Below are 71,424 nucleotides of genomic sequence, written 5' to 3'. Positions count from 1 at the left end.
GTAGAGTAAGAATGTGACAAACCAAAGAGTTCCAATCAAGACCAAAAGACTAAAAATTAAGACACACCTAAAGGTTGACACACAAAAGGAAAATTCTTAGATTAGCTATAGAGTGGATTAATAAAACTAAAATTTAAAATAAAAGGAGATTAAGCAAGGAATCAATTTAAGTTGCAAACCGGATTCAAAATTAGTGGCAAAATTTTAATGTTCTTTAACTCTCCTTGGCTTTTTCTACTTTTTTTTTCTTCTTTGTTTTAATCTTTCTTTTTCAAATTTCTTTTATAATTCAAGGAGAATTATATTTTCCTTTTCCAAGAATTTTTCCAGCCACACTAATTAAAAGATTGAATCCGAATTGCTAAAAAAAAATTCAGCTAGAATTAGTTCAAAATTTATAAGGAATTTGGTGCATGTTCTTTGCAAACACTTGCTTGTTTTCATTTCAAATTCACTTGCAAATTTCTTTTCAATATTGGTTCTGTTTTTCCTCTGTTTTACAAGCAATTTTTCCAGATTCATAAACTCCAATTCATGCACCAATTTTGAACTACTTCAACTAGCCAAAATTTTAGAAAATATGATCACAATTTTTAAAAGATTTTCTTGGAATTGAAATCAATACACAAACATCAAGACATAATGGAATCCTAACTCTAAGAATCCATCAATGAACTAGTGATGGATATGAACTCAAAATTGCAAATCAAAAAGCACATATGAAGGCTCACAAAGTATAGCTCTCGGCCAAAGCAATTTTAGTAGAAAATGAATCAAACAAAAAGTTTAAACTAAGCACATCTTGAATCAATTGACAAATAAATGACTACACATGACTTCTATACATTTATAAGATTCAAAAATCAAAATCACATGCAATACTCAAAGATGACCGAATCAAAATTAAAGAACAAGACTCAAACAATTCAAAACCGAACAAGATAGAAACCTAGACTCCATGTGATTGCCGGATTTAACAAAATGCAATCACATCAATTGGATCCATCAAATATCAACCAAAATATTAGATCCAAACAGCGAGACACATAAGAAACATATAAGAACACAAAACACAAAAATTAAACGGTGAAAGAATGCACAAAACCTCAAGGAGTGAACCAATGCTCTTGATACCAAAAATGATGGCAAACTTAGGTGAGGAGGATGAATGTTCTTCACCTTAAGCTTGCTCCGACCACTTGATCTTCTCCGTGAAGGTTGCTGGACGAAAATTCCAGCTAGGAAGAATCTTGATGACGTGAAGAAAAAGGAAGAATGAAGAACAAGGGAGCACCAAAGCAAGGTGAGTAATGGATCACTCACAAAGGTGCTAAACCTAGAGAAAGTTCAAAGGAACCTAGGCTAGGTGAGAGTGACTTTGAGGAGAGACTTGGCTGAATAATTTTCAGAAATCTCATTAATGATTCAAAGTGCTGAAATGTGAAGAGAAAAGTCCAATTTATAGGCTAAGGAAGCAAGCATAATGGTGCCAACTCAAGGAGCAAAATTGGCGCCAAAAATTTGAATTTCAAATCCATGGGATTTGAAATTCAAATTTCTTGGCAGCCCCATGTGCACGTCTAAGAGCTGATTCCATGTGCATTAAGGTTGCATTTAGAGTTAATTTGATGTTGATTTGGGTGGTCCATGTGCAGCACCATGTGGGTTAGCCCATGTGCACCACCATGTGGGTTAGCCCATGTGCACCAAATGCAACTCAAATTACTCCTAAATGTGACCTTAATTTTAACCAACTTTGCCTAATTAAAAATTCCCTTCATAATCCTAAATACAATGGCCAACCAAATACAATCAAAAGGAAAATTTACAAGAATCAAAATGAGCCCAATATTGAGTACCAAAAGCCCAAAGGCCCATGAAGCCCAAAACTAGGCCCAATAAGCCTATGGCCCAAAATGCTACTCTATGCGGTTCAAAATACAAAATCAAAATATATGAAACCTATACTAATATAATATATACAAAATATAAGAAAATGGATACATCAAGTTATGGCCCATGTGAAGCTCAACTTGGGCCTTCCAAGCTCATCGGGCCCATTAGGCCTTGACTAGCCCAAATCTTCATGTTTATCCCATTCTTTTGGTTCCTTCAAGGTATCACCTCTTGCTCTCCTAGGCATGATTCCATCAATGATACTTAGTTTGATAATTTTTACTTTAGATTAGATATTATTTTATATTGAAATTTATTTTAAATTATAATTTTTTTTAAAAATCAGGTGGGTTGGTGGGCAACCCGTTTAACCCACCAACTCGTGGTGGGCCGGGCTGGGCTAGAAAAATTTGCATAATATATTTGGTGGGCTGGGCCGGGCTGGTCCACTTAAAAAGTGGGTTGAGGTGGGCTGGACCAAACGGGTCGGGCTAGCCCGTTTTGACAGCTCTAATTTTTTTAGGACTTTATCAAAATCTGGTGATATTCAATTAATATTTTTTTTACTTAAAAAAGTCTATTGATATTTAAAAAAATAGAAATTTCAATGAATTATTTTGAATGTTGTATTTTGTGAGACTTTTTATTATAATTTATATGTAATTAACTCATCAAACAATCTCACCAATATTTTTGAGATTTCACATGACTTTTTTCCTCTTTTATTTCTACTTTTTTTTCTCCCTCTCAAGTCATTTTTTTTTTATCTTTCTCACTTTTCTCTCATATTCTTTATTTTTTCTCTTCTTCTTTATCATCATTCTTGCTTTTCTCTCTTCTTTTCTTCTCTATCTCATTTTCTGCTTTTCTTTTTATTCATCTCTCTCATTTATCTCTTCTTTTTTTTTCTTCTTCTTCTTCTTTTCGTATTTTTTCTCTCTCTCGCCTTTCCTGCTTCTCTTTTTCTTTCTTTCTTCTCTATCTCTTTTTCTCTCTTTTTTTATTTATCTCTTCTTCTCCTCCTATATTTTTTTAATCTATCAATTGATGTACTATTTATCCATATTTGTTTTTTTAATTATTAAATATTTAAAATAATTTTTGTATCATTAAATATTATCTATTGTTAAATTTTTAAAACTTACTTGCTTATTTTTAATAAAATTTAATATTGAAATATAAGATTTTGAATCATATGTTAAAAAGACTTTGTAGATCATGGTAATGACTCTCAAAATAAAAAATAAAATTTTTATTTTACGTCATGCATTCTTTAGAAATGTGACTGAGAGGATATTTAGTATTTTTAAATTATGTTTCACAATTTTTATGTCAATGCCTCTATTTCTATTTAAGATACAAGCTGAACTTATATTAGCATGTAATACTACATAACTTTCCAAAGAATGTCGTTAATATAATTTTTTAATTAAATTAGTGGATGAATCTTCATTTTCTATACCCATTTCTCGTACCTTATACTCATCCCCATCTTCATACCCGACGAATACGAAATTTGTTTCTCTATCCCCATATCTGTCGGGTATTGGATATACCTGTACTGTCAAAAATTTAATTAAATATTATTTTTTTTAAAATATATAAAAATTAAGAATTTCAACTTAAAATAGTAATTATAAAATATATTAATTAAGATTTATTTAACAAATTAAAAATAGAGTAAGAAATTATTAAATTTTAAGTAAATTCTATAAAAAAAATTAAATATTTATAAATTTTAAGTGGGTACGAGGGTATGTATATACCCATCCCTAACCCTGTACCCCGTATCCGTGTCTTGCCAAATTGGATATTTTCTGTCAAAGTTGGAACGAGTTCAAATATTACCCACAAGTATAAGTTTACTTGTCATCCCTAATTACTAGTTAATGAAGATCTCAATTTTAAACATATTGTTCAAACTCAAGTGCATAAAAGAGAATATGTTAATGCATGGAGGTCTAGTATAACTTTAAATATGTGAAGAAATGTTAGTTAGAAGGATATTAAAGTCAATTATTTGTATAGATGCAATTACCTGTCAAAAGATGAAAAAATTGTGTTGGTTTTATTTTTAGGTTTAGGGTTTTACTTTTTTTTTATTATTTATGTTATATTTTTTTTATTAAATCTTGCAGTAATTCAAATTCATGTTTTCCTATGAAATCCATCAATTTCATTAAAATCTTATAATATAAGTCCATCAAAATCCATTAAAATATGAATTACAAAGTCATAATTAAAAATTTAACTTTTAAAAGTCATTTAAAAAAATTTAAAAGTCGTGAAATTCCTTCAAAATCTTTTAAAATTCATTAAAATTCATACTTTTTTATATTAAAATTGTCTTTCGAAATCTCAATCCAATACACCTCTCTTAGCTTGTGTCTTAAATTGAAAAGAAATCACAACTTAAAAATGTTGAAGTATGATTTAAAAATATTAAATTTTCAATTATATTTCGTAAGGAAGTATGGTGTAAATTGAAAATTTAATTTTCATTTTAAGGGTCATTACCATGACCTGAAAAATCCTTTTAATATGTGTTTTAAAACTTTATATTTCAATATTAAATTTTATTAAAAATAAATACTTAAAATTTTAATAATTTAAAATTTTAACGATAGATAATATTTAATAACACATAAATTATTTTAAATATTTAATAATTAAAAAATAAATATTGATAAATTATACATCAAATGATAGATAAAAAAATGATAGAAGAATAAGAGATAAATGAGAGAGATGAATAAAAAGATAAAAAGAAAAGAGATACGAGATAGAGAAGAAAGAAAGGTGAGAGAGATGGAGAGAGATAAAAGAATATGAGATGAAGAAGAAGAAGAAAAAAGAGAAACAAGAGTGACAAAAGAGAACGAAAGAGAAAAAAATAATATGATAGAAGAGAAAAAAAGCCAAAAATAAAAGAGAGATTAGAAATAAAAGGAAAAAAATCTTACAAGATCTCAAAAGTTTTAGTGAAATTGTTTGATGAGTCAATTACATATAAATTATACTAAAAAGTTTCACAAAATTCTCAAAATAATCCATATAAATATCTCTATTTTTGAATATCAACTTATTTTTTTAAACACAATCAAATTTTGACGAACTTTTAAAAAAAAATTGATTGTCAAAGGCTTCTCCTATCTTTAATTCCCAAAATCACTAAAACAAAAGACTTCTCATCTCCTTAAAACAAAAATTAGAATCCCTAAAATTTTCTCATCACATACGCTTGTGATATGCATTCTCTGTGTGTTCCTCTCTGCATCTTTCTCATCACACATAGCTGTTGTTGCTATTATTGGGCGTCTCTCAGGTATGATTCTCACCTTATATTTTTTTCTCTGTGCGTGATCACTGTTATTGTTATCTCTCTCATTACGTGAGGCTGTAGATTATGTGATGTTGTGCATTGAGTGTGTGGGTTATGAGGTTCACAAGTGTACGTGTACGATTATGGTTCTATGGTTGTATGGGTTATACGAGTTATGGGTTCAATGCGGTTAAAGTGAAATTTAATATATATATATATATATATATATATATGATTTCACATATATATGATTATAGGTACATATTACATTTATAATCATTTAATAATAGTATATGGTGAAGATTATCACTTAAATAATGGTTTGTTATTTTCAATATTATAAGTCAATATAAAAATAATCGTTACGCGCTTATTTAGGGGGGTGTAATGGTTTAGGATTTTGTAGGATTTTAAAAGACTTTTTTTTAGTAAAAAAGTCCATTGGTATTCAATCAGGATTTTATGTCACTTAAAAACAATCCAGTGGTATTCAATCTGGATGTTCAAGATTTTTTTAAGAGTCCATTAAAATTCATTGGTATTCATTTGAGATTTTTTACAACTTAAAAACAATTCATTGGTATTCAAAAATGTAAGGATTTTAAAAGATTGTTGTGTGAGAGAGATTTTGAAGGACTTTCTAGTGTTATCTATAAATACCAAATTCATAAAACAAGCCCATCCAAACCCATCGGATTTTGAAGGATTGTTTGAAGTAACTTTTCAAGAATTTTCAAGTGAGTTTTTCATCTTTTTTTTTCTATGCTCCTGTCTTCTCCATTTTTTCTCTGCTAATAATATTGCACTATTGTTCATTGCTCATATATAATATTGTAGTACTGTTCTCATTCCATTCCCCTATTTTTTGAAACTCCGATATGTAAATAATAGTGTTATTAACTTGTTCTATTTTTCTGTTTGTTCTTTTTAATTAACTTGCTTTATTTTATTCTATGTAGTTGAATTTGTTCTTTTATATAACACAAAAAAATGCTTGAAATTTCAACTTTTAAGTAGCAATTTTTTTATAACACACGTCAAGAAAAGAAAAAGGTGAAAGATGAAAATGGATCTTAGTTAGGGAAAGAACTCTCTCAGCATAAAAACTGCAATCTCTCTCCTTTCCTTAAGTTTGTTACTCTTATCCCTCCTCCTTTTATGACTCAACAATTATTTTATTTTTTTAACTATGAATTTTTCTTTTTATTTTTATATTGTGAAATTAGGACTTTTTTATATTTAAAAAAATAAAATTAACATAAGACATTGCAGTATCTAATTTTTTAGGGTTTAGGATTTATGCCTTCATTAGCTTATTTTTTAAAAGAGGAAATATTGTTAAAATATTTGTTAGAATAATTTACATTTATAAATATCGTTAAAAGTTATCATTTAATATATAACTAAAATAATATATATATATATATATATATATTCTCTATATCTAAATGCTTATTCTTTAAATAATAATAAAAATCATAATAATTATTATTATTATATTAATATTATATATATTGCATATATAATTAGGTAAATATTTTTTTTGTGGATTGTGGATTTCCTAATCGAAGCCAATTTTTAGCTCCATTTCGAGGTGTAAGATATCATGTACAAGATTTTGCATATCAGGGTAATGACCCTGAAAATGAGAAAGAATTGTTCAATCTTCGTCATGCATCTTTAAGGAATGTGATCGAGAGAATATTTGGTATTTTTAAATCAAGGTTCACAAATTTTAAGTCAGCACCTCCATTTTTATTTAAGACACAAGTAGAACTCGTGTTAGTATGTGCAGCACTACATAACTTTCTACGTAAAGAATGTTGTTCTGATGAATTTCCAATTGAAGCGGTGGATGAACCTTCATCTTCAACGTTACCAGTTAATGAAGATCATACTTTTGAACCTATTATTCAAACCTAGGAGCAAGAGCGAAAAGACGCTAATGCTTAGAAGATAGTATAGTTATGGATAAAATTTTAATGATAGATAATATTTAATAACACAAAAATTATTTTAAATATTTAATGATTAAAAAATAAATATTGATAAATTATACATAAAATGATAGATAAAAAAAATGATAGAAGAATAAGAGATAAATGAAAGAGATGAATAAAAAGAGAAAAAGAAAAAAGATAAGAGATAGAGAAGAAAGAAAGGTGAGAGAACGAAAGAGAAAAAAATAATATGATAGAAGAGAAAAAAAGCCAAAAAAAAAAAGAGAGATTAGAAATAAAAGGAAAAAACTCTTACAAGATCTCAAAAGTTTTAGTGAAATTGTTTGATGAGTCAATTAGATATAAATTATACTAAAAAGTTTCACAAAATTCTCAAAATAATCCATATAAATATCTCTATTTTTGAATATCAACTTATTTTTTAAAACACAATCAAATTTTGACGAACTTTTAAAAAAAAATTGATTGTCAAAGGCTTCTCCTATCTTTAATTTCCAAAATCACTAAAACAAAAGACTTCTCATCTCCTCAAAACAAAAATTAGAATCCCTAAAATTTTCTCATCACATACACTTGTGATATTCATTCTCTGTGTGTTCCTCTCTGCATCTTTCTCATCACACATAGCTGTTGTTGCTATTATTGGGCGTCTCTTAGGTATGATTCTCACCTTATATTTTTTTCTCTATGCGTGATCACTGTTATTGTTATCTCTCTCATTACGTGAGGTTATAGATTATGTGATGTTGTGCATTGAGTGTGTGGGTTATGGGGTTCACAAGTGTACGTGTACGATTATGGTTCTATGGTTGTATGGGTTATACGAGTTATGGGTTCAATGCGGTTAAAGTGAAATTTAATATATATATATATATATATATATATATATATATATATATATATATATGATTTCACATATATATGATTATAGGTACATATTACATATATATTACATTTATAATCATTTAATAATAGTATATGGTGAAGATTATCACTTAAATAATGGTTTGTTATTGTCAATATTATAAGTCAATATAAAAATAATCGTTACGCGGTTTAAAAATAATATAGACAACATTTACAAAATTATAGCTTAAATGTATTCTTAATTGTTGCCTATATTATCTCATAGACAACCTTTAAAAAATGTTCCCTAATGTCGCTAGCAACAGTCATAAAAGGGTTGCCTATAAAAATTGACTACATTTGTAAAACCATTTTTTAAAAATTTATAGTGTTGCTTTAAATAAAAAAAAAATTGTTGCCAATGAATATCATGAAAACCATTCCTAAAAGTTTAGGCAACAGTTTTTTGACATCATGGGTACAGGTCAAAAAACTATTGCATATTGGAATAGGCAACAGTTGATAAATTCACGCTTGAGAAACCGTTGCCTAAAGTTTCAAGAACGGTTTTTTGGCTTTCAACAACGATTTTTTTATTGTTGTTGTAGACAACAAATGTTGTAGTGATTAAATATGATTTTAATTATATTTCTTAAGGAAGCATGGTATAAATTGAAAACTTCATTTTCATTTTGAGGGTCATTACCATGACCTGAAAATTCCTTTTAATATATGTTTTAAAATTTTATATTTCAATATTAAATTTTATTAAAAATAAATAGTTAAATTTTAATAATTGAAAAAATTTAACAATAGATAATATTTAATAACACAAATATTATTTTAAATATTTAATGATTAAAAAAATAAATATTGATAAATTATACATCAAATAATAGATAAAAAAATGATAGAAGAATAAGAGATAAATAAAAAGATATAAAGAAGAAAGAGAGAGAGAAATAGAAGCAAGAAAGGTGAGAGAGATGGAGAGAAAAGGACAAAATGAGATAAAGAAAAAAAGAAGAAAGAGAAACACGAATGACAAATCAGAATGAAAGAGAAAAAAAGAATGTGAGAGAATAAAAAAGGCGAGAGAAAAGATTTAAGAGAAAAAAAAAGTAGAAATAGAAGAATATTTTTTTCTTTTCCAAAATCTAAATATTTTTGATGAAATTGTTTGATAAGTGAATTACATGTAAATTACACTAATTTTTTTTAATTTATTATTTAAAATAATCTATTTAAATCCTTATATTTTTAGATACCAACTTAGTTTTTTAAATACAACTAATTTTTGATGGACTTTTAGAATTTTTTAAATTGTCTTAATTGAATATCACATAAAAAAAAAGTCTTGATTGAATATAAAAAAAAAATTATAATAAACAAAAATCTTTAAAAATCCATTAAAATCCTAATCTAATACACTTATTACTTTCAATTTCACTCAAATATATAAATAAATAATATTAAAATTTTATTTAAATTTAAATAAGTAAATATTTTTAAATATATAAATCATATTTTAAAGTTGTGACACCCTTACTACCCCAACATATATATAAATAAATCTTGTAAATAAACTAAAGAATAAAATATTCAACGTTGGTAAAAAGGTTCACATAAAACCTTCATAAATAACCAAAATAATTAAAAATGAAATTTAGAAAGTAAAACTTGAGAGTTTACAAATTGATTTCAAAAGAGAAGGTATAACTCTAAATACATATAAAAATTTATCCTAGAATTCTCTGTTCCGATGTCATAATATCAAAGCACACCCACAACTCAACGGTTGACATTCTAGTGTCACTCAAAGCCGGATCTTCCTCACCTAAAACATCTACATATTGTACGGTGAGAAAAGAAAACATTTATATATAAAGCACACAAGGAAATCCACAACATCATCTCATCATAACTTGAAATGTTATTTACAAGCATTTCTATAGATATATCATCATTCTATCAATCATTCATCATCTTCACATCACGATTCATAATCAAAAAAATCCATTACAATCCACACAAATCTTACAATTAACATTATGTCAAGGCCACGCCACACCTGACACAAGTGATACGGGTTAATTGCCTCACTCATCCCACACCATGTCAGGGGCACGCTCGTCCTTATAACATCACTTACCCAAGGTTCGTCTCATCCCTGGTCATTAGTGTGAGGAACCACAATCACATTACAATCCACACAAGTCTTGCAATTAACCCTATGTTAGGGCTGCCATATTTGACATAAGTGATGCGTGTTAATTGCCTCACTCATCCCACACTATGCCAGGGGCACGCCATCCCTGAAGCATCACCTACCCAGGGTCGTCTCATTCCTGGTCATATGTGTGAGGAACCACAATCACAATCATAATCACATCCATACAACATCTCATCTCATAGCTCAATTCCATATCACATACACAATTCCATATCACATACACACCCCTCAAGCAATTCACATCTGGATCATCAATTCTTATCAAGTAATATAACAATAACATTCATAAATTAATATAATAATCAATGGAATTACCAATTTAATATAATCTTAACATAAACGGTAAAACCCCCAATAATTCCAAAACCTAACTCACACGCACTTTTCTTCGTTCTCTCTCCCAGATCATCATTCTTACGAATTAAATATATATTTTTAATCCTCAACACATACAAAAAATCTAATGGGATCATCATTCCTCAAACAGAAATAATCCAACTTTTTCAAAACCTAGCTTACAAACACTTTTCTATAATTTCGTTCTTTCTCCCAAATCATAATTCTTACAAATTAAATATATATTTCTAATCCTCAATACATGTAAAATCTAATGGGATCAACAATTCTTCAAATAGAAATAATTATAAAATTACTCATAATCTTAAGGAACTCTTCCTCTACCCAATTCCCTTATGTAACTCTACATACAAATAATCTCCTTTTCCCCCGTACCTGGATAAACAGTAGTTGAAACTAAAACAAAGATCTCCTTGGTCTCCTCCTCTGAATGCCCCTTGATCTTCAGAGAGTGTAGAAGGAAAAGAAGAGAGCAAAGAAGAAAAGAAGAGAAAAGTGAAAAGTTTGCTTTTTGGGAGTGCTAGAGTGCTCTATTTATAGGCATCAGGTGTCTCCGGAACAGCTCGTTCCAAATCCGAAACGGCCCGTTCTGGACCCTTAAATCATGAGTAAAATTCACATCCAGAATGGCTCGTTCTCAAACCAGAACGGCTCGTTCTGGGTTTGCATTAAAAACTCTTAACGGTCATATTTTAGAACGGCCCGTTCCAACTCTGGAACGGCCCGTTCTCAATATGTAACACCCTAGTTTTTATTTCACTTTTTATTTATTTTAATTGAGGGTATTTTGATAATTTTATAAAGGTATAGGGGTGATTTAGTAGCTTGGAACGGGCTATTCCGGAATTGGAACGGGCCGTTCCAAACTACCAAATTGTATGGGAGTTAATAGCCCAGAACGGGCCGTTCTCAAGTTGGAACGGGCCGTTCCGGACTATTAAAAGTTGCCTTAAACTTTAAGTGGGAACGGGCTTGGAACGGGCTATGGCAGTTGAGTAATAAATGCACGCCAGAACGGGCTGTTCTGGTTTGGGAACGGACCGTTCTGGGTGTGATTTTTACCCATGATTTTGGGGTCCAGAACGGGACGTTCTGAAATTGGAACGGGCCGTTCTGAAATTGGAACGGGCCGTTCTGGCGAAGTCTGAGGCCTATAAATTGAGCTTTCTGTCACTCTGAAAAAGCACACCTCTCATTTTCTGATTTCTTTTCTTCTGCTCTCTCTTCTTTTCTCTCTACTTTCTGCTTTAGACCGAGGGGAACCTAGCGAGGGAGACCAACCAAATCTTGTGTAGGTTCAGCTTCTACATATCCAGGTACGGGGGAAAATGGAATTATTTATATGTAGTGTTACATGAGGGAATTGGGTAAAAGAAGAATCCCTTAGGATTATGAGCAATTTTATAATTATTTCTGTTTGGAGAATTATTGGTCTTATTTGATTCTGTATGAATTTAGGATTATGAATATATGATTTATTTGTAAAAATGATGCTCTGGGAGAGAGAACGAAATTATAGAAAAGTGCTTGTAGACTAGGTTTTGGAAAAATTAGAATATTTCTGTTTGAGAAAATGATGATCCCATTAGATTCTGTATGTGTTGAGGATTAGAAATACATATTTAATTTGTAAGAATGATGATCTGAGAGGGAGAACGAAACTGTAGAAAAGTGCCTGTGAGTTAGGTTTTGGAAAAATTGGGGGTTTTACTGTTTATGTTAAAATTATATTAAATTGATAATTCTATTGATTATTATATTAATTTATGAATGTTATTACTATATTACTTGATAAAATTGATGACTTAGATATGAATTGCTTGAGATGTATAAAACCCATTATTTTGTACTTATCTGATGCGTGTATGGAATTGAACTATGAGATGTTGTGTGGAATGTGAATGAGATGTGATTGTGGTTCTTCACACCTATGACCAGGGGTGAGCACGGCCCGAGATTGTGATGTGGGTATCGTGACCTTGGTTAACATGTCAGGGGTGAGCACGGCCCTAGGTTAGGGGTAACGTGACCTTGGCACAATGTTATATCAGGGGTGAGCACGACCTTAGATTGTTATGTGGGTATCGTGACCTTGAATAACATGTCGGGGGTGAGCACGACCTTGGGCTAGATATGCTACAGGGGAATCGTGACCTTGGCACAATGTTATATCAGGGGTGAGCACGACCTTAAATTGTTAAATGGGTAGCGTGACCTTGGCATAATGTGAAGTGAAAATTGGTGTGATTGAGAATTATGACGCGATGACGATGCATGGTTGATTGAATTACGTTATGCTAAAATATTTATGAATATTAAGTTAATATGTTGTGGTTTCTCATGTGCTATATATATAAATGTTTTCTTTTCTCACCGTACGATTTGTGGATGTTTTAGGTGAGGAAGATCCGACTTGAGTGGCATCTAGGATGCCAATAATTGAATTGTGGGTGTACTCTGATATTGTGACATCGGGGCAGAGAATTCTAAGATATAGATTTTTATATGTATTTTGAGTTATACCTTGTCTTTTGAAAACAATTTGTAAACATTTAAATTTTACCTTCCAAGTTTTATTTCTAGTTATTTTGGATATTGAAGAAAGAACAGTTATGAAGTTTTTTTTGTGAACCCTTTTACCAACGTTGATAATTTTATTCTTTAGTTTATTTACATGATTAATATTTATATATGAGTTGGGGTAGTAAGGGTGTCACACAATAAGGTTTAAAGGCCATTTCTGAAATCCGGAACGGTCCGTTCCCAACTAAGAATCATAGGCAAATTTAATAGTTTGGAGCGGCCCGTTCCATTTTGGGAAAGGCCCGTTCCGAGCCACTAAATCACCTTCGTTTTAGTAACTTGGAACGGCTCGTTCTAGACTACTAAAACACCCTTGTAAATTATTAAATTACCCTCATTGGGCTTTTGAGCCCCGTACATTCTATGAAAATTGGGCTGTTACAAAAGTCATGATAAATAATTTATATTATAATATAAAATTATTTTTATTTATTGATAATTTATTTTAAAAATATTAAAATTAAATTTATAAATAATTATGACAAATACAAGTTATATTATATATAAAGCTGAAAAAATCTATAAAAAAATCTTCAAAAACCCTAAAAACATTCATCCTTGAAAAAAAAATTAATTTCGTATCTTTAACTGGTTATATTTGAAATTGAAAGAGAAGATGGCATTGTCATTTGTCTTATAGTGTGTTTGAATGGAGAATTTAAATGGAGTAATTCATTTATTTGAAGAATTTCAAATTCTTTGAGATGAAATACCTTGTTTGGATAGAAAATTTATAAAAATTTGAAATCCAAGTATTTATGAAATTTCTTGAAATAGTAGAATTTCAAATTCTCCCGAAAAAATAAGGATTTAAAATTCCTCATATTTTTTTTCTTCTTATTTTACTTATATATTTTATCTTATCTCTTATCTCTTCGTATTTTTAATTATTAAATATTCAAAAAATGTTTTTAAATTTATTAAATATTATCTAATATTAATTTTTAAAATTACTAAATATTTAAAAATAAATTAATATTTATTTTTATAAAATTTAATTTAAAAATCTTAACATATAAATATATTTTTAAAATCAATTTTATTACGATGAAATCAAATTATCATATTTAACCTAATAATTTAAAATTTAAAAAAAATTTAAATTAATTTATTTAAATAAAATATCTTAAAAATAATAAAAATTAAAATTAAAGTAATTCATACCAAAAATTTAAAATTTCTTAAATTTATAAAATTTATCGCCGAAACACCAAACACAGCATTAACCCTTGTCCTCGCGTCAAAAGTGGAAGGTTACTTAAACCTCAAAAGCCGAGAAGGAGATAGTGGTGTAGAATTTGTAGGGTTTTAGAGTGCAAGAGCGAGAAGAGAGTAACAGAGAGGAAGGATGAGTTTGGTAGCAGGTTCGTACGAGAAATTCATTTGGGGTTTCACCCTTCGCTCCGAATCCCTAATCCCTCTCTTCTCCTACTCCTCCCACCTCGCCCCCATCAAGACCGTCGCCGTCTCTGCCTCCGTCGTGGCCTCCGGCGCCGACGACGACACCATCCAGCTCTACGACCTCTCCTCCGCCTCCTCCCTCGGCTCCCTCCTCCACCACTCCGCCACCGTCACCGCCCTCGCCTTCTACGCCGCGCCCCGCCTCCCCTTCCCCCGCAACCTCATATCCGCCGACGCCGCCGGCAACCTCGCCATCTTCGACGCCGACGGCTTCGTCCACCTCAAGACGCTCTCCGTCCACCGCGCCGCCATAAACGACCTCGCCCTCCACCCCTCCGGCGAGCGCGCCCTCACCGTCTCCCACGACCAGTGCCTCGCCGTCGTCAACCTCGTCCGCGGCCGCCGGAACTTCTGCTGCCGCCTCGGCGTGGAGGCCAGCTTGGTCAAGTTCGATGCCTCCGGCGACCGCTTCTTCATGGCGGCCAAGGACAAGGTTTCCGTCCACCAAACCGAGGACGCGCGCCTCTTGTTCGATTTGGAATGCTCCAAAAATGTTCTCTGCGCTGCACCTGCTAAGGTATCTTCTTCTTCTTCAATATTTTAGGTTCTGTTTTTGCATGATTCGATAAACTCATCGAAAATCATTTATAGTAGGAAGATAAAAATGAAATTAGATTAATTAGTTTATGTGTAAGTTAATTTTGTAGAAATTTTCTAGTATTAAGTGCTCTTAAAACTTGTTTTTAACTTTTTCATAAGCTAAGGGAGTAAGGGTGTGTTTTGATAAGGTTCCCTAGAAGTACTTCTATTTAGATAAAAATAATATTAACTTATTCATAAATTAAGATTAATTTATACATGAATTAGTTTGTTGAAGTTAATTAATTTTAGCTTCTCCAAAAACTTTAAATCGTGCAAAAACTTGTTTTACTTTTTCTTCTTCTTTAAGTGTTACTGGAGAAGTTTATCCTAACTTGTTTCTTTTCCCCTTCTTATTAGTGTAGTAGTAGTGTTTTTGGAGACCTTTAGTCTTTTAAGAAGAAAAAATTTAGTCTTGTAATATCAAGTAATTGATGACTATTGATTTGTCATTTGTGATTTATGTTATTTATAGTGATTAAAATTAAATTTAGAGGTATGATTACTAATTAGGGGTGTCTGGTAATCAATTTATCTGTCATATTATTGTTTAATGACGGGTTAATGACCTGGAAGTTTATAACATAGAAAACAGTGTGATCAAGGAAGTGTTGGATTATTGCATTTGCTTATCAAAGATGGGATGACCAGTTTGTGTTATCGCATCTGCTTGAACACTGTTTACAGATTATACATGCGAAGGTCATCGTTTGATTGCTATCTTCTATTTTGAAAGAATTTGTTGGGAAGTATATCGTATTGGTAATGGGATTGTTATTTGTGTGTTATTATCATTTATCAAGCAATCAACTCTTTGTTTTTTGACATTTATGATTTATTCTATGTTGCAGAATGGACTTCTCTATACAGGTGGTGAGGATCGAAATGTCACAGCATGGGATATTAAGAGTGGAAAAGTGGCATATTGCTTGGAAGAAGCACATACAACCCGTGTGAAAGGTATTGCTGTGCTCACAGATGGTGATGGTTCTACAGGGGATGATGACCCTTACCTAGTGGCATCTGCATCATCTGATGGTGTTATACGTGTCTGGGATGTTCGAGTGGCTGCCAGGGAGAAGCCACTGGCCGAATATAACACACGTTCAAGACTGACGTGCCTTGCTGGAACAAGTCTGAAATGTAAGTTGTAAATACTAAATAGAGAAACATCTGCTCTTATTTCTTCTATATTTACAATTTCCCTTCAAAGTTCATTCAATGAAGTGTGTTTTTTTTTGGCTTCATGGGTATGGTGTGTTTCCCCTATACTCACCATGAACAATTGTTTGAGGAGTTATTATTTTATCAATATTAATCTTACTTCCTCTCATATATCTGTCATTTCGGGTGTTTCAGTTTGTATTAATATTTGTCACTTTAGAAAACCAAGAAAGCATTGATTATTGTTTTCAAGTAACACCCTTATTTATTGATTTCTCACTTAAAAGTACTTTGATGATTCACAATTAAATTTTCGAAGAAAATCATTTTATCACGGTAATTCATGTAATATGTAATTGTCCTAAGTGTGTGCATTACCTTAAGAAACAAATAATACTCAAGTGGAAAAGAATTTTTTTGTCATTCTAAACAGTTTTATTGTGTAGCAACAAATTAAAATTACATGCTCATATGTATAAAGAATATGAATTATGAACATATGTCTGATCTTTGAGGTTGCCTTGACTCTAAGCTATGAACTTTGCTGTTGCAATTTATAACCTTAAACTAGTGCTTTTGAATTGAATGTCTCCACTCAAAGGCTGGGCGTCTTCAGCTTTGGGGGAGGGGGGAACTGTTAGTACCTTACTAGAGAGTAGGCAAAAGATGAAGCATTTTTAGACCATTATTCCATTCTTACATAAATTAGAGGAATAAACTGGAGGGGAACACTCAAGAGGGATCGAAACCTTTGAAGTCTTTGAAAATTTTAATATCTAAAATAGCTGCTAAATATAACATAACTTAGCAAACAGGCCAATATGTCCCATTTTTCAAAAATGTAGCATTGGTTTTACTTAGTTACTTTGAAGTTATATTTTTAGTTTTCTTTCTGCAGTCAAACCACAACAACCCCAGGCTGGAAAGAGCAAATCAAAGGTGGCCAAACGACAACGACTCCAGGATGGAAAGAGTAAATCAAAGTTAGAGGATCAAACAACGGAAGGTTAATAGTTTTCTAGATGGCATACCTGAGAAAATTATTTTGCTTATTGACAAGCAAAAGTGGTTGAGTTTTGACACCCTTTGGAGGACTTGACTAACATCCCATTGCATTGAGAAATCTATTGCTGCTTGGGCCAAGTTGATTCTATCCATCAGTTGCAGGATTATGATAACCTCCCCATCCTGCACACCCTTCGTTACACTCCTTTGCTATCCATTGGTCTGAATCATTTTCGTATTATTACCCTTGCTTTATCTAGGGCTGGCATATGGCCTATTTTTGAACAAGTATTCTGAAAGTTGAAACAGGAAAAGTTTATGTACGTTCAAATTTTTATTCTTCTGTAAAATATTTTATTCTCGACTGGTCCAGTATCATATACCATGAATTTTAATGTAGAAACCACATTATCACGGTCCTAAAGTGCATTTCATATATTACGTTATTCATGTGTGTATAAAGCGTAAGCGCCGTTTATTTAGTGCAATTAGGACATAAAGGAACTTCATCAGCTTCTTCTTAATCCTTCAAGAAAGGAATTGGTACTTCAAATTTTTTTTTTCTATACCTGCTTAGTTTTGCTGTACTTTTCTCTCGTTAAGTATGTGGCTAGGTATACCAGCACACAACTTGGAAGTCCATCAATTCTCTCATAATGAGCTTTCCAAGCTTGGACATGCCAAAATCCTTCCAAACTTGAGCTCACCTCGTTGTTACTTTAATCCAGCTTCATTTGGTGCCTTAGCAAGGATAAAGAAAAATATGATGTGTATTTGAGAATGATTAATTAATTCTTTAACAGCTTTAGGTTTTGGAGTAAAATTGAGGTGTTTGAAAAAAATTGATTAAATTATAAAAAATGGTAAAATGTGTTTTAAGAAAAGTGAATACAAAAAAAAGTAGTATTCTCTTTATTTATTATTATTATAATTTATTTTATTGATTATTTAGAAGTTACTAATATATATATATATATATATATAGAGAGAGAGAGAGAGAGAGAGAGAGAGAAGAGTTATAATAACATTAATGTAATTTTTATTAAGTATTATACCACTCAATAATTTTATATTAAATGTGAATTTTGTAAATTTAACTATTATATTGAAAGTTCTTTATTTTTAGATTATATATACAAAATTTTATATTAATCTAAGATGATTTGATACTTTATTCTTATAAAAATAAAATTGATGTAATATATACATTTCAAAATATATAAAAATATGAATACTTTGACTACTTTTAAGTTGTTTAATTTTAACAAAATTTGATATAAACATATAAAGTGATATAAACTTTTAATCTAATGATTAAATTTACAAAATTCATATTTAATATAAAATTATTAAGCAGTGTAATACTTAGTAAAAATTGTATCGATGTTATTATAACTTTCCTCATATATATATATATATATATGGAGAAAAGAAGGACATGTACCTTTATATATTTATTCTTGAAAAAGATAGTAAAAAAATGTTTAAGATTTTAAAATAGACAATTATAATGGATGTATTTTTTTATTGCAAATAGTGAATAGTATAAATTTAGAGATAATATAGTCTATTAAAAATAAAAATTAGATATAATTACTAAATTGTATCTCTTTTATAATATATTAGTAAGGTCAAAATATTTTGTACGTCTATATTTATATAAAGATGTTTAAAAATTACTAATATTTATTGAATGAATTGATAATATATTTAGTCCTTAAATCTAAAGATCTTGGATTTAGTTAGTTTTCAATATTATTTTTCATTATTTAAAAATTTAAAAATAAAATAATTCAAAAATTGTGTACACGAAAATGGACTATCTTCTTTATAATAGTTATATATATAAATTATAAAATATATATTGTAGAAGTAATTGGTTGTCTTTTTCACGGGTCCAAGTGAGATAAATATCATAACATATTTTCAGTTAAAATATTCGAACACAAGATATCAGCATATTTTTTTTAATAATAGGTTTTTGAAGTACCTTTTAAACTTGATTTTATATAGATATAATTAAAGAATATTAATTTTATAATATTTTTAGTTAATTGATTAGTATTTAAGTATGTATATTTCACATATTAAATATTTTATTATATATAATTAAAATTTATAATAAATTATATATGTAAATAAATATTACATCTGAATATATATATATATATATATAATTAAAATTTATATAAATAGATATTTTTAAATATATAAAATATAGATTAAATTACATTTTTACTCCTATAATATTAAATTGAAATTTTGGTCCTCCAATTTTTAAATTTACGAGTTTAGTCCCTCAATTCTATAAAATTCATAATTTGTGTTTGCTCACTATATATTCATTGGTTAATAGTTAAAATTGTAACATTTATCGTGTAATATAAATGAAAGAATAATTAGTACTTATTTATATATAAACTAAATTACACTTTTAGTTCTACTTTTATCTCATTTTACCACTTGTATGTAATGGAATGAGAACTAAATGTGAAATTTAACATGAATATTATTAAATATTAATTGTTATGTCATTTATTTGATTTTAAATTATGACTAATGTTACAATTTTAATAATCAACGTATGCATGTTTAACAAAGGGATCAAAATTGTATATTTTATAAAATTCAGGGGCTAGAATTGCGAATTTAAAAATTGGGGAACCAAAATTATGGATTTAATATTATAAGGAAACCATAAGTGCAATTTAGTATAAAATATATTTTACATTTAAGATAAATAATTTATATTGCAATAAAAAATTATTTTTTCTATTGATAATTTATTTTTAAAATATTAAAATTTAATTCATAATATAAATATAAAATTGAATTAGATAAAAAGGTGAGAGAATCCCTAAAAGTCTTTTCATAAAATAATAATTCCTAAAAATATTCTCGATAGTTATTTGTGTTTAATATATAGGAGTCAATTTATATTTACCACCAAATATGTAGATCAACTGATTTGAAGTCATTTTAATTTAATCAATAATTTAGGGTTAGAGTCATCATACACAAAAAAAAAAATTATATTTGAAATTTATTTAAAGTAATTTCATAGATTTTTTTATTTAAATAGTATTACTTAAAACCATTGATTGTATAATTGTAAGAAAATGTTTTTACTTTTTTGAATACTATTAAAATATATTTTTTATCAACACAAGAAATTTTAGTGATGCAAAAGTTGTTCCGATACCATATGATCTAAATTGGAGCTATTAAATCAGCCATGATGAAATTGAAGTAATTTTAAAGTGGCGGCAACCATGATTGAAGACATTTTTTAGTGAAGCACCGTAAATTTTAGAGGTTTTGTGAGTAAATTACACACACCATTAAAAGGTTTGTATTCAGTGATTTAATCATGGCCGATTGAGCAACTTGCAATACCTAGTGCTCCTAGTATGAGAAATGCCAGTAATTAATATATTTATACAATAGAGAAAGGAGATAAAGAAAGAAAGAAAGAAAGAAAAGTGTGTTATAAGATGGTTGTCATATAAGGCCATGATCTAAGAGCCAAATCACTAGAGTTATGGTCAAAAGGTTAAAAGATAATTGGGCTAATTTTAAGAAAAAGTCCATAGTACTCTTTAATTGGGATGTGCACTAAAGCTCATGTAGATTAGGATTGACCCACTTAGACTTGTATTTTTGTTTGTGGGTCTTGTATTTTGGTCAAGTAGATTAGGCTCATTTTAGGCCTTGTATTTTGGCCACTTAGTGTCTAGAAAATTACATTTACATGAGAGATTGCATTTAGTGTAATTTGAAATACATTTAAGGTGTATTTAGTGTCATATAACCGGTCATGTGGGTGGTGCACATGACGTGACTCAAATTTACCTCAAATGTAAATCAAATCACATTAAGATGCAAGCTCCACATGTGACACCCTCTACCCCATTATTAATATACAATAAATGTAACAATAAAATTTTTCTTTTCTTCTTTTTGGGTAAATAAAATCTTTCATAGTTGACACATATTTCAAATATCACAAGGTAGAAGATTCACATTCGTAACTCATAAATCATAACTCCAGTGTAGAAATTATAAAAGAAAAGAAGTTAAGATTTTCAATACAATTTAGTGAAAAACAAGAAATCATATATATACAAATAATAATAAAGGAAATATAAATTAACTCTAGTAAAGGTGGCAGTGCTTCCTGGTTAGGGATTAATTTATACTCCCAAATCATGTAATAAAAATATAACAAAGATGTACATTTTGGTCTTTTTATCAAGAACGTTTAAATTACAATTCTTAACATACATTTTCCTTGAATTATAAACTTTATCTACGTTGTCTCTTCGTTAGAAATTACAAAAGAAGAGAAACTAAAGTTGTTAAAATAATAACATATTAAACTAAGCTAACTATGCCCCGATGTCACATCCTATCAGAGCATGCCCAACTGAAGCCTTAAGCCTCATCAACCACATCCTCATGATGTTGATCACCTGCAACATAATTTATACATATACAAAAACAACAAGGGAGTGAGAAACATCTCACTCAGTTTCAGGTGCAGAAATAAAAGTTAGATAGCACCCACACACACACACACAACAAATACACATACATCATTAATATCACATATACATTCATTTATCATGCAGTGATATCATGGACTCGACTCATAAATGCATGCATGTGGCGCCATAAGGAAGTTTCACAATTCATCACTGGTGACCCTAAGGCACACCTGGTTACAATTGTCGGTGATCCTAAGGTACACCTGGTTAGCATATCATCAACTGTCGGTGACCCTAAGGTACACCTTGTTAGCATATCATCAACTGTCGGTGACCCTAAGGTACACCTTGTTAGCATATCATCAACTGTCGGTGACCCTAAGGTACACCTTGTTAGCATATCATCAACTATCGGTGACCCTAAGGTACACCTGGTTAGCATATCATCAACTGTCGGTGACCCTAAGGTACACCTGGAGTAATATATGCATATGATGCATGTCATACATTCATTATTTCATGAACTCAACATTTAACTTATTACAGAATTTCATTTAGTACATCATGTCCTCATTTGTCATAGTCTCATAATCATAGTTTGTCTCAATAGTCCATTCTTAGGTCTCATGTCATTTGTCCATATTTCACATGGTCATGTCATCAATACTCCTCATAAGGTCCGCATAGGTATTCACAGAGATTCAGAGAGCATTCTTATTCATCTTAAAACTCATTTATTATTAACATTAATTTCATACTCATTTATTACTTTCAACAAAGAACAAAGTAGAATAAATAGAAAATCGGACAGAACAACAACATCTTCAACAAAAACAAAGTAGAGTAAATAGAAAATCAAACAGAACAATGACAAGGGATTGAGATTACATAATCATTTATTATTTCCAACAAGGAATAAAGTAGATCAAACAGAAAATAAGACAGCACAACGGCAAGGGATTGGGGGCCAATCTGACAAACAAACTATCCAACAATTATCCCCACACCCCCGAGCGAGGTTTCTCACTCCCCCCTTACCTGGATAAGCGGAGTTGAAACTTGGGCAAAGCCTCCTCCTCTGGATTCCCTCCTCTTTTCTCTCTCTCTTTCTTTCTCTTTCTCTTTCTCTCTCTCTCTCTCTCTCTTCCTCTTTCTCTCTCTAAGATTTCACTTCTCACTTCAGTATAAAATTTTCACCCCCCTGCCTCCTATTTATAGGCAATCTGACATACCCGGAACGGCCCGTACTGATTTCGGAACGGCCCGTTCCGGATCCTTCAAACATGGGCAAATTTTTCAGTAGGAACGGCCCGTTCCAAAATCGGAACGGCTCGTTCCCAAAAAAGCAGAATGGCCCGTTCTGAAACCAGAACGGCCCGTTCTCAATCTCAGCAGAACGACCCGTTCTCCCTCCGGAACGGCCCGTTCTCCATACCAGAACGGCTCGTTCCAAGGCCGTTCTGCAACAACAAAAACAACACATTTTTAATGCTTGGAACGGCCCGTTCCATTTTTGGAACAGCCCGTTCCAAGTTACCAAATTACCCCTATAACTTTAATAAATTTACGAAAATACCTTTAATAATATAATAATAATAAAATAATAAAATAAAAGTTGGGTGTTACACCACATGTGGCATATGGGAGGATTCAAGAATCTAGGGAGAACGTCCATATTTGAATTTTCAAATTCAAATTTGGTGCCTATAGTTTAAACTTAATCATACTATGGTTAGTTTAAACTCTAGTTAACCTAGCTTCCTTGGTACTCTTCTTTGGCCTATATATAGACTAGGTTCATGTAGCTTACCTCACTTTGAGCATTATATGAGAATTATATTTTTTGATTTCTCTCTTTGCCGAAGTCACCATAGTAAGGGAATTCTCCAATTCACCTTGAGATTTCTTCTTTGTAGCCTTAGGTCTTTGGACTCTTCTATCTGAGGAGATTGTTCCAACCTTTGGCAACGCTTCTTCTCTTCTTCTTTTCGGTTCCTCCTTGAAGAAGTCTCAAGTATTTCAAGAAAAGGTTGAAAGAGCAAGATCGGAGTTCATTTGAAACTATATTGGAATCCATCATATAAAGGAATAAAAAATTATATAAAAGTGTTTTATGAATAATATTTCCAAGTTTTTCCCTTATTTAAAAGAGAACATGGATTTTTTTTACAATGAAATTAATAAAGTTTAAATTTAAGGCGTTGAGTATTTTATCTATCTAGTGGATTAAATAAAAAATTAAATATTTTTTTAAAGTTTCATTTTATCTTTAAAGTGTTTTTATTAGTCAAATTAATCCTTCCCTCATTTTTTTTTTGACAAATGGTGTTAATTTTGACTTATGTGATATTTTCATAGATTATCACGCGTCAAAAAATCGATCAAATTAACAAGATGAATTGAAAGAAGGATTAACTTGATCTAGCTAAGGGATTAAATTGAAATTTACCCTTATAAGATCAAAATAAAAAAAATAAAAAAAAAAATAAGGGACCAAAAACTTTTTTTTTTTTGTATAAATTTATGATCTTTTCTTTTCTTTTATATTTTTAGGATCTTCTTTTAACTTCTTATCTCTTTTAGTCTAATTTTTCTTTATTTCTTTTAAACCAATCCCTTTTATTTTTATTCTATATCTTACCTATTTTCAATCATTCTATTTTTTTCCTCCTATTTTCATTTGTTCTATTCTTATTTCTTTTCTTCTTACTAAATATTCTGTTAGAGAAATGCTAGTTATAATTTATTTTTTACAAGGTAATATAGACATACATATGGATAATGAGAAAAATATATATATAATAAGATGAATGATGGGATGGAGAGAGATAAAATGAAAAATAGTATCACAAAAATGTGTTGTATAAATAATACTCCTACTAATTATATACCTATTTCAAAGAAAACAAAGGAATTAAACAAACTTATTGTTAATTGTTACAGTAAGCAAAATTAGTACAAGGCAATTATCTTCTCTTCATCTATGATACCATAAATACCACAAAAAAAAAAAAAAAAAAACCCAACGACACCATAAACCAAAGCCAAAAATGTGACAAGAGCTATGACCTTTTTGTTACATGTATCCTCCATTATTTTTACATGTCAATTACAGCGTCAAGTGAATTTATTAGCTTATCAAGTGTCAGGTCTTAAATTCATAAAAAAAAAAAAAAAAAAAAAAAAGTGTCAGGTCTTAAAGGTGGTTGAATTTATTCATGTGCAATTCACATCACAGTGATACTCATAGGAGGGTCAAAGAGTTCAAGATCATCCTCCATATCCCCTGCTTCCAACTCCAGTGCTTTTAATATTGAATATATATCCTCCCATCTTGGATGAGAATGATCTGCAACACGAAACTCGTGTACCTGTCCATTTAATTCAAGCCAGCTACAACCTGGTGTTTTCTTTAGTCCTCTATCTCTAAGAAAACTCCTCAGTTTAGCAACTTTGTCCCACTTTCCTGCTGCAGCATATATATTGGAGAGCAACACGTAGTTTCCAGCATTTTTAGGTTCCATATTTATAAGCTTGTGAGCAGCAACTTCTGCTAAACGGCTCTCTGAGTGCATCTTACAGGCACTCAACAAGGGACCATAAACCCTGGCATCTAACTCCAATGGAATAGTTTCTATTATTTCATTGGCTTCATCAATTTGTCCAGCGCGTCCTAGTAGATCAACCATACAAGCATGGTGTTCCTGGCTAGGTTGGTAACCATATATTTCCACCATTTCCTTGAAAATCTCCTTGCCTTCATCAACAAGGCCAGAGTTAACACAAGCTGTGAGCAGCCCCAGAAATGTTACTTGGTCAGGTATAATGTTTGATAGTTTCATTTGGTTGTACAATTGAAAACATCTAAACCACTCTCCATGTTTAGAATGTGCACTGATCATAGAGTTCCACGCAATTATATCTCTATGCATATTTTTCTCTTCATCAAAAAGCTTTCTGGCCATGTCTATGCAACCGCACTTGGCATAGCTACTAAGAAATGATGTCTTAAGGGATTTGAGTGAGTCAAGGCTGGTCTTCAATGAGTAACCATGTAAGTAACTTACATAATGCAATGCTCCTATCTTTGCAAAGGCTGGCAAGATGTTAATGACTATGATGAAGTCAATTTTAGTACCACTCAACTTTATTTTCAAGAATAGAGACAGAGCCTCAAGAGGCTGGTCATGCATTGCATACCCTTTGATCATTGCACTCCATGTAACCACAGTCTTGTCCGTTATCAACCCAAAAATCTTCTGAGCCAAATTCAAGTCATTGCATGTAGAGTACATGTCAATAAGAGAATTGTGAATGGATACCTGATAATCTGAACCATTTCTTATCACATGAGCATGCATTTGCTTTCCCCATTCCTTATGCTTTAATCGTGTGATCGATGAAATAGCAGGGATTGCCGTGAACAAGTCAGGTCTAAAACCCGACCTAACCATACAATATACAAGTTCTAAGGATTTCTTGGGGAACCCATTCCCCGCATATGCTGAAACCATTATGTTCCAGACTACAAGGTCCTTCTCAGGCATTTTATCAAACAGCATTCTTGCATCTTTTAGACTACCCAACTTTATATACATTGACAGCAGTGCAGTATTCATAGTTAGTTCTTCACACAAGTTGCTCACAATGACAAGAGAGTGGAGGGCTTGCCCCATCTTCAATGAGTTCAATTCAACACTCGACCTTAACAAGTTAATCACAGTAATTGAATCAGGTTGGACATTCTCTTTTCTCATCCTACAAAAGAGATGAAAGCTTTCCTCCATTCTACCACTTTCACATGCCTCAGAAATCAAGTTATTCCAATAATTCAATTCCACCACAGACTTTCCTTCAAACGGTTCCTGCACATTCAAAAAACCATCCATGTCATACAACTCTACCAAAGCTTTTCCCACCAAATCAAAACCATCCATACCCAGTTTCAGTATCTGCCCATGAACCATCTTCCCTTGTTCACGAGACACGGAAAAGCACGATCTCAAAACAAAATAGAAACTTTCGTCATCTGGGCACATGGATTTCTGAACCATCTCTTTGTACAAAAAGAGGGTCTTGTCATGTTCACCAAACTGATACAAGCTTCTTAAGATTGCACTGTAGAGAACTGAATCTGGGTTTTGAGTGAAGTGGAAGAGTTTGTGGGATGAGTTTAGGAGTCCAAACTTGGCGTAGGAATCGATGAGTTTGGAGGAAAGAGATGAGTTTTGGTGAAGGCCATGGAGGAAGAACCTGGCATGGAGTTGTTGAAGGTGCTGTGGTTTGGTGCAGAGATCTAATATGGAAGAGGAAGTGCTAAAAAACCTTGTTTGGAATTGGAAGAGTAGAATGTTGGGGATTTTGGGAATGTTGAAGAGATGAAGCAAATGGTGGTGACTGTGCAGCAACATATCTGACTGAACCTAACATCTTACGTTGGGCTCTTAACAGTAAACCTAGAGAATCTATTTCGAGAATCCGAGACAAGGAATATCGTACTGAAACAATAATTGCAGTAAAGAAAAAAAAAAAGCAAAGCTAGAGAACATTTGACTTTTTATTATTATTATTTTTGTAGTAAATTTTCTCTCTTTTATATATACTTACATTTCACCCTCAAAATGGACGTTTATTCTTGAAATTACATTTATACACTCTAAGCACTTGTTAACTTAAATATTAAAATTCCTTTAACAAGTACATTCACCAATACAAAAATTAACAATTGAGAACTAAAGATTGAAAAACTCTTTGAAGAGGATGAATATTTTTTTTTTCCAACAAATACATTTGACATTCACTATGAAGCATTAGAGAAGTTATTCCTACAATCTCTATTGACAAGAAGATGGCAGGAACAAGAAAATCACTAAGACATAATCAGGAGTCACTAGATAACACTTGCATGTTGGCAAAATTGCAAAAGAGAGTTACAACAATAGCATGAGTAAAGTGAACGACATCAAAAGCGACATGAAAAGGAACTAGTGCTTCTTTGTCAACAAAACTCTAAAATGCAACAATTGATTGAACAATCACAGAACAATACCAAGATAGTAACTGTGGATAACAATCCCACTTGGCAGCTAGGCTCCTCTGATTCCTCAGGTTACTCCATTTTCCTTTTGGCATGCCTTCAACCAAAGTGTCAATCTCTAGAGGGATTTAGATCACCCAAGCATCTCATCAGGTTGGGATGTTGACACCCCACTTTGTTGCTATATCCAAGGAGTTTGGCAAGCATCCCTTTCTTAATGATATTATGGATGTATCCCTTCCAAGGGGTGGAAAAGCTTGGGATTGGACAAATATGATGGAACAACAAACTCTAACGATCATGTCAATTTGTATGTTTCACAGGTTAGCATGCGAACCAGCATCAATGTAGTGATGTGCCACTTATTCTCTACTTCTTTGAAGGGGACAACCTTAAGGTGGTTTACTCGCTTTCTAGCCAACCACATGCAATGACGCCAATCGCCTTTATTAGTGTCAAGCAAGGTAAGGATGAGTTTCTTCGAGTCTTCATGGATAGGTTTGGGGAAGTAGCTTTTGAGATTCCCAAGTGGCCGGGGAGGTTGCCTTACATCAAATGTACTATCAATCCTATATTTTTAAGGACATGTGAAGGAAGATAATTGATTATAGTAGCTGCAATGCTGAATGCCTCTCCCCAAAAATTTAAAGGAAGAGAAATAGAAGCCAACAAAGTGAGACCAGTTGCTGTCAAATGTCTATGCTTTCTTTCAGGGATACCATTTTGTTCATGTGTATGGGGACAAGTCAATCTGTGATGAATCCCTTGTTCAGTAAGATAAGGAGTAAAGGTGAGATACTTTTTTACATTATCAGATTGTAAAGCTTTTAAAGTTGTGCCCAAGTTGTTTTTCAGCAAGAGATTTAAATTGAAGGAAAATAGTAAATGCTTGAGAGTTATTTTGAAGCAAATACATCCAAGTGTATATAGAGAATGCATCAATGAATATTATGTAATATCTTGACCCATTAGAAGAAGTTAAGGGGGCTGGACCCTAAATATCTATGAATACAAGATCAAGAGGACTATTGGACTAGTGTATAGTGTATACAAACTGAGAAGGATCCATTCCCTGTGTAATCAGTCTTGATAGAAAGGTTGCTCTCATCATTGGTGATATGATGGCTTGCTCCACTATCTAGATACCGGAGAAGATCCAAAACAATTGTTGGTGTTGACATGAATGCTTGATCAGATTGAGAGAAACCTTGATACTAACTGTGATTTGCTTGAGGAGGACCTTGAAAATCTTGATTGAAACTTTGCCAGCAATCAATTGCTAAGTGTCCAAGCTTACGACAAATTTTACATTTGGTCTATTGTTCTGATTCCAAGAATTATTTGAGTTTTGTCCCCAATTCGATCTGCCATTGCCTCTTCCATTGTTATATCTTCCTCCTCGATTGGAATTGTAACCACCACAAAAGTTGGATCTACCACCACGATTGTTATAGGCTCCTCTAAAATTCGACTTATCTCCTTTTCCTCTACCATAAGAATAACTAGGTCCAGAAGTGGTATTAGCCAGAACCAAATTCGAATCGGCTTTCTTGTGTTTTTCAAAACGCTTTTCTTGAGTCATTAGAAGTGCCTCAATATCATCAACAATGTATGGATCTAAACGCGATGTAACAGCAGTAACAAAAGAATCATAATCTTCAAGCAAACCATCTAAAATCTCTTCTATATGGTCATCATCAGAAATTGCAGAACCAATTGTAGTTAGTGAATCTTCTATTTTCTTGATCAAAAGCAAATATTCGGAAATTGACTTATTTTTCTTAATCATTCACAACTGTACCTTCAATTTTTTCACCTTCACACAAGTCTAAGATGCATAATAGACTTCTAATCTTTTCCAAATCTGCCAAGATTGCTCTAAACCAACCATCTTTGTGAGGATTGGTACTGACATTGATGCAAGGAGCCATGTGACGAGTCATTAATCCTATTGTTCATAATTGAGAAAAGCTTCACTGATCGTACCAGCTTTTTCATGTTCTTTGGAACATGTTCTTCATGAAGATATTTGTTGAGCTTCAGACCTCGAATTATGGCAAGAATTTGTTGTTGTTAAACCAGAAAATTCTCATCATCAAGTTTGATCGAGATCCGAGTTTGAAACATTTGAGGATTGAAGGAGGTTTCAAAAAGCCATGGTTAGAAGGCTCTCATATTAGAATTTATGATCATGAAGAGGAAGAGAATATAATGATTTTATCAATACCGTGAATGATTACAAGAGGGGTATTTATACACTGTGATAACAAGAGATAAAAATGATAAATTATATCAACAATAACAGACCGTAACAAAACAATAAGTAACTGTTTGACAAGTTCTCTTTACACTTATTTAGTTCTAACATTTGTTCTGATTCGCAGAGTCAGAGGAGGGTTGAATGCAATCGGGGGATCTGTTGTCCTCCATGAACAAGCTCTACAAGTCTTCATGTGCACTGAGCAATACCATTTCTGTCATGAGTGTCATCACTCTAGATGACTACTTTAAAGTTAATGGCTCCCTGTTATTATTTGTTTTTCAGTTAGCATGGCAGATTTCCAGTTTTGCGATTGACAGTCACATAGATGATTTTGGTCTTGCTCCTTCTGCAAATTTTGGAATGGGATGCAGCTGGAAGAGTCCTACAGAATTGTCACACTATCGTAGTATTTTGTATATCTTTTGTAATTTTATTGCTAATTTGCATTACGAGTATGATGAGGTTGTAAAAAAGCTTTTGCACCGGAACTATATAATCAAGCAATAAGAATTATTGAGATTCTTCTTTTATTAGCAAAGAAAATAATGTTTATATTAAAAAGTCAAAAAGCCATCACATTTGTCTACTCAGCAGGTACTGTGAAACAGATGTTACAAGAGAAAAAGTCTGCCTCAATATGACCACCAAATGTTGCTGCTGAGAAGGATTGGCTGAGGAGAGAATTGGAAATAGCACAAAGTAAGCATGATGATGCAGAAATGGAGAAGCTCAAGACAAGACTGCTAGAATTAGAGGTTTAGGAAAAACAGGTTTGAGAACTTCAAGAATGCTTCTGAATTGAAGCTGGTGAATACAGGTTTGAAAGAAGGGGAGACAGGTTATGATCCATTTTCCAGGAGATGGACTAGATCAAGGAATAATTATGCTTCAAAACCTGGTGAAAAGGCTGCAGCTGCAAACAATAGTGTAAATGGCATTATGCCATTACCAGTTGAGGTAAGTTCAGGGTTCTTTGAGCCAAAAATGGTTTGTGTTGTCTGTAATATTATGTATCTTTAAATTTTCAAGTGGTCATGTTTCCATGTATTTTTTATTCCTATTTCCTAATGCTCAAACATTAAACAATAGACATTTGATAAATGTTAGTGAAGAATGTGTGTAATTTAACAATTTAACAATGATATTTAGCCAGACTGTTGGAAGTTATATAGAGCATGATAAATGCACTGAAAATCTGATTATTATAATTAAAAATATGTTCAATATTTATTGTAATCGAATATTAATTGCTAATTTTAAAGATAAATAGTATCAAATATATTTTTATATATATTTATTTGTTAAATTTAAGATGTAATACTAATTATATTTATTTATATTTATTTATTATATATAAATAATACAATATTTTAGATAATATTGTATATATGTTATACATTTATTATTCAATTTTTTTTATAATTTTTATGGCATAAATATTTTATGAATTTTTATTAAAAAGAATTAAACTTAACCCATTTTATAAATTTCAAATTTAAAAATAAAAATAGGAAATATTTTCTGAAATTAAACATACTCCCAAAAAAAATAGACTTGAAAAAATGAACAGTGATAATTGAAACATTCAAGGGGAAGAACAGGATAGACTGCTTTTAAATGGGCCAGCCAAATAAACAGAGACGGGCTCATGGCCCGAAACAAATGGCAGGATACTACGTTGGGCTAAGGGCCCGGTTAAGCAAAAACCCTAGACCCATCTTATCTTAATGGTATATATAAAGGTTGAGGAGCAGTTTTCATTAGTTAGAAAACCCTAATTGCAAGGTGAGAGAAAATGGCGGTACCTTTGATCTCTAAGAAGATAGTGAAGAAGCGCGTGAAGAAGTTCAAGCGCCCCCAAAGTGACCGCAAGATCTCCGTCAAGGTTAGTTAGTTCTACCTTTCCACATTTCATTGTTTTAGGGTTTTGATTTTGAACTGCGAGGTGAAGTTTTGTGTAGGTGTCATTTTCAGTTTAGGGTTTAGATTGAATTGTCGCCCCAGTCTTAATTTGCACCACGAGGTGTAAGATGCTGAATGACATTCTTATCTGATCCTCCTGTTTTGATTTTTTTTTTTTTGTGTGCATTTTTATGTCAGTTTTTTATTTTTATTCTGGGTTTACTTTTGGGATTAAGTTATGTTTTTTGAAGTTTGAGAATGTTTTTGTTTTCACATAATGCTTATTTGAGTGTGTTTTGGCAACCTAGTTTTGCTTGTATAAAGTGTTGGTTTTTATGTTTTAATTTTAACCACTGTGCCTGTGCCATTGACTATTATTTTAGTTAAGATGTATAAAACTCGTGTCTTCAAATGCAAGTAGATATGATGATTTTTATCCATAAATTCTGCAATATAATGAATGAACACCAAACATGCACTACCATCTGGTCTCTTGCATATGTTAATGTCTTTTTGTTTTTGGATTTTGATCTCTTAATAATAATGTTCTGCAATCTGTGATGAGCTTTTTTTAATATACTGATTAATCTGTGATTATTATACTAATATCACCATCTTTCGGCTGAGATTGCAGAATGTTTTCAACTCTATAAATTTATAAGGCTGTTATTCCTATGTTTGTTTTCCCTTTTGTTTTTATATTAATGGATTTATGTCTATATCCGTTGCTGGACACAGCTTGCTTTCTTTCAAAATGAGCCTTTGCTTGCTATTTTGTTATAAATTTTTAATATTAGATTAAAGTTTTCCTTTGAAAAATAATTTCACTCGTTGGAGTCCCTTTTCTTTCATGATAAAGAATCATGATCATTCAAATTTTTATGAGTTTTCTCCTATTGCACTGTAGTTATATATGAGGACATGTGATTATTATACCAACATATGCTTGTTAAATGCCAAAGTGTTAATAATTTGAAATTTGTTGCTTCTGTTCTAACCGCACGATGTTTTGTATATTGTTTTTGTAACAGCCAAGCTGGCGCAGACCCAAGGGTATTGATTCTCGTGTCAGGAGAAAGTTTAAGGGATGCACTTTGATGCCCAACATTGGTTATGCTTCAGACAAGAAAACTCGCCATTATCTACCAAATGGTTTCAAGAAATTTGTTGTGCACAATGTGAAAGACCTGGAACTCCTGATGATGCATAACAGGCGAGTATTTTGAAGCATTCATCGCTATCTTTGTGGGATTTAATTTACGGCTAATAATTGGATGAATGTCTCTCTTGATTCACAGTGTAGAGGTAGACTGAATGTTTTTGTTTGTGTTTATGTTAATTCAGGACCTACTGTGCTGAGATTGCACATAATGTATCCACAAGGAAGAGGAAGGATATTGTTGAGAGAGCTGCCCAGCTTGATGTTGTTGTGACAAACAAAACTGCCAGACTTCGCAGCCAGGAAGATGAATAGATCCTCATGTCTGGGATCCAAATTTATGTTTTTGTAGTGAGCTTTGGTTGATACCCTTGGTAGATTTTGATTGCTTTTGTTATTTTCTTGACCAAAACTTTGTTGCATGTTATACATTTATTATGTTGCTTTTTGTTACAAAATTTTTCACCCAGTCTAGAGTTTATCTTTGGTTCTTTTTTTTTTTTTGGTTTACCTTATCAGCAATGTGGTGGTTGTCATAATGGGTGTGTTCGTATCTGACAACTAAATTGATATTTCGGTGTTCATTAAAACACTAATAGCCAAAATAACACTATAACGGAACCGGTTTTTAAATGTTGGTGCTTTGGTACATGTAAATATACATAAAATTTCTTGCTAATTGTGTTTGAGCAATGACTAAATTTTTTTTTGAAGTATGTCTTAATTTTAAGTTGAATTCTCTCTGGTATACTAATTTGAGTGTATTATAAGTTTTATTTAAAGCTTAATTGTTTTTCGATGTTTATTGCTTCTGCGACATCACTTTAACAATATGTTCAGATTGTTATGATGGCGTGTTCTTAGCTAGAGATAACCAAATTGATATTAGATGGTCTTCACCAAACTATGATAGGCAAATCTCTATATAATGAGGCTAAATTTGAATTTGAGTGTTTTGTTTGATATAAATTTAAAGAGAAAATTTTCCTTTTTGAATTTCTTAAATTGGTTTTCAAAATGTACAACACAAATGAATTTCGCGTTGTGCCTGAATGATGACTTACCATTTTCATTAGGTTTAGGTTTCTGTTTTCTAGAGTTGTCTTTATTTTGTCGGCAAAAAATTAATCACTTTAATTGATACGATCTCAAATGATGAGTTTGGCGCATTCAATGAAATGTTGCCACTTCATTAAATGTCTGTATTTTAAGATAAAATAATCAAAATTGTGAATTGACGAAGATAATTATACCAAAGTATAATTTAATCTTAATATATATTTTGTGTGTGTGTGTGTTAATTTTCTATATTTTTTTTCTTATGAATTTGACATGTATCATATGAATCTATGTAAATTTGAAATGTATAATTCGAATTTATTTATAAATTTGTAAATGTATTTATTTATTTGTGATTTATGATATGATATATGTCTATGATATGTATAAATACTATACACAAATTAAAGTCATAAGAATTCAAAAGTTATAACTCGTGTGTGATTTTAACAACAGAAAACAAGTTGCCGATGGTTGATCATACAGTTTAATGCATATGGTTTTTCTAATGTATTTAGAATTTAGATACTGTGTATGTATTAAAAAAAAATAATGTGTATGTATTCTGCCAAAAGAGAAAGAGGGATTATGCTTGTAAACATGATATTCCGTAAAATTATAGAGCTAATCTGCTCTGTCTGTCTATGTCTTTTGATCAATTTATGATTTATATACCTGTTAAACCATTTAAATATTTATTAAACAATTTCGTCGAATATAAGGCTAACTTTTCTATAACATTTAATTTCGTAGTTATATATCAGCATCATATATTAAGCTATAAGCCTATAATTAGCTTAATTGTTATGGAATTTCATTGAAGCGGGGTGCATTACAGCAAAAGGACGTGGTTTTTCTCATTAGCATTTTGATGTTTTTTATGTCACTAACTTACGCAAAAGTATAGGTGTCAAAGAAAAAAAAAACTTAAGCAAAAGTATTACCCTTGACAATGCAATTTTAACTTGCCAGTAAAGAAAAAGGAAATTATAAACTGGATATCAAATAATAATTTCGCTTTAAATTTAAGGATGTGTTTGAGAATCAATTTAATTAAACTTAGTTGAATAAAAAATTACACTTACAATTTTTTTTTATTAGGACACAGTTTAAACTACTATCAAAACTATTTGATGGATCCAAAAGTATAAAGAGTTTCAATAAAAGAAAATCAAACTAATAAACTAATAAGTGATTGCAAGTTTATTTGAAAATCAAAGACTAATTATAAAGGTACTTAGATCTATTTAAAGGGTTAATAATCTCTTTCAATAATTTTTTTCTTGTATGTAGATTAAGATTTAATCTTTGACTAGGTGCATAAGTGACAAAATTATTTATCCATCTTACTAATTTTTTAGAAGGAGATAGGGACCACATTATTAAAATTTGCAAGTGAGAAGAGTACTGAAACAAAGAATATCACTTGCCTAGGAAAAGAAACAACCATGCACTTAAACAAGGTACTAACACTAAAAATAAACAAAAAAAAATGTGAGGCAAGTAAGAATCAGGATCAGGCATATTTCCTTTTGCCTTGAGTTTGAAGCATGAAGTATCTTTACAACCCTGCATAGGCCTTTTGCACAAGCATCCTTAGCAAGTAAAGAACCAAACCTTTCATCTACTTGTCATATATTTAAGCCCTCCCTTGCCCATAACACATCCATGTCCTGAATTTGAGCCTTGCACAACTTTTTAGGCATCTGAAATTCCCCTACCTCTTTCTGTTTGTTCCAGGCAGCTTTTCCCTTGTCTTAAAACCAAAGTGAATAGATGGCAAACGACCAAATGAAGCCCATTGCCACACTTCTTTTGCTGCTCAACTTCTGCATGTATGTCATAGTTTTAGGCATTGGTGGATGGGCCATGAACAGAGCCATAGACCATGGTTTTGTTATAGGTAAAGTGTCCAATCTTTTCCTTTGTAGAAACCCCTCCATTCTTTAAAAAAAATGTTTTTCTTTTAGGAAATAGTATGCAATCATAAATTGTTATATATATATATATATATATATATATATATATATATATAGTAAGTTTATAAACTTCTATAATAACCACTTTAAAAGTCACATTTGACATTTTTTTTTCACAAAATAATTTATATAATGACTGTACATATAAATTAAACTCTTAGAAGATATTTGACAGAAGGAAAATTTTTATATGTTCAGGAATCATTAATCATAAATATCAAAAATCATAATTCCTAGCATTACAAAGGATTTGCCTTGTACAATTCTTTGAAAACAATAAATAAAGTAACCTAACATGTTTTGTAAAAATGTGTGAATTAAAAGAACATTTTTTCAATAGTTCTTCAGTGTAATTATGTTGTGTGAGGAACTATGCAGGTGCAGGATATGATCTTCCAGCTCATTTTTCACCCATATACTTCCCTATGGGAAATGCTGCCACTGGATTCTTTGTGACATTTGCTTTGATTGCTGGAGTTGTTGGTGTTGGATCAATAATTTCAGGATTCAATCATGTCCGTTCATGGACTTCAGAAAGCTTGCCCTCTGCAGCTTCAGTTGCTTCCATTGCGTGGGCTCTTACTGTTCTTGCTATGGGGTAATATCTTCCTCCAAATCCTTGCACTAAGAAAAAAGGCCATATCTTAAGAAACAAAAAATATTAATCATTCACCTCGTCACACTTAATATAAGAGTTTAATGATCATATATTATTATTGTAAAAAAATTTACATTGTCAAGAAATCATGGTTGGTATATCTTCTAAAATATTTACTGTAATAGTTAACAAACTTATCACGTTAGTTTGTGATTGGATGACAATTTTACACTATTAATACATGGTCTATTTTCTCTTGATATAAATATTATCTAACAAAGCCTAAGCTTTATCTATTAGTATCAATAGTATGAGTCTATAATAAATTGATATATATCATGAAGTATTGTACCATTAGTACAAGCTACAGATTCATGATGGATATACTAACAAAAAAATTTCTAAGAAACAAAAAATATATTAATAGAGGATAGTTTAAAGACTATTTTTTTTTTATATTAGGATATGACATTTTTGAGTGACACCAACCATAAAAAAAAATAAAAATAAAAAAGTTGCTTTGTTTGCATTGATAAAACAACGTTTGCTATATCAAAGTTACTGATATGACTAATATATAATTTATGCAGCTTTGCCTGCAAAGAGATTCAGCTTAACATCAGAAATGCTCGCCTGGTAAGATATGAAAATTTTATTTGCTGTCATTTCTTATGTTTGAGGTAGTTAATACTTTATAGATTTTCATCTGCCATAAAGTCACTTTACAATTTGGAATGTTGAATTTTTGCAGAAAACAATGGAGGCTTTTCTGATTATCCTTTCAGCTACACAGCTTTTCTACATAGTTGCTATCCATGGTGCTGCTGCTTATAGGAGATGAACTTGAGAGTTGAGTGATGTTATGCTGTGATTATCTTCTTTTTCTTTTTCCCCCTTTTCTCTTCTTTTTATACCACTGTGATTCATTCTTTTTTATTTTTTTTTGTCCAACATGGTCTTCTCATTTACAAGTACTGGTGTGATTTATTACATGATTGGATTTGTATAAATTAAGAATAAGTTGTGTGCAAAAATATTAAAAAGTAATATCTTTTGTGCCATTTTTTTAATTGCTTTCTAGCCACTATAACCATCAGAGGTAAGCTGTATAACAAAGTGTGACAAGCATAGGAAACTAAATTTTCTATTATGAAGAAGTTCGTTCAAAAAGAATTTTAGTATTAAGGGATTAACTCAATTAGTTGATTAAAGTAATTGAGTAAAGTACGGAAGTTGTTATACACTTTTTAGCATTGAGTTCATGTCTTTTAAAAGCACCTGCAAAGTAGAATACAGATATTCTTTTTCTCTCAGTAAAATTAAGTTGCCTTTAGAATTTAGGTTCCTTCAATGAAGCTGTAACATATGTTTCCTAGATGCAGTCCTCGTATATGATTGTTACAAGCAAATTTGAATCAGTACGACCGGATGGGATTCTACCACGTTATGAGCAGAATAGATGATAATTAATGATAATAAATTTGTGAAACATTAGAGATATTTTGCAGTTTCACATGACATTATGTGGCACCATGTGTAGTGGCAGAACACATTTTCTTATGCCTATCCGTGAGAGGAGTAGGAGCTAGATTTTAAAATTATTTAATTGTATTGTATTGATCACAAGATGGTCATAAGGGTAACTGACGCAAGTCACATATGATCAAAATTCTAGCATCTCAAATTATGGATTCTTTTGGACAATTTTTGTAAGAAAATAAAAGAATTTGAAAAAGAAAAATATGGATTGTGTACTGTCCAGGTCAAAATTCGATTAGGCTTTCTTCTCGGGTATATCCCGACTAGTGTATCAGGCCACAAGCCCTCTCGCCTTCTCGGCTCAGGGCTGGAAGGCAAGTGTGCCGTCCAGGTCGAAATCCGACCTGCACCTCTATTCGGCAGTAGGGCGACCATGCCTACTCGGCACTAACCCGATCGAGAGCCCAGCACAGACCTAGTCGGTCATGACTCGACTAGGTCTGGGGAACTCGACTCCTCTCGCCTATAAGGACTAAGGAGACTACTCGGAATTAACCCGACTGGGTCCTCGGCGCGTACCCAGTCGGTCAGAACTTGACTAGACTTATCCCCTTTAACCCCGCACCATCAAGATAAGAACGGTTAGGGAAATCCCTTCATTCTCGGGGCCCAAGAGGCCCGTGAACGACGTACCATAAAACCCAAAACCCTAGAGTTGAGAAGGCAGATTACACTTTTGAATGCTCTGGCTCTGAGGCACGATCTAGGAAAAAACCCTAGTCCATCTTTTGGCCGGAACATTTTGGCGCCCACCGTGGGGCTACGGTGAAACTCTTTCTACGCCCCAAGAAACACAAAAAACCTACACTTTACCATGGCGAGAGGCGGCGACAACAACAACAACTCGCAACCACCAACCATGGAGGAGATGATGGCCATGATCAATGGCTTAAGGGAGGAGAATGCGCGATCCAGGGAGAGAGAGGAGGTCATTCAACGAGAAAACGAGGAGATCAGGAGACGAGCGGATGAGATGCAGGCCAGAATAGCAGCTAGTACCAGGACTGTGGAGGAGGACATCATGCTGGAGGTCCCTAGAGACTTTCGACCATTCTCGGAAGCCATAGAGGCCGAGATGATCCCTAGGGATCATCGGATACCACAGGTCGAACCCTTTGATGGAACGCAGGACCTCAGTCAACATTTGACGGAGGCTCAAATGTTGATCTGTGGAGGAAGCATGGAAGTCCGCTGCAAGTTGTTCATGGGCACACTCAAGAAGGCGACGCTTGATTGGTTTAGTGGCCTCCCCGATCGATCCATCACCGACTTTGACGTCTTCAGTCGGCTGTTTATGGCTCAATTTGCTGCTAATAAGAAGAAGCCACCGATCACGTCGGATTTATTTGATCTTAAGCAGCAACGGGAGGAGTCGTTGAAGGATTTTCTGCAGAGATTCAATGAGGTTGCTTTAAGGATAGCATCGGTGGATGAGAGAATGGCAGTCATCGCGTTTCAGAAAGGTTTAAGGTCCGGAGCCTTCGACACTGCACTCGAAAGGGCGAATTGCCAAACAATGTCGGAGGTGAGGGCTTTCGCCTTGAGCCACATCAAGACGGAGGAGAACCATATCATTAAAAGGACAGCTGAGAACCGAGAAGCCGGGGGTAGCAATAAGGAGGGGAACAAGCATCTTCGACCGCGATCAGACTGGAACAAACGACGAGACCGATACAACGTGAAGGACGGCAATTACAGGCAGGCCGATCACGGTGGTCGGTCAAGGGGCGAGTGGACGCGCAACAATGAAGAAGAGAAGTTCACTCCACTCACTGTACCTAGGCGACAGATACTCCACGATGTCAATAGCGCATCGTTGTTTGAGTTCCCGGCGGCGACGGAGCGTCAGTTGGGCCCTTTCAAAACCGATTGGTGTGAGTTCCATAGGACTCACGGGCACTCAACTGAAAATTGTTTTGTTTTGGGAAGACAGATCGAGCGCTTGATCAAGGAGGGACGACTGAAGGAGTTTGTGGCGAGAAAGCAGGAGGGAAGCTCGTCAGATAGGCGACCCAGGCGCACGCAAGATGACACCAGGAGGGATAGGCGTAGAGAGAGAACTCCTCCCAGAGACGCGCCATCAAAGGTGTCGGAAGCCCATCAGCAACCCATCCATGGGGATTTCAACACCATCGCAGGAGGCTTCGCCAGCGGGGGAACTACCTCGGCAGCCCGAAAGAGGTACACTCGGTCAGTGTTGACGGTGTCGGAGTTCAGGCGACCATCTCAGCCTGAGATTTCGTTCTCAAACGCGCATTACAAAGGAGTAGCCCCTCATGAGGATGACCCCGTCGTCGTATCGGCGATTGTCATGGGGTACAATGTGAAGCGCGTGTTGATTGACCAGGGAAGTTCTGCAGACATTTTATTCTGGGAAACCTTTGAGGGGATGAAAATACCTAACGACCTACTAATTCCTTATGCAGGGACTCTAGTTGGTTTTGCAGGAGACCAGGTCATCGCAAGGGGATACGCCGATCTGGAGACGACCTTCGGCCAGGGAGCTCAGATGAAGACGGTGCTCGTTCGGTATTTGGTGGTCGATGCTCAGTCATCGTAGAGTATACTGATCGGTAGGCTGACTCTGAACAAGCTGGGAGCGATAGTGTCTACTCCCCATCTGAAGGTAAAGTACCTGTTGCCGAGTGGCGCTGTGGGGGTTCTCAGGGTGGACCAGGAGGTTGCTCGGAAATGCTACGGGGATAGTTTAAAGGCGCGAAGGCGACTATACACTAAGCGGGTAGAGAAGGAGGTCCACTCTGTCGAACTGGATCCTAGAATGGGTCAGTTCGACCACCGACCCGCCCCAGCAGAAGATGTCAAAGAAGTGGAGGTAATGGAAGGGAGAAACGTGAAGATAGGTACCTCTTTGACTCCCGAAGACGAAGAGAAATTGGTGAGGGTCCTAAAGGACAATGTGTCGGCATTCGCATGGCACTCCAGCGACATGCCTGGAATTGATCCAAATTTCTTGTGCCACAAGCTAGCCATAGACCCTAGCGCGAAGGCAGTGATCCAGAAGAGAAGAAAGTTTGGCGAGGAAAAACGAAGGGCTATCGCGGAAGAGACGCAGAAGTTAGTGATGGCAGGACACGTCCGAGAAATCCAATATTCGACCTGGTTGGCAAACGTAGTCATGGTGCGCAAGAGCAGCGGGAAGTGGAGAATGTGTACGGACTTCACCGACCTTAACAAGGCCTGCCCAAAAGACTCGTACTCGCTGCCGAACATAGACTGCCTGGTGGATGGGGCATCGGGATACGAGTTGCTAAGCTTCATGGATGCCTACTCGGGGTACAACCAAATCCGAATGCATCCCGCGGACGAGGACAAGACCGCTTTTATAGCCGATCAAGCCAATTTCTGCTACAGGGTTATGCCGTTCGGTCTGAAGAACGCAGGGGCGACTTATCAGCGACTGATGGACAAAGTCCTTGTGAATCAGTTAGGGCGGAATGTGGAAGCTTACGTAGATGACATGGTGGTGAAGTCGGAAAGCGTCAGTCGGCACTTTGGCGACTTGCAGGAATTGTTCGACACCATTGGCAAGTACCAACTCAAACTGAATCCTGAGAAGTGCTCTTTCGGTGTCCAGGCGGGAAAGTTCCTCGGTTTCCTGCTGACTCACCGCAGCATTGAGGCGAACCCCGACAAGTGTTCGGCCATCATCAACATGAGGAGCCCATCCACCGTAAAGGAAGTCCAACAGCTAACTGGAAGAATGGCGTCGCTATCCCGATTTCTGTCTCGATCGGCAGATAAAGCTTTGCCCCTTTTCCAGTGTCTGAAAAAGAATGATCGTTTTGCTTGGACAGCCGAGTGTGAAGAAGCTTTCACGGAGCTCAAAGAATCCCTAGCGTCGCCCCCGATTCTAACAAAGCCGAGACTGAACCTCCCGTTGCTGATCTATATATCGGCCTCCGCCCGAGCAGTCAGTTCCGTTCTTGTACAAGAGCGGGAAGGCTCCCAAGCTCCTATCTATTTTGTAAGCAGGGTATTACAGGGAGCCGAGACGAGATACCAGAGGATTGAAAAGCTAGCCCTAGCAATACTGATAACGGCGAGGAAACTGAGACATTATTTCCAGAGTCATGAGGTTGTCATTCGGACGGACTATCCGATTTGCCAAGTACTACAAAAACCCGATCTGGCTGGCCGAATGATGAAGTGCTCAGTCGAGTTATCAAAGTTCGCCATCAAGTATGAACCGAGAGGAGCAATCAAAGCTCAAGCATTAGCCGACTTCCTGATAGAACTGACCCCTCCAGCCGAGGAAGGCGCGATCACCGAAACCCAGTGGATCCTATCGGTGGACGGTGCTTCAAATCTAGGAGGAAGTGGAGCCGGGATAGTCTTAGAGGGACCGGGAGGAATACTATTAGAACATTCACTGCGTTTTGAGTTCCGAGCAAGCAACAACCAAGCCGAGTATGAGGTATTGCTAGCGGGGATGAGTCTGGCAAAGGAGATGGGGGCAACAAGTCTGTCGGCTAGAAGCGATTCACAGTTGATCACCGGGCAGGTAGCGGGCACTTTCCAAGCGAAGGACCCTCAACTAGCCAAATACTTGGAAAAAGTTAAGCTTCTGTCGGAGAATTTCCGAGAGTTCTCGCTCAACCACGTGCCGCGGGAGCAAAACTTGAGGGCTGATCTGCTCTCCAAGCTGGCCAGCACGAAGAAGCTGGGAGCCACTCGGTCGGTCATCCAAGAGACCTTAACACAGCCGAGTATTAACGAGCCACAGGGGAATGTTCTCTTCATCCAAGAGGAACTTGACTCATGGATGGGACCCTACATTGTGTACCTGACTCGGGGGGAATTGCTAGAAGACAAGAAAGAGGCCTCATTGATACAGAGGGAGTCAGCCAGATTCGTGGTTATCAACGAGAGGTTGTATCAAAGAGGCTTCAGCTCTCCCCTTTTGAGGTGCTTGACCATGTCACAAGCGCAAAGAGTGATGGAGGAGATACACAGTGGAACGTGTGGAAGTCATATCGGGGGACGAGCGTTAGTATACAAAGTGGCGAGGGCAGGCTACTTTTGGCCGAGTCTGAGAAATGATTGTGTCAATTGGGTCCAGAAATGTGATGGATGCCAAAGGCATGCAACCCTGCACCATTCCCCAGCTGAACGACTCCACTTAATTCTGTCTCCTTGGCCATTCAACAAGTGGGGTATTGACATCCTCGGCCCGTTTCCGATAGCTATAAGGCAGCTGAAGTTCTTGTTAGTGGCAGTGGACTACTTCAGCAAATGGATCGAAGCGGAGCCCGTGGCGACCATTTCAGCAGAGAAGGTAAAGGCGTTCTTATGGAAGAGCATAGTATGCAGATACGGGGTTCTTCAGGTGATCGTGTCGGATAACGTGACACAATTTGCAAGTTCGAGAGTCCGCGAATTCTGTCGCGGGGTCGGAATCTGAATGACGTTCACTTCAGTCGAGCATCCCCAATCTAACGGTCAGGCAAAGTCGGCCAACAAGATAATCCTCGCCGGGCTAAAGAAGCATGTCCAAGACTCAGGCGCTTCATGGGTAGAGGAGTTTCCCCGGGTTCTATGGTCATACCACACAATAGTTCATTCATCGACCCGGGACACTCCATTCAATTTGGTGTATGGAACAGATGCCATGATCCCGATTGAAATCGCGGAACCCTCAGTGTGTACCATAGCTTTTTCTGAAGAGGAATCCGACCAAGGTAGACGAGTAGACTTGGACCTGATCGCCGAAACAAGGGAGAGAGCAAGGATAAACCAAGTGGCAGCCCACAGAAGAGCAGCTTTCAAGTATAACACAAAGGTCGTTCCGAGAGACTTCGTTGTGGGAGACCTCGTTTTGAAGCGGGCTCAGCTAACACAAATGAGGAACAAGTTATCACCTAAGTGGGTCGGCCCCTACAAAATTGATGACGTGGTCGGCAAAGGGGCTTACCGACTGAGGACCTTGGATGGAGGCATGATACCAAGAACGTGGAACGCTGCAAGTTTGCGTTTTTACTATAGCTAGTCTCTTTATCCATTTGTATTAGGTGCACACTTTTCCTAACTTAGTATTTTGTCCCCGTAAAAATATGAGGGGTTTTTGCTGAGAAGGTTTTTAATGAGGCACCGATCTTTCAATTCCAATAAAATGTCATCTCACTGTTTTCTATCATGACTCCTAACATATGTTATTAAAGGAAACAAACTCGTGATTGTCGGCAAAAGTCCGACTGGGCGAGTATAAATAACTCGAAGACAAACTCGTGATTATCGGCGAAAGTCCGACTGGGCGAGTATAAATAACTCGAAGACAAACTCGTGATTGATCGGTAAAAATCCGACTGGGCGAGTATAAATAACTCGAAGACAAACTCATGATTGTCGGCGAAAGTCCGACTGGGCGAGTATAAATAACTCGAAGACAAACTCGTGATTGTCGGCGAAAGTCCGACTGGGCGAGTATAAATAACTCGAAGACAAACTCGTGATTGATCGGTAAAAATCCGACTGGGCGAGTATAAATAACTCGAAGACAAACTCGTGATTGATCGGTAAAAATCCGACTGGGCGAGTATAAATAACTCGAAGACAAACTCGTGATTGTCGGCGAAAGTCCGACTGGGCGAGTATAAATAACTCGAAGACAAACTCGTGATTTTCGGTAAAAATCCGACTAGGCGAGTATAAATAACTCGAAGACAAACTCGTGATTGATCGGTAAAAATCCGACTCGGCGAGTATAAATAACTCGAAGACAAACTCATGATTGTCGGCAAAAGCCCGACTGGGCGAGTATAAATAACTCGAAGACAAACTCATGATTGTCGGCGAAAGTCCGACTGGGCGAGTATAAATAACTCGAAGACAAACTCGTGATTGATCGGTAAAAATCCGACTGGGCGAGTATAAATAACTCGAAGACAAACTCGTGATTGTCGGCGAAAGTCCGACTGGGCGAGTATAAATAACTCGAAGACAAACTCGTGATTGATCGGTAAAAATCCGACTGGGCGAGTATAAATAACTCGAAGACAAACTCGTGATTGTCGGCAAAAGTCCGACTGGGCGAGTATAAATAACTCGAAGACAAACTCGTGATTGATCGGTAAAAATCCGACTGGGCGAGTATAAATAACTCGAAGACAAACTCGTGATTGTCGGCGAAAGTCCGACTGGGTGAGTATAAATAACTCGAAGACAAACTCGTGATTGTCGACGAAAGTCCGACTGGGCGAGTCTAAATAACTCGAAGACAAACTCGTGATTGATCGGTAAAAATCCGACTGGGCGAAACTCGTGATTGATCGGTAAAAATCTGACTGGGCGAGTATAAATAACTCGAAGACAAACTCGTGATTGTCGACGAAAGTACGATTGGGCGAGTATAAATAACTCGAAGACAAACTCGTGATTGATCGGTAAAAATCCGACTGGGCGAGTATAAATAACTCGAAGACAGTTTATGTGGTTCAAGTCGATTCTTAACTTGATACACGTTATCCACCATCGTTAGTCAGAATTTTGACGGTTCAAGACAGACAAGTCGAAATTTGGATGATCCGTTCATTCAGATGATGGCTTAGAACAAACTTCTTTCTTCAAATCCATATTCGAATCGGCATTTGACTGAATAGACGGTTGAGCTTCCTTTGGTTAACAAAAGAAATATTTTTTCAATATTTAAATTTGGCATATGGGCGATCATTTTGTTTAAGTTCTTTTTAATAACTTAGAATTTTTCTCAATATTTTAGTCGGCATTTGGACAATCACATTATATGATCAAAATTCGTTCCAACCTTAGAAATATTTTATTCGTATTATATGTTTAAGTTCTGATGTCATATTGATCGGAATTTTACCGAGTGGTTTCGCGAAGTATCATTTTTAACTTAGAAAATTTTCTAACATGTCATATGGATCGGAATTTTACTGATTAGATTTGTGAAGTATCATTTTTAACTAAGAAATTTGCTAGCATGTCATATGGATCGGAATTTTACCGATTAGATTTGTGAAGTATCATTTTTTACTTAGAAAATTTGCTAGCATGTCATATGGATCGGAATTTTACCGATTAGATTCGCGAAGTATCATTTTTAACTTAGAAATTTGCTAGCATGTCATATGGATCGGAATTTTACCGATTAGATTTGTGAAGTATCATTTTTAACTTAGAAATTTGCTAGCATGTCATATGGATAAGAATTTTACCGATTAGATTTGTGAAGTATCATTTTTTACTTAGAAAATTTTCTAGCATGTCATATGGATCGGAATTTTACCGATTAGATTTGTGAAGTATCATTTTTTACTTAGAAAATTTGCTAGCATGTCATATGGATCGGAATTTTACCGATTAGATTCGCGAAGTATCATTTTTAACTTAGAAATTTGCTAGCATGTCATATGGATCGGAATTTTACCGATTAGATTTGTGAAGTATCATTTTTAACTTAGAAATTTGCTAGCATGTCATATGGATCGGAATTTTACCGATTAGATTTGTGAAGTATCATTTTTTACTTAGAAAATTTTCTAGCATTTCATATGGATCGGAATTTTACCGATTAGATTTGTGAAGTATCATTTTTAACTAAGAAATTTGCTAGCATGTCATATGGATCGGAATTTTACCGATTAGATTTGTGAAGTATCATTTTTTACTTAGAAAATTTTCTAGCATTTCATATGGATCGGAATTTTACCGATTAGATTTGTGAAGTATCATTTTTAACTAAGAAATTTGCTAGCATGTCATATGGATCGGAATTTTACCGATTAGATTTGTGAAGTATCATTTTTTACTTAGAAAATTTTCTAGCATTTCATATGGATCGGAATTTTACCGATTAGATTTGTGAAGTATCATTTTTAACTAAGAAATTTGCTAGCATGTCATATGGATCGGAATTTTACCGATTAGATTTGTGAAGTATCATTTTTTACTTAGAAAATTTTCTAGCATTTCATATGGATCGGAATTTTACCGATTAGATTTGTGAAGTATCATTTTTAACTAAGAAATTTGCTAGCATGTCATATGGATCGGAATTTTACCGATTAGATTTGTGAAGTATCATTTTTTACTCAGAAAATTTCCTAGAACTATATATGGATCGGAATTTTAACTTGGAAAATTTTCGATTCTTTAGTAGGAAATTCAAATATAGTTCTAAATTGATTTATTGCTTAGAATCGAAGAGAAGAATTAGAGCGAAGTAAAAAAGGAAATATCAAATTTCAAACATCCAGTTCAACAACCTACAAATAGAAAAGCATAGAAGTTCCAACATAAGCATGACCTCGTACAAAACACTCGAGGATCACAAAGGTAGAAGACTAGATAAACATCATCAATCATCTTCAGGAGGATCCACCAACTCCCCGTTCACAATTTCTTTAAAATAACCGACACCTCCAAGGTCCAGATCGCTGTGCAGAAATTTCACTTGAGTAGTCACGACATCGAAACCCTGCACGAACTTCTTCAGCGCATCCATCTTAGCAGCTTCAAGGTCGGCCTGCAACTTTTCAATCTCAGACTTTGCCAAGGCCAAATCGTTCTCGAAGACTTGGGCTGCATCCGCATTTTTGTCTCGAGCTAGTCGGACCCCCTCTAATTCTTTCTCAAGGGACGACTTCTCGGAAGCCCAAGCCTTCTTCTCCTCGTCAAAACCACGTCGAGCCTCAAGCAATTTGTCTCGTTCATTAGATACCCACTTAAAATCGGCTTTGCTTTTGGCCCAGCTCTCCTCGAGGGACAGGATCCTTTTTCCTTGCAACTTAGTTTCCCGCACCAACCCGCGGATCTTATCTTCGTTAACAAGTGAAAGAGCAGAGAGGCGATTAGACAATGATTCGATCCCTTTAGCAATGGAGAATGAACTCATCTTCTCCAAGTCCCCCTTATCGCCGTCGAGCAAGTCGGTGCAGCGAATATGAGCAGCGTGGTTGAACTTCTCATCCCAAAACGACGCGACGCCGCTACACTCGTGGCCATGATCCACTGGATCCCAGTTTTCGCCGAGGCAAGCACTAATAGTCCTTTCAGCAGATTGGACCTCGGTATCACCCTTGTCAACCTCGGTGGCTACCACTGTTTCCAGGTTCACTACCGAGACAGATTTCTCCCCCTCGCGCCGACGCTTGTGGGAGGATTCGCCAACACCCCTAGCCACAGTCACAGGCCTCTCGGTCTCCACACCCCTCTCGGTCGCCGATTCGCCGACCCCAGCAACTTGGGAAGCTTTCTGTTGCTTCCAGAGCTTGGCCAATTCCCGATTGCTCATACTCGCCATCTTATCTGCACAATAATCAAATAAGAATTACGTTCTGGCGTAAAAATAAAGCATCACACTAACATACAAAGGGTGATCGGCGAGGGACCGATTACCTATATATATTTTCAATTCATGGGGCCTACTTTCTAAATCTAAGATTTTGGCAGTGTTGAAAACTGTTTTCAATTCCTCAAGTTTCCTAACATCCTCTTGATCATTCTCAGGAACCTTCTCGGGACTTAACCCACCACAGGGATTAGTTTTCTCGTTCCAGTACAAGGGATACCCTTTAAATAAGTCCTCGTTGCCAGGCGTACAACAAACTCGAAAATAAGATTTCTTGAAGTCCTTATAGGACGATTGAAAAAGGGTCAAAATTCCCCGACCTGATACCCCATGGACGGACACCCAACCACTGCGTTTATTGACATGGCTTTCGAAAAAATAAAAAAACTTCTCTGTAGTCGGTATTATACCGAGACCCCCACATAAAACTTCAAAAGCTCGGACAAATGCCCAACTATTGGGGTGCAATTGAGTAGGTGCCACATTCAAGGCGCTCAGGACCCCCTTTTGGAAATCGGAAAGTGGCCACCTAACCCTAAGTTTAGAAATTAAATTTGCATAGAAAAATGTAAAAGTTTCAGCAGCATCACCCCTAACACACACAGGGAACCTGTCCACACAAGGCTCACAAACAAGCACATTATCCTCAATGCACACCACATGCTCCCTACCAAAACTATCCATTTCGGCCCGCGAATTCATTAAAGATGTGCAACGAAGCACATCACCTTTAACCCACTTATACATATCCCCATAACTTATGGCCTCCATGGCACAAGCAGATTTGGACTTAAAAGGGGAACTAAGGGTTCTCTATAAACAAGAAAGGCCAAAGGGGGTTAGATAGGCGTACCTAAAGACACAAAAACAACTCCTTTTCACTTAACAAAGGCCACCAAAACGCCGTACACCACCGCGCACCACCGCAGTTCAAAGCGAAGCAGAGGATCTCACCGGAGAAGAGAGTGCAAACAGAAAGAAAGGCAAATGAGTTAGAAAAAATGAAGGTCATCCATATTTATAAGAGACCAAGGATCGCGTGTGGGGGGGAGAACCCAAGGGTCACAGCGCGTGTGGAACGTTGCGACCCTAAGCCCAAGAGACCAAAGGGGGGGTCCCACACCATTAACTTGAACAATACGTTCCGCCACGTGGCACAATCATTACTCACACCTCTGCGACGCTGGCCTTGCAATAAATGCATGTCCTTTCTCGAGTAAGGTGAAAAGACACCTCTTTTAGGGTTCCGGGAAACCATGGTCCCACGTGACGACTTGATTCTCGGCGTTCTCCCGACACCTATTCTCGGCCCATGGCCGTGGAGGCTGTACCGTCTAGATCAAAATCCGACTTGACCTTCTGCTCGGACAATACCCGACCAGGCTGCCCGGTTACAAGTCTTCTCGCCTTACAGGCTCAAGGCTGGAAGGCAAGTGTACTGTCCAGGTCAAAATCTGATTAGGCTTTCTTCTCGGGTAATTCCCGACTAGTGTATCAGGCCACAAGCCCTCTCGCCTTCTCGGCTCAGGGCTGGAAGGCAAGTGTGTCGTCCAGGTCGAAATCTGACCTGCACCTCTATTCGGCAGTAGGGCGACCATGCCTACTCGGCACTAACCCGATCGAGAGCCCAGCACAGACCTAGTCGGTCATGACTCGACTAGGTTTGGGGAACTCGACTCCTCTCGCCTATTAGGACTAAGGAGACTACTCGGCATTAACCCGACTGGGTCCTCGGCGCGTACCCAGTCGGTCAGAACCCGACTAGACTTATCCCCTTTAACCCCGCACCATCAAGATAAGAACGGTTAGGGAAATCCCTTCATTCTCAGGGCCCAAGAGGCCCGTGAACGACGTACCATAAAACCCAAAACTCTAGAGTTGAGAAGGCAGATTACACTTTTGAATGCTCTGGCTCTGAGGCACGATCTAGGAAAAAACCCTAGTCCACCTTTTGGCCAGAACAGATTGAGATAAGAAAAATTTCACAATCTCTAAAGATTGATAATTCGAAGAAAATTCATTACTTTAAATTAAGAAATTCAACGATAAAAATCAAAACTAGTCCCTATGAACCTAAAGAAAGAAAAAAAAATTTAATTGAAAAGATATTCAAAGTTTGATTAATTTATTTTCTGCTTGAAATCTTACAAAAGTTCTTATTTATAGGCTTAGATAAGTAGTAAGTCATAAATTTCTTAGGACTCTATAAAGAAATAAATTCCCACTAAAACTTATTTTTCACTAGAATTGATTCTCTATTGTCCCACTAACTATCATTTTGATTTAGGAAATCTAAAAACACTAAAATCTGACCTAAAAGACATGAATTATTTAAATAAAAAGAAATGCAAAAATTGTTAATAATTAATAAAAATGAGCTTAAGCAAATATTTAGCTCCAAAACTAACTAAACTCCAACCTGGCAATATTTCTTATTGATCACGTGTATTTAGACTTAACTTGTTATCTTCAAATTAGGCTTAGCCCTCATTAACATGTAGAAAACAACATTAGATGATATATTCATGGACCGTGTCATGCAAATTAGTCCATCTTCTTTATTCATAAAATTCTTCCAATTGCATCGTTTGGTAGATTCTATTAGCAAGTTAGACTTTTATGAATTTTCGAAATAGCCCTCTACAAACAATAAGAGTTTAATGAGGTCATATGTGTGTTTGACACTAAAAGTGTATGGATGAGAAATTATCTTGAATCTTATTATGTAAGATTTGAACATTAACATAACATGTTTGCAATTGCATGCTTATTTACTTGGGGCTTTGATTTTTCCCGATATAAATTCTCACTCTTAATATTATTAGGCTTGGTATATGTATTAATGGTAAGTGAATGATCTTTTTTTTTCGATACCATATTAAGAAAGTAAATTAAAGTTTAACTTAACCCTATAAAACTATATTGTAAAGTGAGTTTAACTATAAATTTTGTTGACCTAATCACTAATCGATGGTTAGTATGGAATCTCCAATAATACATTCTAATAAGTATAGAAAACTAGCAACATGTCTTCGATAATATGCCACAATTATTTGCTTTTGTAGATCTTAATTTTTAATGAAGTGGAATGCAAGTTTTTTTTTTATAGAAAAATAATATGAAAAAGAGAGCAAGGATTGGGTATTTATTAGCCTATTGCTTCCACTCTTGTCATTAATAGGAAGATGATTAAAATAATGATGGCATGTAGCCACAAAAGAAATATTGAAATTTATCCGATTTCAAATAAAACGAACAAAGTGGCCTTCTCTTTTGTTTGTTTGGCAAAAGACTCAAATTTTAGTTGGAGGGTGCTTTCTTGGGTTTCTTGAGAGTGCCCATGATGTTGTTGTTCAGTTGCTACGTTGGGAGAGAGAGTGATGGAAGCTATCGTTGTGAGAAGGAAGAAAAGGAGAAGGGAATGCATTGGTTTTTCATTTGCATTATGATGTAGGAAGTTAATAAGGAAGCCACGTGGCAGCCAATCAAATTAATTTTGATAATCAGTTTAATTTTGATAATTCTGTTAGGATTTTCCAATTTTGTGTTGTTGGTTGTTTTAGTCAGTTGGTGCAATTCACCACTATTTAATCTTTTGAAAATAATCTTCTTGTAATCTTTTTCTCTATTTTGATATACAATTCTTCGGATTCATCTTTGAAATCCCTAAATCCGTAAGTTCTTCGAATAATCTCTATTCCTAGAACTACCGTCATCAATGGTATCAGCTTGGACCTTCCATCGGCAGGTATGGCAGAAGTAACTCGTTCTCAAGCAGCGGTACGTGAACAAGAGGAGAGGTTAGAAAACAAGATCGTATCGAAACTCAAAGCACACATAATGGAAATTACCTCTTCAATTCGGCAAGCGATTGATGCATCAGTGGATCAACGAATCTTAGAAACTTTACAGAAGAACCCAGATTCAGATAGTGATGCTACAGGACGAGGTTCTATTCGCAGAGGAGCACGCCCTTCGAATTCCAATTATTCTTGCGAAACACGGTTGGCGCGAATTGATTTTCCGCGCTTTGGTGGTGATGCAATTCAACAGTGGATCTATCAATGTGAAATGTATTTTGCGATTGACGGCACTCTTGAAGATTTCAAAGTGAAACTGGCTGTAATTCACTTTGAAGGGAAGGCACTACAGTGGCATACATCATTTGTTAAAACTCTTCCAGAAGGTAATCTTCCTAATTGGACTGAATTTAAGAACATACTAATAGATCGCTTTGGTGAAATAGATGACAATCCAATGTCGGAACTTATGAAATTAAGGCAACAAGGTTCTGTGGGGGAATACCATGATCACTTTGATGCAATAACTTCTAGATTAAACCTAAGTGATACGCACTTGTTAAGTTGTTTTGTAGGAGGCTTAAAAAAAGATATTCAAATGACAGTCAAAATGTTTCAGCCCCAAGATTTAAGAAAGGCATTCCAGTTGGCTAAATTGTATGAATCAGCTTCTAGTTCAAACATCCCTACCAAAACTCCTCCTAAATTTCAGCATACACAAACTAGTACAAAATCCATTTTACCTACACATAAACCTATATACAAGCTTACTGATTCACAGACTTCCCTAAACCCAAACCAAAGACAAACTAGTAAGAAACTCACACCTGCTTTTATGACTGAGAGGAGATCCAAAGGACTCCGTTATTTCTGTGATGAACCATATAGCCCTACACATGCGTTGACACACAAGAAACTTGAGATTCATGTTCTAGAGGTGAGTGATACTGAGGAGGATATTGTAGATCAGATTGATGACACTCCGGAAGATGGTAGTACTTCTTTGGACCCTCAAATATCAGTTAATGCATTGACTGGTATAGCTAACTTCAAAACTATGCGAGTGACTGGTTACTATAAGAAGAAGCCCTTGCACATACTCATTGACAGTAGAAGTACCCATAATTTTTTAGATGAGGAGGTGGCTAAGAAATTGGGTTATCCTATAACAGATATTCCTACCTTAAGTGTGGCAGTAGCTAATGGAGCTCGAGTAAGCATTACAGCTACTGCTAAGCAGTTTCAGTGGACAATTCAAAACACGGGATTTACCTCAGATATGCTTCTTATACCATTGGGATGTTGTGATGTGGTGCTAGGAATTGAGTGGTTGGTTACTCTAGGAGACATTACCTGGAATTTCAATAGGTTGTCCATGCAATTTTATGTTCAAGGTAAGAAGCTGGTATTGAAAGGCGCAACAGGTGAAGGACTTAAGACTGCCAGAAAAAAACAATTACAGAAGACAATTGCCTCTGGTGTGCATTTGTCTATGCTGCAGTTGTGTGACAAGGATAATATTCTCCTACTGCATTTGTTAACTACACATGCGGACAGTCAAATTATTCCTGAATCTATAGATGAATTATTACTGCAGTTTGATGATATTTTCCAAGAACCTACCAAACTTCCACCTAAGAGAAAAGGTCATGATCATAAAATTCCCTTGGTTACCGGAGCTAATCCTATTAATAAGAGGCCCTACAGGTATGCTAAGCAGCAAAAAGATATTATTGACAAGTTAGTGCAAGATTCTCTTAAGTCTGGTATAATACAGAAAAGTAGCAGTCCTTTTGCAAGTCCTGTTGTCCTAGTTGGAAAGAAAGATGGTTCTTGGAGACTCTGTGTTGATTACAGAGATCTTAATAAGCAAACAATTAAGGACAGGTTCCCTATTCCTTTAGTGGATGATCTTTTAGATGAGTTACACGGTTCTATGGTATTTTCTAAAATTGATTTACGGTCCGGTTATAACCAGGTGAGAATGGAGGATAGTGATATCCACAAGACTGCATTTAAGACACACGGAGGCCACTTTGAATATTTGGTCATGCCATTCGGCCTAACTAATGCACCAGCCACCTTCCAAGGTCTCATGAATGATGTTTTTAAAGAATATCTGCGAAGGTTTCTTTTGGTGTTTTTTGATGACATCTTAATATACAGCAAAGATTTGCAGCATCATCTTTTACATTTGCATATGGTTTTGTTGACTATGAGAAGGAATTATCTGTACGCTAAGAAATCTAAATGTTACTTTGGTGTAGAAAGAGTTAAGTATTTAGGACATTTTATCACAAAGGATGATGTGTCCACTGACCCTACAAAAATCATGGTTGTCAAGAACTGGCCAATACCAACAACTTTGAAGCAATTGAGGGGATTTTTGGGACTTGCAGGGTATTATACAAGATTCGTTCGAGGATATGGTAGTATTGCAAGGCCTTTGACTAACATGTTGAAAAAGAATAATTTCCATTGGTATGAAGAGGCAAGGACTGCATTTCAATCCCTCAAGGATAGTTTGATCCAATCACCCGTATTAGCATTACCTGACTTCTCTAAGGTGTTTGTGGTTGAGGTTGATGCTTCCGGTTATGGAATTGGTGCTGTACTGATGCAAAATCATCACCCAATTGCTTTTATTAGCAGAGTCCTCAATCTGCAGCAACAATCACTGTCCACATATGAGAAGGAATTGTTGGCAGTGGTCTTTGCAGTCCAAAAGTGGAGGCATTATTTGTTGAATACTCACTTTATTATCAGAACAGACCATAGAAGCCTGCAGTATATACTGAGTCAAAGATTGACCACAGCAATCCAACAGAAATGGTTGGTGAAATCGATGGAATTTGATTTTACAATTGAATTCAAACAGGGAAGAGAAAATTTGGCAGCAGATGCTTTATCAAGACAGGACGCAGTCGACTGCCAAGCAATCACCACACTCATACCTGAAAGCAATATGTTGAACAAAATCATAGGCTCTTGGCAGGCTGATCCAGACATAAAAAAACTGATCCAAGATTTACAAACAGATGCTTCATCACATAAGCATCATACTTGGAATCAGAATGAGCTCTGAAGGAAGGGAAGATTGGTAGTTGGGAAAGATGTTACCCTACGGACTGATTTGTTACAATGGGTACATGCTGGATCTACTAGTGGCCACTCGTGTAGAGAAGTTACATTGAATAGGTTGAAATCAGTTGTGTATTGGAAAGGCATGACCAAAGATGTCATACGATATGTGCTAACCTGTGAAGTCTGCCAGAAATGTAAATATGAAAAATCTGCATATCCGGGTTTGCTACAACCCTTACCAATTCCAGAGAGGATATGGCAGCATATAACCATGTGTAGACCCCTAAAATTGTCCGGGTCGGAAATAAAGCTCAAAGACTCTCAAAGACCGAAGGAAAGTCAGCCGGAAGGACTCCTGGAAGACCCTAGGATGATTCTTTGTAGGTCTAGAAGTCTTAGAATAGCTTAAAATAAGGGTGTGCAAGGATTGGAGCTCAATACACCCTCCCAGAGGTTCAGTACGGCCGTACTGAGCCATTTGAACTGCAATACGGCCGTACTGAACTCAATACGGCCGTACTGAAGATTTTGAACTTCAGTACGGCCGTTCCAAATTCAATACGGCCGTACTGTAGTTCAAAAACCCAGTACGGGCCGTATTGACCCCCCAGGCCGTATTGCGCCTCAATCCTATAAATAGGACGTCATTGGCACGTCCTTCCACACTTTTGACTGATTCCTCAACCCTCCTACTGAGTACTCTTGGGTTTTTGAGCTCTTCTCTGCCCTAGATATCTCCCCGGGAGTCGATCCGACAAAGTTCTTGAGTCACGAGCCATTAGCTTGAGATTCGAACAAGTCGAAGGGAAATCTCTTTGATTTCCATAGTAAAAATTTTGTCTTTAGGGGAAAGGAGCGAGCGGACGTGTAGTGGGAAGGAGCGCCAAAAAGCCTCCTTTGTTCATATATATATAAAAGCCCGCTTCGGAGGTTTCTTTCTAAATCCTTTCTTTTACTGCTTTTATTGATTTTTGATTGTTGCATTACATGTTTAGAGCTTTCATCATGTAAATATTTTATCTATAATCGTTTCTAATAAAAAGGGGTAATTTAGTAACTTTATACTATTATTTATGAAATAATTCGTCATAGGGAACCCAAAAGGGGCGTTGTGGGGTGCTAACACCTTCCTCGCACGTAACCGACTCCCTTATCCAACTCTGGTTGTAATGGCCAAAGTTGATTTACGAAAATCAATTGCCTTATATCTTTTTCCAATGTTTTGAGTAAAATATTGGTGGCGACTCCAAGAACCCTTCTTTTTACGAAAACCGCTAATCCATGGAGGGTTCCGTTTGGGATTAACATAGATTGGTGAGAATCATTTAATAAGTATTGTTAGTCCGATGAGGTCTCAGTTTGAGAATAAGTCGCCCTAACAATCCAACATTTTCCAAAACTTTTAAAAAAGAGTCCTACCATCGTCGCGAATGCCAACGTCCGTTTCGGCGGGTGGCGACAGATGGCGACTCCGCTGGGGAAGCCTCGAGAGTCAGTCCCATTTAGTGATGGATTGTTTCTAAAATAATAGTTTAAAATTACTTCATTACCCCTCGCTTGTATGATAACATGTTTTACCTAGTTGGCTTCAATAACTGTTGGATGTTTAAAATTTTTGCAATTGTTTGAAATATAAACTGCACACGAACCTTTGCACACAACAGTTCCCCCTATACCCGGGGGCATGAGTGGAAAGCCATAGGGAGTGGATGTTAGTACGGCCGGTTGTCGAATGGGTCTATAGGTACCCGTAGACCGTTGTCGGAAAGCATCACTCAAGGTGATAACCATGAACTCAAGTCCGACAGTGCGTTGGAACTTTCCATCGACTTACGACGAGAGGAATTGGGTCCCTATAATGGGGGCACCTTGGGGGCCTCAGACCAGTGAGAACAGTTAGAACCTCCTTGAATATGCACTTTTCTGCAGGATACCCCTACCTCGTGATTCGCTCGTGACTGTTCGTGGATGAGTGAATTGTTTGTGCATCGTTTATGTGACATTGTTTGAGCATACATTGCATTCTTTAAACATACAACATTCCCTTTTTTAAAAAAAAAAATAATAATAAATAATAAATAATAAGAATAAATAGGAATAAGAATCTTCCCTTACATGGTGTTAACATCTACCTTCATCACATTCATATAGGTAGTTTCCATTTTCACCCAAAATAAATAAATAAATACAAAAACTAAATACCCAAGAAAAAGAAAAAAGGGTTATTTATCCAAACCAAGCGATATCATGCATCATCTTAGGAACATCCTAAAAACATGATAATGCTTAGTTGAATAAACACAATGCATGCATATTCAACGCCATCATCTCATATCATGCATTCTTATCAAAGATCATGGAGGGATCTAGGTTTGCATTTCATACATCTCTCCTAGTAATTTATTAATAACATTAATAAAAAGAAAGGATTAATCGATGCGTATGTTCGAAAAATGGATCGCACGCCGTTTGTTATTAAGTGTAAGCCAACAACCGCGCCAAGCGAACGCACATCAACTCCGTTGTTGGTAATCAAGACGAATAAAGGGGAAGGTCCGATACCATTGAAGATCACTGCTCCAAGACCTTTTCCCTACGAATCGAATAAGGCTGTGCCATGGATATACGACATCCATTTTTCTGCCGACAGCGATATCTCTAACATCGCTGGACTTGGGGGCATGACTAGGAGTGGCAGGATCTACACTCCCGAAGATCTTCATGATAAAGCTCCCAAGACTAAAGAAAAGGAAAAAGAAAAAGAGAAAACCGGGAAACAAGGGTTAGGATACAACCCTAATAAAGATCAAAGGACGAAGAGGAACCAAAATCCTTCTCGACGTTCTTTAAGCCAGATCTTTAGGAAGGTCGGTTCACAAGCGTCAAGGCCGGTCATCGTCATCAAGTGCTCTTCTTCTTCCGATAGGGATGTATAGACCTGATGACTATTAGAGATCACTCCTCGGGGACAGCCCAACCCCCGAGCCTCGATAGGGCACATGTTTCCACTATAATTATAATAAAATCGTTCTCTATTCTTTCTTATTGCTTCTTTTCTTGCTTACAATAAATTTCTAGACCACATTATTCTTAACCCTGTTTGAATAAGCATGAATGAAGTTGAAATTGTCTTAATAACAATAAACCCGCATCATTTTAATGCGAAAGTGTGTGTGATAACTTGGAGCACCGTTCCTTGGCCTCGACAAGCGCCATCATGGATAAAAAAGGAATCCTTTAAAGAACAAAAATCATAAAAACAAAAAAAAAGCTCGGCAGGAAACCCAAAAAGGGGGCTGCGCAAAAATAAGAGCAAAAGACCCGCTAGGAATCCCACAAAAGGGTGACCTAGGCAAAAGTTAGGTTTACAAAAATAAACAAAAACAAAGGTCCGCTAAGACGCTACAAAAGGGTGTTTTAGGCAAAATAAGGATAATCAAAAAGCGAAAATAAATCCATGATGGTACCATGAGCTGAATTCAAAAAGAAAGGTTCAAGGAAACTATCTAAGTTGTCGAACCACAACGTCAATAACAAGACTTCCTTAACTTCATAAGTGTTTAATCAAACAAGCCTAAACACATAAGCCTACCTTGGCCAGCCATTCTTACAAAAACCATTTTCGAAAAAATAATCCCCTCTAAAACACAAACTTCCGAACAAAAAATATCTTTCCCTTCTTTTCTCTTGTCCCAAACGATTTTAGAGTAATCTAGCGGAAACATGGAGATATAGTGGTCAATAGGAGGGTTGATACATCTTCTAAAGGAAGGGAAGGATCACTGGGTTGATGACACCAATCTCAATATAACACACATCATTCCTCGGTTACAGAAATCGGCAGCGCACAGCCCGTCTAGAGGAATGGCAAAAATCCAAACAGAGAAACGCATCGGTTAATTCTTTTGAAAAAATAAATCAAATAGAATTAGGTTCATCATACCGCATACATGCATGCAGATGATAGGTGTACTGGAAGATCACTTATTCTCTGTTTATTAAAAAAAAAATCAATACGGCCGTATCCAATTCGGTACGGCCCGTATTAAAATTAGGGTTAAGAACATATTTTTAACCCAGTACGGGCGTACTGAGTTGAATACGCCCGTACTGGCCATAACGTACACACCAATACGGGAGTATTGAATTCAATACGGCCCGTATTGGTCTCCCCTTTTGAACGTTAACAGAAAGGTCAGTACGGCCGTACTGAATTCAATACGGGCCGTACTGACTTACTTTTGTCTATAAGAGCGCCCCTTCCCCCTCTCATTCTGCACAGCATTCTCATCCCTCTGCATACTTTGTCTGTGAGTGAGTCTGAGCTCCCCCCCAATTCCGAGAAATGGCCGAGTCATCAAGAAAGAGGCACAGGGTCCCCGCGCAACTCGAAATGACCGCGCGACATCAAGAGAGGCTGGAGCTCCTTGAGTCATTCATATTCCAGCCGTCAAGGGTGCTCGAATTCACCATTCTCCGGGCGATGGAATGGGAGGATGAGGTCCGAGGCTACATCAACGCCATAGGATGGGGATTCCTCTTTGATCCCCACCCTCAGATCTTCCCGACTGCGACGAAGGAGTTTCTGGCTACCGTCGGCGTCACTGAGTCGACGAACAGCTTCGGCGCGACAGTCTACTCAGTGGATTTTTGGATGAGGGGAGGATACCGCTCCCTGACACTGGACGAATTCAACGTCCAGGCTGGCTTCTTTCAGCGAGCTGATCAGCTGGAGTATCGGGACGCCATCTGCGAATGCCCCGATAATCTGACCACGAACGAGATGTGGAGAGAGCTCACGGGTCAGATGGACTACCACGCCGGAGTGAAGGGTACTCGGCTCCCGACGGCGCTACGGATCTGCCACAAGCTGATCACCGGCTCCATCCATGCCAGACCGAAGAGCCCCGAGTCAGTGACGCGACAGGATCTGCTGGCTCTTTATTGCATGGTCACCGGATAGAGGGCCAACCCCGGATTCTTTTTCCTCGAGCACATAAAGAATCTGGGGACAAGAGAGGGTAGCCACGCTCGGCGAGGATACATCATGGTCTCCACACTCCTTTCACGACTCGTCGAGACTTGGGGGTGCCCCGATGGCATAGATGCAGGGGAGTTGGCGCCCAAGCCCATCAATGCTGCCACCCTGATCAACATGAAGATCATTGCCAGGGCAGGGAGGAAATTTGTACGAGCGACCACACACGACACCTTCAGCGAGCTCTTCGAGAACATCGAGCTCCCAGGTGATGTGGACCCGCAGCCAGAGGCCGACACCTCACAGCAGGACAGGGCCTACTTCGATGCTCGTTTCGATGCGTTGCAACAGAGCATCGACACTCGATTCGACATGGCGCAGCACAGTATCGACGCCCTCAGACAGGATTTTGACAGCCTGTCAGTCTGGCTGCATCGTCGCTTCCCAGACCCTCCACAGGATCTGCCGGCAGAGGAGTGAAGACCGGCCTCTTTTTCTTACTTTTTGTTTATTTGATGGATCGGGCTGTGCCCCACTTTTCATTGTACAAATCCAATTTCATTTAATGAAATTCTCCACTTTGAATTCAAAGCTCTTTAGCATTTCAATTTCTGTACAGAAAAAGCCAAAAATCGACAAAAAAAAAAGGGCAAAATTTAGAAAATCAAACAATCATACAGAATAACTGAGCCTGGAGAGGCTTGCCGAAATAATACTCCCCAGAGACATCTCAGCTTGCACTCTTAGGCCGAATTCTCAGTGAAAGCTATCAGAGCAAGATCAGCCAGATTCCCTAATGGAAGCATGATCATCCAAACGAAAACATCCAAGTCAAAGAACTCAGACTTCCTCAGTGGAAGATGGCTTTCCAACTCAAGCGACGAGTGAAGCTAAGCCTGCAGAGGCTTTCTAAATAATACTCTGGGATACACAAGATCCTCAATTCCCATTCGCCTACTCAGAGGCACTCCTTCAAAAAGAGAAAATCCAAAAAGATTAATACCCATTCCCCAAGCGGAATTCGGTATTCAGATACACACCGAGCGTCAAGATAATCTGCCTAACAGAAGAGGCCAATCAAGATCAATACGATAGAATCCCCCAGCGGATAACAGCCTACACAGAGGCAACAAAACCAGAAAAATCAAAAAGAGTCACCCGAACAAGGATAACCGGGATACTCCACCAACGTCGAAAGGACGTCAGCCAATCATAAGGCACCGCTCACCCCAGAAAGAGCATCTTCGTGTCTACATCCCCAAGGAATCAGAATTTCCCCAGTGGGCACCAACTACGCAATGGAAAGTTGGGACACAAGAACCTATGAGTAACTGCACATCCCCTAGACGGATCCCTGCGTTATCCAGCCCTCAGCGGCACAAAAATCAAAAACTACCGTCGAAGCAGCATCGTGGACTGTGGAGACAAAATCATCTCAAATCCCTGGAGAGGGCAAACTCACGCTACCAAAGTGACCAGAAGCACGGAGGTATGCAACCCTGGAGAGGGCAAACTCCCGCTACTGAGGTTGTCAGAAACACCGAAGTATGCAACGAGCCTGGAGAGGCGACGACTAATACTCAGCTACCGACGTCGTCAAAAACACGGAGGTATGCAGCTACCAAGGTTGTCAGAAACACCAAGGTATGCAACGAGCCTGGAGAGGCGACGACTAATACTCAGCTACCCCGTCGTCAGAAACACGGAGGTATGCAGCTACCGAGGTTGTCAGAAACACCGAAGTATGCAACGAGCCTGGAGAGGCGACGACTAATACTCAGCTACCGACGTCGTGAGAAACACGGAGGTATGCAGCTACCGAGGTTGTCAGAAACACCAAGGTATGCAACGAGCCTGGAGAGGCGACGACTAATACTCAGCTACCGACGTCGTCAAAAACACGGAGGTATGCAGCTACCGAGGTTGTCAGAAACACCAAGGTATGCAACGAGCCTGGAGAGGCGACGACTAATACTCAGCTACCCCGTCGTCAGAAACACGGAGGTATGCAGCTACCGAGGTTGTCAGAAACACCAAAGTATGCAACGAGCCTGGAGAGGCGACGACTAATACTCAGCTACCGACGTCGTCAGAAACACGGAGGTATGCAGCTACCGAGGTTGTCAGAAACACCAAGGTATGCAACGAGCCTGGAGAGGCGACGACTAATACTCAGCTACCGACGTCGTCAGAAACACGGAGGTATGCAGCTACCGAGGTTGTCAGAAACACCAAGGTATGCAACGAGCCTGGAGAGGCGACGACTAATACTCAACCTGGAGAGGCTACTCGACAGTTTTCCCACCTGAAGACACTACAAGTTGGAAGGGTGGCTTACTCCCCGGACAATTGGGTCAACTCCTTTACTTGTCAACCGGTACACCAAAAAGCCGTTCGACTAAGTAAAGGGGGGGGCAGCTGTAGACCCCTAAAATTGTCCGGGTCGGAAATAAAGCTCAAAGACTCTCAAAGACCGAAGGAAAGTCAGCCGGAAGGACTCCTGGAAGACCCTAGGATGATTCTTTGTAGGTCTAGAAGTCTTAGAATAGCTTAAAATAAGGGTGTGCAAGGATTGGAGCTCAATACACCCTCCTAGAGGTTCAGTACGGCCGTACTGAGCCATTTGAACTGCAATACGGCCGTACTGAACTCAATACGGCCGTACTGAAGATTTTGAACTTCAGTACGGCCGTACCAAATTCAATACGGCCGTACTGTAGTTCAAAAACCCAGTACGGGCCGTATTGACCCCCCAGGCCGTATTGCGCCTCAATCCTATAAATAGGACGTCATTGGCACGTCCTTCCACACTTTTGACTGATTCCTCAACCCTCCTGCTGAGTACTCTTGGGTTTTTGAGCTCTTCTCTGCCCTAGATATCTCCCCGGGAGTCGATCCGACGAAGTTCTTGAGTCACGAGCCATTAGCTTGAGATTCGAACAAGTCGAAGGGAAATCTCTTTGATTTCCATAGTAAAAATTTTGTCTTTAGGGGAAAGGAGCGAGCGGACGTGTAGTGGGAAGGAGCGCCAAAAAGCCTCCTAACGTTGTTCATATATATATAAAAGCCCGCTTCGGAGGTTTCTTTCTAAATCCTTTCTTTTACTGCTTTTATTGATTTTTGATTGTTGCATTACATGTTTAGAGCTTTCATCATGTAAATATTTTATCTATAATCGTTTCTAATAAAAAGGGGTAATTTAGTAACTTTATACTATTATTTATGAAATAATTCGTCATAGGGAACCCAAAAGGGGCGTTGTGGGGTGCTAACACCTTCCTCGCACGTAACCGACTCCCTTACCCGACTCTGGTTGTAATGGCCAAAGTTGATTTACGAAAATCAATTGCCTTATATCTTTTTCCAATGTTTTGAGTAAAATATTGGTGGCGGCTCCAAGAACCCTTCTTTTTACGAAAACCGCTAATCCATGGAGGGTTCCGTTTGGGATTAACATAGATTGGTGAGAATCATTTAATAAGTATTGTTAGTCCGATGAGGTCTCAGTTTGAGAATAAGTCGCCCTAACAATCCAACATTTTCCAAAACTTTTAAAAAAGAGTCCTACCATCGTCGCGAATGCCAACGTCCGTTTCGGCGGGTGGCGACACCATGGATTTTATTGAAGGACTGCCAAATTCCAAGGGAAAACAAGTGATCTATGTGGTAGTGGATAAATTAAGCAAGGCTGCCCACTTCATGTCCCTAAAACATCCCTACACTGCTATTGAAGTTGCTCAATCTTTCTTGGACAATGTGTTCAAGTTACATGGTTTTCCAGACTCCATAACCAGTGACAGAGACCCTATATTTGTCAGTCAATTCTGGAAAGACTTGATGTCACTTCAAAGGGTTCAGTTACAACTCTCCTCAGCTTAGCATCCCCAAACTGATGGTCAATCCGAGGTTGTGAATAGATGTTTGTAGACATTCTTGAGATGTATGTGTTGTGATACTCCTCATGAGTGGTCTCAATGGCTTCCTCTAGCATAATGGTGGTACAATACCAACCATCATACTTCCATACAGTGGAGTCCTTATGAAGTTATGTTTGGCCAACCTCCTCCAATTTACCTTCCTTATTTACTAGGGGAGTCAAAGGTGGAAGTAATTGATAGAAGTTTGCAGAAACAACAGGAGGCATTAAAGTTAGTAAAGTTTCACATGAAAAAGGCTCAAGAAAGAATGAAGTAATTGGCAGATAAGAAGAGAAGTGATAGATCCTATGAAATTGGTGATTTTGTGTATGTCAAGCTCCATCCATACAAGCAGATTTCAGTAGCATTCAGACCTAATGCCAAACTAGCACCTAAGTACTTTGGGCCATTTCTGATCGAAGATAAGATTGGAGTTGTAGCTTACAAGATGAAGCTTCCAATGGGGTCTAAAATCCATGATATTTTTCATGTGTCACAGCTTAAAAGGCATGTGGGTGAAACACCAGTTTCAAGTTCCCTTCCTACAAATTTTGATGATGTTATGGGAGGCAAAGAACTTGAGAGTGTAATACCCAATTTTTTTATCAAGGGCATTTTCGTAAATTTTCTTAAAGATAGAGGGTGTTTGGGTAACTCGGAACGAGCTGTTCCGAAAGCGGAATGGGCCGTTCCAAGCACCAAAAAGAAACTAAGTTTAAAGATTGAGAACGGGCCCAGAACGGGCCGTTCCAAAAGGAGAACGGGACGTTCTGGTTTTGGAACGGGTCGTTCTGGAGGGAGAACAGGTCGTTCTAGAAGGAGAACGGGTCGTTCTGGATGAGTCTCAGAACGGGCCGTTCTGATTTTAGAACGGGCCGTTCTGCTTTTTGGGAACGGGCCGTTCCAAATTTAGAACGGTCTGTTCCAGTTCAAAAATTTGTGTACATATGAAGGATTCGGAACGGGGCGTTCCGAATTCAGTACGGCCGTTCCGGGTAACTCAAGTTGCCTATAAATAGGAGGTAGGGGGGTGAAAAATTATAACTGGAGAGAAGAGAATCCTAGAGAGAGAAAGAGGAGAGAGAGAGAGAGAAAGAAAGAGAGAGAAGGAGAAAAGAAAAGAGGAGAGAGAAAGAGGAATCCAGTAGAGGAGGTTCTGCCAGGGGAGAGAAAAGAGGAGGGAGAGGAGGAGATTCTGCCCGAGTTTCGGTCCTTGTTTAAGGAGAGAGGTGGAGATTCTGCCCGAGTTTCGGTTCTTATCTAAGGAAAAGAGAGGAGGAGGTTCTGCCCGAATTTCAGTTCAGGTTTATCCAAGTAAGGGTAGTGCTTATAAAATTAATCTAGTACATATGAACATGATAGGAATAGTATAATTTTAATATGCTACTTTATGTGGAGATTTTCATTTCACATAGTATAATTTGGATCAATTGATGGTTGTTTTAAATATTTAATTAATTATATTATTATTATATTGACAAATTGGCATGGTTATGGTTATGTTTAATTATGGAATATGCTATGTGTATGTGGTTTGGAAAAGTAAATAGGACTTAAAGGAGTAAGGTTATGGTATGGATAGATCTCTTGGTGAGATCAAGATATAATCTTTGGAAAAATATGGAATTTGGGAATCCCATGGTGAGGATTCCAATGTGGAACTTTTCCAAAGATTATATGATAAACCACTTCAGATGTTAGGTGGATTCTGAAGTATTCCTCTAAGTATTCTATTTGCTACCGGTATGGGTCTAGGCCGAGTCATACCGATGGTTGAGGTGGCCTCACCAGGGTTACGTGACGACGTAATCCAACTGTATATTTTTCATGAGAGGTTAGGTGTGGGACATGGGTTGATGACATGTTTCACCGTATCAACACTTGGTTTGGATGGTGTTGAGGCCAACATTTGGTTTGGATGTGTTGGTTACATCATGAATTATACAGTGGTGTGACTTTGTTTTGGATGTGGAATATGTATACATATGGTATGGATTGTATACATTGGTTATGGATTATTTTATTATCATAAAATATGTATACATTGGCATGGACGTGTATACATTATATTTTGGGTTCGTCTATATTTAGCTTGAAAATGACTTGTTAGTCTGGATAAATACTGTGGATAAATATCTGTTTAATGATATTTTATTATGATGTACTATGGGTGGTTTTATATGTGCTAACCCTTATATTTTCATGATGTGGACTGTGATGATCTCACTATGTGAGGGAGCAGATCAGGTATGAGGCTTTGGGATAGCAAGGAGTCTTTTGGATAGCTGCTTTGAGAAGTGGCTAGGTTTAGAGCTTGACCAGCACCTAGGGTGTCTTATTTTGATGTTTTCATGACATTGTAATTACATTATCTTTTTGGATTACTGTATAACTTTACTGAGGATGATGACTCTGTTATAAAAGATTATGTTATATATTTTGGAAACAATTTATATGCTATTGTATATTTACACTCTAGTGTAGCTGACTCTTATTCTATTTTCTTTTATATATATTATTTATCTTTGGTTGGTTCTAGATGTGACGGCCTAGGGTGGGTCGTTACAGAGAGAATTCTGGATAGAACAACTGTCAAGAGAGGCAACAAAGCTGTCACCAAGGTGTTAGTCAAGTGGAAGCACCAGTTAATAGAAGATGCGACTTGGGAGTTCTTCTTTGACTTGAAGAAGAAGTATCCAGATTTTAATGCTTGAGGTCAAGGATTTTTTGAAGGCAGGGGAATTGATGTAGGAAGTTAATAAGGAAGCCACGTGGCAGCCAATCAAATTAATTTTGATAATCAGTTTAATTTTCATAATTCTGTTAGGATTTTTCAATTTTGTGTTGTTGGTTGTTTTAGTCAGTTGGTGCAATGCACCACTATTTAATCTTTTGAAAATAATCTTCTTGTAATCTTTTTCTCTATTTTGATATACAATTCTTCGGATTCATCTTTGAAATCCCTAAATCCGTAAGTTCTTCGAATAATCTCTATTCCTAGAACTACCGTCATCACATTATTGTCTTGAATTTCTTGAGAAAAGAGTTGAAAGTAGGAAGAAGTAAGGAGAAACAGAGAAGAGAGGTTTTATGTAGCAAAATTAAAACATAGCAAATATGTGGTGTGGAGGGGTGTTGCTTAGAGGAAAAGTAATTTATAGTCTTGTTATCATATCATATAGTAAATAGGAAAAAGGAAAAGAGCATAATGTTTTGTTTATACTAAAATCCTATTTCAAATTAAAAAATATATATATAAAAATAACATTAGGATAAATTAACTGTACAAACAAAACTATTTATTTAATTCTAAATATTAATAACATCTTTTAAGGATCAACTTGATACTCTAAGGTTTAATTTTAATTTATATTAAAATAATATCTTATCAACAAAAATATACTTCATAAAAATAGATTAATCATTATCAATTTTAAAACACCGGTAGAATATATCTATGAACCAAAAACAAATCTTCTAATTGCTCTAATCTCTCTAAATAACTCTTGGTAAAAACATTCTACTTATTTAATTTATCAACTAATATTAACAAGTCTTCTGAAAAATAAATAACGAGTTGTCCTAGATGCAGACACAATTCATGTTGGTTTGTAACATGGCAAATTTTTCAAGTTTTTTTTTTATACAAAAAAAAATAAAAACCTAACCCACATAAAACAAACACAACTTTGTTGCTTTGTCACATGAGTGTTAGGAAATTTAAAGAGTTGAGCCATCTCACATGGCACCACATGCCATGCGAAATAAGACAAGTGAAAAAACAAGCACAACCACACACTCATTTCTACTTTGATTATTGAAAGTTCAGAGACAAATTGGTTCAATTCTGAGGTCAAAAATAAAATTTCCATGATGCACAATCTGATCTTGCTAGTTAATTCCATCCTTATTTTCTATTAAATTATCATACCATACTCTAATGAAATGTGTTATAAAAAATGAAGGGTCTTTTTTTCTTGGGTACAATAAAGGAGGCAAAAGGTCAATACAAAACCCAAGCAGACACAACTTGAGTGAGAAGACCAACCAAGGATGCAAATTATATATTACTTTTATCCCAAGTTGATTCCATGCTCAAATTAAACTAGCTCATTTTCATAATATGATCAACATTAAATCTTCACAAAGAAGTTTCAGAGTTACATTAAGCAGAACTAAGGAATAATAATTGCATACTGACAAAAATGTAGTTTGAAAAGTTTTTAAGACTCGGGTATATTCAGATGAAAATGTTGCTAATACAACAACTTACAACAACAAACCTTTAATAAACCTCATGAATTATATAGTTGGGTCTCTGCCCATTATTCTTTGGAAAATCTTAACAACACATCTACATTAAAATATCACAAAATTTTCTGACCGAACTCCTAAGTTTTCACAAGTTTGATCCATAGATGAGATCCTCGTTCTTGTATATCTGCAAGAGAAGTAAATGGCCAACTTTGTCAACAAAATATAGATTTCAAAATGTATTCTGATGCAACCCCAATATCAGAATTATATAAAGTGTAAAGACAATTCATAAAACGATGGATACAGTATATCCAAACAATATGTAATCTGAATAGGCTGTCTGATTCTTGAAACCTAGAAAATCTGCCGTCTCAATTCTTAAATTCACTCCACCAAGATGCTTAAAATAATAATAAATATTTCGTTGAAAAAAAAAAATTCTCAATTGAGAGTCCCAGTTAGGTTACTCAATCATACTACAAATGTAAAGTAAGATTGAATTAGAATAATAAGTTGTTAGGGGAATTCCATAAATAAATTCTTCTGTGAATAAATTGCTTCTTTAATTCAAAATATGTAAGCTGGGAAGGAATATTTGCATCATCAGCTGAGAAGGAATATATGGATGACCAAAAGTATCTGACTACTAAAATTTAAATCAGAAAAACTTGCTGCAGATGGTGAAAGAGCCAGAATCATACACTCATTCTACAACACACTTATACATTAGAAAAAGGGAAATGAAATAGTTATGGATATCTATTCATACTTGTGTTACAAGAATCATATCAGCCAGGACAAAATGGAGAGAATATATATCAATTATACACATAAAATTAAGAATAATAGGCCATTAGGCATGCCCTCCCAGTGATACGGTCTATTTGTATTGATTAAACTCAAATTCCATCATTCATATTCCAATGGTTACTAGGATTCATATATATTTTTTAAGTAGAGTCCTAATTTTGTTAAATGTATTAAAAACAAATTGTCCTTTTAGCTGAGTCCTTGTTGGTCCTTTTACATAAAAAATAAAGGCAGATTTCTGTATTAACTTTTTAGCACATAGCAAAGGAATTGTTTTTGTGCTATAGTTTGCTATTGATATGGCAACTAACTGGCATACATACATCAAGCTAATTCAAAGCAACTCATGAATTTTAGTGCCTAAGTAGGAAATTAATTCCGGGAAAATTTTAAACACAAGAAAACATTAGCAAATCAAGAACAAAATAAATAATGAGAAAGTAAAATAATTTTGCAGGAATCTCAAATATTATGCTACATGAAGCCAACAAGTACCAATAACATGGTGAGAAGTTGAAGTAGCATGCACAAAGTTTAAAATTTGAACTCTGGTGTCGTCATTGTAATTCTGATGGATTAAAAAAAAAAAGTATTGATAACATAAAAAACAAAATTTTCTTTTAAAATACATTTATAGCAAACAAAAGATCTTCAATTTCACAAACACTAATGCTTTGTTTGGAAGAGGGAAAGGATTTGAAGGCAATAGGTGATAAATGATTTGAAGGGAATAGATAAGAAATAGAATGAAAATTATAGTTGTTTGGTAGGATGGAAATAGAAGGAAATTATAATTTTAAACAATATTTTTTTTAAAAAAATAATTAAATTTAAATATGATAATTATAAATATATATCTTTTATTTAACTTTAAAAATAAAAATATTATTATTATATTATAATAATTTACTTGGCTAAATTGATCATTTGATCTCCTTATAATATCAAATCCATAGTTTTGGTCTTCCAATTTTTAATTCAGCAAGTTTAGTACCCTATTTATAAAATATGCAATTTTGGTCTCCTAGTTAAATATTCATTCGTTGATCAATGAAATTGTAACATTATGCATGATTTGACATTTGGTAGATGGCTTGACAATTAATATTTAGGATAAATTGTACTTTTACTTCTCATTTTTATACCAATTTTCATCCATTTTACCATTTTTATAAGATAAAAATGAAAACTAAAAGTACAATAAACCTAAGTATTAAATGTCATGTCATTTACCTAATATGTCATGTCCAATATTACAATTTTAACTATTAACATATGAATATTCAACAAAGAGACTAAAATTGCAAATTTTATAAAATTTGGTAACTAAAATTGCAAAATTAAAAATAAAGGAACCAAAATTGCAAATTTGATTTTATAGGAGAACCAAAAGTACAATTTAGGCTAATTATTTTTATTTTAAATTATTTATTTAAAAAATAAATGAATATAAACAATATATAATTGATTATAATTGTTAAATAGTCAATTATGTTTATTCATAGTTGACTATGGTAATACATAGTTGACTATGATACGTGTTTTAGAACACCAAAGATGAACAAATGAAATGATGTATTTTGTCATTTTTTGAAATTCCATGCAAATCCTTACAAATCAATCATCGCCCCCAAACAACTTCATGTTTTTAATTACCTATGAATCCTCTCCTCATAAGCTTATCTGCAACAAGAATTAAAGCACAATTTGGACAGAACAAAAAACTAAGACTGGAAAAGCTGGAAAGAAAAAGGATGACGCAAAGTTGCAATGGTGTGATCAATTCCATTCATGTGTTTGTGTGGCTGTGTGTACTCC

At 35.9% G+C, this 71,424-nt stretch overlaps 7 protein-coding genes and 3 non-coding genes across 12 annotated transcripts in view; 8 read left to right on the top strand and 2 right to left on the bottom strand.

The window, feature by feature from the left end:
• The first annotated feature begins 14,457 nt into the window (after positions 1–14,457).
• On the top strand, positions 14,458–17,853 carry LOC109812456 (Transducin/WD40 repeat-like superfamily protein). Its single transcript, XM_020376426.3, has 3 exons — positions 14,458–15,176; positions 16,090–16,381; positions 17,301–17,853. The coding sequence occupies exons 1-3, from the start codon at positions 14,547–14,549 to the stop codon at positions 17,411–17,413; spliced, it is 1,035 nt and encodes a 344-aa protein (XP_020232015.1). The 5' UTR covers positions 14,458–14,546; the 3' UTR covers positions 17,414–17,853.
• A 6,882-nt stretch (positions 17,854–24,735) lies between these two features.
• LOC109812464 (pentatricopeptide repeat-containing protein At1g11290, chloroplastic) lies at positions 24,736–27,409 on the bottom strand. Of its 2 annotated transcripts, XM_020376436.3 has the most exons (2): positions 26,834–26,971; positions 24,736–26,759 (listed from the first exon to the last, which is right to left on the bottom strand). In XM_020376436.3, the coding sequence occupies exon 2, from the start codon at positions 26,679–26,681 to the stop codon at positions 25,122–25,124; it is 1,560 nt and encodes a 519-aa protein (XP_020232025.1). In that variant the 5' UTR covers positions 26,682–26,759; positions 26,834–26,971; the 3' UTR covers positions 24,736–25,121. The 2 variants fall into 2 exon arrangements, with proteins under 2 accessions (XP_020232025.1, XP_020232024.1); XM_020376435.3 differs by having other exon boundaries at positions 24,736–27,409.
• Positions 27,410–31,924: 4,515 nt separating this feature from the next.
• Positions 31,925–33,724, top strand: LOC109812458 (large ribosomal subunit protein eL32z). Its single transcript, XM_020376427.3, has 3 exons — positions 31,925–32,079; positions 33,128–33,309; positions 33,441–33,724. The coding sequence occupies exons 1-3, from the start codon at positions 31,990–31,992 to the stop codon at positions 33,568–33,570; spliced, it is 402 nt and encodes a 133-aa protein (XP_020232016.1). The 5' UTR covers positions 31,925–31,989; the 3' UTR covers positions 33,571–33,724.
• On the top strand, positions 32,173–32,251 carry LOC114916782 (small nucleolar RNA U31b). Its single transcript, XR_003805379.1, has one exon. It is a non-coding gene; the product is annotated as a small nucleolar RNA U31b (small nucleolar RNA).
• LOC114916780 (small nucleolar RNA Z195/SNORD33/SNORD32 family) lies at positions 32,512–32,591 on the top strand. Its single transcript, XR_003805377.1, has one exon. It is a non-coding gene; the product is annotated as a small nucleolar RNA Z195/SNORD33/SNORD32 family (small nucleolar RNA).
• Positions 32,646–32,729, top strand: LOC114916781 (small nucleolar RNA Z196/R39/R59 family). The gene has a single exon (XR_003805378.1). It is a non-coding gene; the product is annotated as a small nucleolar RNA Z196/R39/R59 family (small nucleolar RNA).
• A 2,024-nt stretch (positions 33,725–35,748) lies between the features above and the next one.
• LOC109812468 (membrane protein PM19L) lies at positions 35,749–37,938 on the top strand. Its single transcript, XM_020376441.3, has 4 exons — positions 35,749–36,217; positions 36,672–36,891; positions 37,482–37,527; positions 37,643–37,938. Exons 1-4 carry the CDS (start codon positions 36,091–36,093, stop codon positions 37,730–37,732), a joined length of 483 nt encoding a protein of 160 aa, XP_020232030.1. The 5' UTR covers positions 35,749–36,090; the 3' UTR covers positions 37,733–37,938.
• A 1,465-nt stretch (positions 37,939–39,403) lies between these two features.
• On the top strand, positions 39,404–40,990 carry LOC145954905 (uncharacterized). Its single transcript, XM_083069592.1, has one exon. The coding sequence runs from the start codon at positions 39,404–39,406 to the stop codon at positions 40,988–40,990; it is 1,587 nt and encodes a 528-aa protein (XP_082925718.1).
• Positions 40,991–64,234: 23,244 nt separating this feature from the next.
• The window catches only part of LOC145954904 (uncharacterized), a 7,560-nt gene continuing 370 nt past the window's right edge, over positions 64,235–71,424 (top strand). Inside the window, exons 1-3 of the mRNA XM_083069591.1 lie at positions 64,235–64,435; positions 64,652–64,762; positions 64,877–65,125. Of these exons, the coding sequence (XP_082925717.1) occupies positions 64,235–64,435; positions 64,652–64,762; positions 64,877–65,125 (561 nt within the window). The remainder of the gene's footprint in view (positions 64,436–64,651; positions 64,763–64,876; positions 65,126–71,424) is intronic.
• LOC109812444 (uncharacterized) overlaps positions 68,748–71,424 on the bottom strand; it is a 5,458-nt gene continuing 2,781 nt past the window's right edge. The window contains exons 4-5 of one of the 2 annotated variants that reach the window (XM_029274212.2): positions 71,263–71,289; positions 68,748–68,980 (exon numbers count right to left, since the gene is read on the bottom strand). The gene's annotated coding sequence lies outside the window, so the exon portion shown is untranslated. The remainder of the gene's footprint in view (positions 68,981–71,262; positions 71,290–71,424) is intronic. The other variant, XM_020376409.3, reaches the window with a different exon arrangement.

This window comes from Cajanus cajan, chromosome 2 (assembly GCF_000230855.2).
Source record: "Cajanus cajan strain Asha chromosome 2, NIPB_CcT2T_4, whole genome shotgun sequence".
Taxonomy (NCBI): Eukaryota; Viridiplantae; Streptophyta; class Magnoliopsida; order Fabales; family Fabaceae; genus Cajanus; species Cajanus cajan.
Note: the sequence above shows the minus strand (reverse complement) of the source record. Positions and strands in the feature narration are given on the sequence as shown.

What these genes read in the sequence shown, in the direction of transcription:
- LOC109812464 (XM_020376435.3), bottom strand. Translation starts at nt 27,305, where the DNA reads ATGTTGCTGCACAGTCACCACCATTTGCTTCATCTCTTCAACATTCCC.
- LOC109812456 (XM_020376426.3), top strand. Translation starts at nt 14,547, where the DNA reads ATGAGTTTGGTAGCAGGTTCGTACGAGAAATTCATTTGGGGTTTCACC. An exon ending in TCTGCGCTGCACCTGCTAAG is followed by an intron (nt 15,177 to 16,089) that starts GTATCTTCTTCT and finishes TCTATGTTGCAG; the next exon opens with AATGGACTTCTCTATACAGG. An exon ending in TGCTGGAACAAGTCTGAAAT is followed by an intron (nt 16,382 to 17,300) that starts GTAAGTTGTAAA and finishes TTCTTTCTGCAG; the next exon opens with TCAAACCACAACAACCCCAG.
- LOC109812458 (XM_020376427.3), top strand. Translation starts at nt 31,990, where the DNA reads ATGGCGGTACCTTTGATCTCTAAGAAGATAGTGAAGAAGCGCGTGAAG. An exon ending in ACCGCAAGATCTCCGTCAAG is followed by an intron (nt 32,080 to 33,127) that starts GTTAGTTAGTTC and finishes TTTTTGTAACAG; the next exon opens with CCAAGCTGGCGCAGACCCAA. An exon ending in CTCCTGATGATGCATAACAG is followed by an intron (nt 33,310 to 33,440) that starts GCGAGTATTTTG and finishes ATGTTAATTCAG; the next exon opens with GACCTACTGTGCTGAGATTG.
- LOC145954905 (XM_083069592.1), top strand. Translation starts at nt 39,404, where the DNA reads ATGCAGGCCAGAATAGCAGCTAGTACCAGGACTGTGGAGGAGGACATC.
- LOC109812468 (XM_020376441.3), top strand. Translation starts at nt 36,091, where the DNA reads ATGGCAAACGACCAAATGAAGCCCATTGCCACACTTCTTTTGCTGCTC. An exon ending in AGACCATGGTTTTGTTATAG is followed by an intron (nt 36,218 to 36,671) that starts GTAAAGTGTCCA and finishes GGAACTATGCAG; the next exon opens with GTGCAGGATATGATCTTCCA. An exon ending in CTTACTGTTCTTGCTATGGG is followed by an intron (nt 36,892 to 37,481) that starts GTAATATCTTCC and finishes TAATTTATGCAG; the next exon opens with CTTTGCCTGCAAAGAGATTC.